The sequence below is a fragment of the Nicotiana sylvestris genome, chromosome 8 (assembly GCF_000393655.2).
Source record: "Nicotiana sylvestris chromosome 8, ASM39365v2, whole genome shotgun sequence".
Lineage (NCBI taxonomy): Eukaryota > Viridiplantae > Streptophyta > Magnoliopsida > Solanales > Solanaceae > Nicotiana > Nicotiana sylvestris.
In genome coordinates, this window is record NC_091064.1 from 150074330 (window position 1) to 150146418 (window position 72089).

General features: G+C 37.9%; 4 protein-coding genes across 4 annotated transcripts; 2 read left to right on the top strand and 2 right to left on the bottom strand.

The window, feature by feature from the left end:
• Positions 1-12799: 12799 nt before the first annotated feature.
• LOC138875838 (spindle pole body component 110-like) lies at positions 12800-13447 on the bottom strand. The gene has a single exon (XM_070154711.1). It carries the CDS (start codon positions 13445-13447, stop codon positions 12800-12802), a length of 648 nt encoding a protein of 215 aa, XP_070010812.1.
• A 3790-nt stretch (positions 13448-17237) lies between these two features.
• LOC104214362 (BURP domain protein RD22) lies at positions 17238-19974 on the top strand. The gene is made up of 4 exons (XM_009764018.2): positions 17238-17464; positions 17567-17687; positions 18299-18877; positions 19401-19974. The coding sequence occupies exons 1-4, from the start codon at positions 17426-17428 to the stop codon at positions 19826-19828; spliced, it is 1167 nt and encodes a 388-aa protein (XP_009762320.1). The 5' UTR covers positions 17238-17425; the 3' UTR covers positions 19829-19974.
• A 922-nt stretch (positions 19975-20896) lies between these two features.
• LOC104214363 (uncharacterized) lies at positions 20897-21586 on the top strand. The gene has a single exon (XM_009764019.1). It carries the CDS (start codon positions 20897-20899, stop codon positions 21584-21586), a length of 690 nt encoding a protein of 229 aa, XP_009762321.1.
• Positions 21587-33241: 11655 nt separating this feature from the next.
• LOC104217832 (DNA-directed RNA polymerases II and V subunit 8A-like) lies at positions 33242-44710 on the bottom strand. Its single transcript, XM_009768163.2, has 5 exons — positions 44347-44710; positions 41244-41326; positions 40303-40460; positions 34679-34773; positions 33242-33700 (listed from the first exon to the last, which is right to left on the bottom strand). The coding sequence occupies exons 2-5, from the start codon at positions 41314-41316 to the stop codon at positions 33589-33591; spliced, it is 438 nt and encodes a 145-aa protein (XP_009766465.1). The 5' UTR covers positions 41317-41326; positions 44347-44710; the 3' UTR covers positions 33242-33588.
• Between the last annotated feature and the right edge of the window lie 27379 nt (positions 44711-72089).

A 72089-nucleotide genomic window follows, 5' to 3' on the forward strand; every position in this document is an offset into this window, starting at 1 on the left:
TGCTTTTGAGTTAGTTATGTTGCTAAAATTAAGCATTATATTTCGTTTACGAAGACCAAAGACTCTTAAGCCTAATGGAGTCCTTAGTGGTTAAAAAAGGAGTCTTAAGTGTCAAAAGTTTTTTTACTTAAACTTTTCCAAACGTTGTTTTTTTTTTAATATATTTGTTATGTTACATCATTAATTAACGAAGAATTTATGCAAGATATTTAATATTAGGATTTCAAATAAGGAAGGATTTAGTATTAATTTAGTTTATTTAAAACTCCTAAATATTAGGAAGAAAACTTAAAATAACGATTTTGTCTAATATAAAATTTATTTTTAAAGGGCAAAAAAAGCGAACGACATTTCGCTAAGAGCTTTCGTCCTTTTAATATAGTATCATTCTTACTTACTATTTATACACAAACTAAAAATCAACTATTTCAAATTTTTAAAAGAAATGATCACAGAGTTAGTTCACTGTTGGCTTGCCCAGCGGTAACATTGGGTGCTATCACGACCTATAGAAAAATTGGGTCATGACATATTTACAATTCAAATATATTTAAATAATAAAATTAGATTGTGATGCAATATTTCCTCTGCCAGACAGAATAATTAGATTGAAATTATTAGCCGCTTACTTTACATCTACCCGAGTCATTGAATTTTAATTTTGCAACGTCACTTTCAAAAAAATTCTATTCAAATAAATCTAATTAATAAAATTTTAGATAGTGATGTAATATTTCCTTTTCTAGACTCACTCTTATAAAATCTTATTTTCATTACGTTCATTCACAACCTCTTACACATACCATATAATCGAAACTAAGACCATATGCTACATAAAAATGGATGAATGAGGTCAACAAATTAGGTCATGAGGACAATCTAAAACACAAAAGCGCCAACCACAATCATTTCCGTAGACCATGAGACAAATTTGGATTAGAGTAGTCTTTTATCTAAAACTTGTTATATATTGACTTTTAAAGCCAAATAATCATTACATTCCAAGAAAAACATGGTTATTCGAATATTAGAAGCTTTCGTATACTAGAATATCTGGTGACACATTCCCTAAATTCATCAAGAATTTCCAAGTTGTTCACACGTGTCCAATCTTTTTTATGCTGGATTTTGTTGATCTTCATTAATCTCGTTATAACAAGAAATCAATTGTACACTCAATAATCAAGATTTCAAGATTTGCGACATGTTTGAAATTAAAACTTATCCGTTCCGAGTGTTTACACCAAGTCGATGAATATAAGACATATCTTTTGTATACACATTTTTAACACTTAATAATGATTAAATGACATACATTTTTGCTTTAATTTATTAATTGTCAATATTAATTATTCATTTAGGTAAAAACATCCGATGCGAATAACACAACTTTCAGTAGTATTAAATTGGGATTGGGTGAGAAGGTTTGAGTCTTTAAAGCAACTACTTCCTATATGAGTTTTGGGGTTAACCAGTTTCAGTCATAATCACAACTTATTAGTGGCGGCCATTTATTGTTGGAGCCAAGGGTTTGATTAATTTGGACCCACCAAAGCAACAAAACATGAATGACAGAGTTCGAAAGTCAAACTCGTGCATGAGTAGACGTTTTAAACATCATCAATGATTATATAACTCTGATTTTTTTCATCATATAACTATATTTCAAACACAAAAATTACAAGACTTTCACCAACTTACACAAAAAAAAATTACAATTGAAAAACCCAACTTTCCTGAATAACTCCTCTCTATATGATAACAACTTTTCATAGTGGGTTTCCTCATCTCCATAAACCAATTTCAAGCTTGCTAATAGTTATTTTAGTTTATAATTCTACATTTAGGTTAGGTAAAGAAGATGCTCGTCCCTCTATCTTATGTTTAATGAAGTTGTATTGTTGCTTGCTTCAAATTTATATACTTTTATTATTTTTAAAATTAAATATGTGAGTCGCAATATAGTCTATCTCAAGCGCAAATAAAAGAGAGGAATTGTGCCAACTTCCTATGTATAAATAATACTCAACATATTTGCATGATTTTTGTTAATCGATATATTTAAAACGTTTTCGTGTATTTCCAACTTTAGTATTTTTTTTTCCTAAGTTTGAATTATACACTCAATAAAAACAAAGCCAAATGGAGCAATATGGATATAATTTCAGCTCATTAATTTGTTGTTGATAATGGAGATCTCCATAAACCAATTTCAAGCTTACTAATAGGTATTTTCACCAATATATAAGGTTGCTAGAGAGGAGTTATTAGAAAACATTCTAGGCTCTTTTAATTGAGTTACCATTTATTAGATTGAAATTAAAAAAAATGGATTAAAAAATATTGCATCAAAAAGTAATATTTTCTGGCAATTGTGATTTTTGTGTGAGTTAGCGAAAATCTTATAAATTTTGTGATAAAAAAATAGTTATATGACTTGAAAGAAATAAATAGTTATATGATCATTTGTGAAATTTACTCGATGCTATTGTATCTGTCTCCCACAAATTTTTTTTAGTTGGGGTTAAAATGGTCTTTGGAAAGAATTTTTTTTGCCAGAAATTTTAGTTTAAACTTTAAGGGTGTATCAGGTAGCTTTACATCTAACTTTACTAGAAGAAGAAAAAAAAAAGAGGTAATGACACCTTTGATCTCTTACTTGTTGGTAAATTCTGATTTTGATCTTTGTGATATTTCACTAATTAACATATCAAATCTTGAATTAATTAAATGTGGGGTTTTTGTTCATTTATGTAGGGAATATATTCAAAATATTTTTATTCCTATATTATGGAGTAGCCTACACATGAGCAATTAATTTTTTAACAGTAAATAATTTATTAAATTCGTGAAGATTCATAAGTAGAAGGATTAGAAATGTATATTTTTACCAAATCACAATGAAAATTTGAGAATATTTCAAAGAGTACAAGCGTAAATTTCCAAAATGGAAAGTCAAGATAAATATGCAGGAAAGTAATAAAAACATGTATTCTTGTGACCTTATGCATTCGAAGTTACACACACACATAATTACAATTAAACGCCAAACTGGGATCGATATTTGATTTTATCACCCAAGCACATACTACGTTTTTTTAATTCGAGAATTCCGAGCTCCTTTTCTGAAAATAGAGTGATAAACCTTGGGTCGGTTACAAAGCTGACGTCTAAAATTTCGGTTATGTTTTTTCACTGTGAGTTATTATGCTTAATATTATAAGAATATTTTTGTAAACCAACATTATATTATTGCTTTTATAAGAATATGGATAGATGGATTAAGAATTAAATGTGTTTAACCAAATATTAGGAGGACCACAATCAAATTTGGAATATTTCAGAGAGTAAAAACGTAAATTTCCAAAAGAGGAAAGTCAAAAAAAATATGCAGGAAAGTAATAAAACCCTGTGTTTTTGTAACCATATAGATTCGAAGTTAGAGACACATTACAATTAAACGCCAAACTGGAAACCATATTTAATTCTATCACCCAACACATACTACTACTACTCTTTTTTTTGGTTAATTTCGAAAGAATTCCGAGCTCCTTTTTCTAAAAATAGAGTGATAAACTTTGGGTCGGTTACGACGAATTGATGACAAGATCACTTTTATTTATAGTGTGTAGAAAGGAGAATATATGGAGAAGGGATTGTAGACCATATTTGCTAAAAAGAACCGAAAAAACTAGGTAACATTCAACTTCCTAATAAATTTTGGTGGTTGTTAGTTTAGATTTGTTCCAGAAGTTGAGACTTTGCTACTATGCTCCACGTGTCCTTTTGCATTTTGACTAATTCAGTGAAATGGAAGCACCTACCCATGCCTGCCCAACTCCTTTCCACAAGGTAGGATGCCTCGTTTTGTTTTTTATGTATAAAAATTTATTAAAATAATAATAATAAATATAATATATAATCTATAATTTTAAAAATACGTTAATTCAATACTCCAGTAAAAACCTGATCACATCACATCAAGTTTAATTTTTGAACTCACCACTGCTCAAGTCAAGGTCATGGGTGGCAATACACTTATGTCGAAGCTAGTACGTGGTTGTTCATTTAAGTTTCTGGAAGAAGTAATATTCTAATTACAAAAGTACTTTGTTCATAAAACTATAATATTAAGAGGCCTTTAAACTATTTCATAAAACTCATATAATAATGAGACAACAACTCACATGGCGTTTGATTTATGGTCTAGGCTCATGTCATGGTTCGAACTCTCCCGTAGATTAAAAAAATGATATTTAAGTGAAATAATAGATGAGGTTCGCCCATTATTCACCGTATTCAAGCCTTGTACTACTTGCCCTAAACAAATTTTTAACTAATGAAACAAGAAAGAATTTACTTTTTGATGTATGGATCAATTAAATATGATAAAAGATAGAAAAGCAAGAGAAACTGAATTAAATTGGAGAGTAAACTTGTTAGGAACATGAAGAAAAAAAGTGTATACAAAGACGAAAGATAAATTAGATTGGACGAGAAGGTAAATATATTATTTAATTAATGAAAGAAAATTTGTTGTTATTACTCACTCAACTAAACAATCTTAACCAAACTAAAAAATATTAAAAGTTTATTTATTAATAATAATTATATAAATTATATATTATATATAATAATATAGTATTTTACAACTTGGGGGCCTTTAATATTTGCGGCCTAACGCAAGAGCTTCCTTTCCCTTACCCTAGAGCCGCCCGTGATCGATGATGGACAATAGTCGTTTAATTTAATATTGTATTTACAGTAATAACTAAACCCCAATGCCAAGTGAATTAGGAAAATAACAATGCGGCATGCATAACAGATCCAAACCAGCATCACAAAGTTTGACCAGTTCCCTCACCCACACCCTTAGGCCGGTTTGTTTCAAAAAGCATGACGTTACTTCTTCTTCTTCTTGGTAATTTTGGACAAAGAGGTGTATTTCAGTTTTGTTTGTATGGGTCCAAATTTGACCGACCACGATCTATAACGAGTACGATAAATGACCGAGTAACTCCGAACCGGCGTTCCAAGGAAGACGACCCCAAGGCGAAAGGAGAAACCGTACGACCCTTGTAGAAGTGTAAACCCATTAGCGAATATTAAGAATATTCCTTGTATTTTTTGTTTCTTACAATTGGGAAGGTTTCCTCTCTAGTATATAAGGGGGACAAAAGACTTTGTAAAAGTAGAACTGAAAAAAAACTTATCAATCTTGAATGAAAAGAAACTCTGCACTTCATTTCCTTTTACCTATTATTATTCTAGAGATTATTATCTTCAACTATGATTTACCCCTTCATCTTCGACTGATTTGTTCAAAAAAGTCTTAACATATTTTGAGTCAAACAATTTGGCGCCATCTGTGGGAATTTTTATAGCTGAAATCATAGTTCTCATCTAGATTCCCGAAAGTGATAATTACTTTTCTTCAAACCTCATAAAAACCAACAATGGTGGGAAAGGAAGCGAGGTTGAAGGCGGTAGCATATGTCTCAAATAATCTCCTGAACTCCATCAACGAAGCCGGCAGAGAAGACAATGAGAATACAACACCAAGCGCTACACCGGAGGGAGAGATCTCACCTCTTCCGCACGGGGATCTAACGATCTTACGCGAAAGGGGAACCTCAACATCCACAGCGAGGGAAGCCCTACCAGCAGTCAAAAGGCTACTATAAGAATGGTTAACGAGTGTTTTGAGCAACATGCTCGAGAAACCCACTCAAGGAGACGTCAAAGACGTGCCACCTACAGACATCGCAGTTGCCGCCGATGAGCCAAGCGCTACACGAACAGGTAATACTCGCACTGTCACTAATGTAGGTGACGATGCACTCATGTCCATCCTAAAGAAAATGGAAGAGATGGAAAATGAGTACAAAACACTCCACGACCAAATGAAGGAACATTAGGAGAGGGTTGACAAAATACTTGGCGCTTCGAAGCTATTACCAAAATGCGATGTCGGTCGATTCGTCGAACAGCCATACAGCAAAGGGGCTGCTCCTCATTCTATTCCAAAGACCTTCAAGATGCCGCCATACTTGAAAATATATGACGGGACCACGGCCCCGGAGGATCACCTAATCCATTATGTTACTGCAGTAAAGGGCAATGATCTGTCAAAAGAACAGGTACCGTCTGTGCTGTTAAAAAAGTTCGGCGAAACTTTGACAGGGGGAGCATTGACATAGTACTCCCAGCTACCAGCGCGATCGATATCGACGTTCGAACAGATGGCAGATAAATTTGCCACCGCCCATGCAGGAGCGAAGAAGGCCGAGGCTAGGGTCAATGATATCTTCGTTGTCCGGCAAACGACGGGCGAGGGATTTCGGGATTTCTTGGCGCGATTCAACAGAGTAAGGATGCGTTTACCGAACGTGTCAGAAGGGATGGCAGTAGCAGCTTTCAAAATGGGTTAAACAGGAACGGATCAAAGGCGACTAAAAAACTGCTCAGTAGACTCATGAAGTACCCCTACCACATGGGAAGAAATCCACAATGCCTATTGCGCCGAGGTAAGGGCAGACGAGGATGACCTGAATAGGCCGCTTCAGCGATTAACATCAGTCCAGACCGAGACAAGGAGAGATCGACGTAACGATGGGCGAAGAGATCAACCACCACGCTTCAATCGAGAAAGTCATTAGCCCTATATCCGCACATCCAACTCGCCCCCTCCGCGATACGCAGACGTCGTGCCACGACACACGGCACCCTCCGAAACAAAAGAGGTATGCCTCCACTACTATCTGCTCATAATTTTTGTGTTTCCCTTTCAAAAATAGTGTACGCACTAGAGAAACTGGGCACGAAGGTGCAGTGACCGCAAAAGATGAAATCGGATCCAAGCACCATGAGGTCGAACGTCCTCTGTGAATTCACCAAGAAAGAGGACACAAGACCGAAGATTGCATAGGTCTGCAGCAAGAAGTAGTTAGGATGTTGAACCAGAGGTACCTGAAAGAACTTCTAAGTGATAAAGGAAGGGCCAACTTCGCTCGAGGGTGTGACCCATCTCAAGGACCTCCAAAGCCACCATCACCAGCGCGTACCATACAAATGATCATTGGCAGCGGCGATGATACGACAATCAACTATGTGAAGTTCACCACCACGCACAAACTGAAACGGACAGTCGCCCACGAACGGTATGATGACCTCGAAGATAGTATCATCTTCGATAAGTCAGATACCGACGGTTTGTCTTTCCCTCACTATGATGCTTTGGTTATAACTTTATGCATCGCTGACACCGATGTAAAAAGAATCATGGTAGATGATGGAAGTGGCACGTGTATTGTTCACCTGCGAGTTCTCATGCAAATGAGGCTTGAGGATAAAATAATACCGCGTTGCATAATACTGACGGGTTTTAATAATGCAGTAGAGTGGACATCCGGATAAATAGTGCTACCTATCCTAGTAGGAGGGGTCACTCTGGAAACAACATTCCACATCACGAACCAAGAAACGACCTACAACGCCATCATAGGGTGACCATGGATACACGCCATGCGAGCCGTCCCCTCAAGCTTCTATTAAGTGATCAAATTTCCCACCCCATGGGGGATATTCAGCATTTGAGGCGAGCCATGTACCACCCAAGAATGCTACCAGATCACCCAAGATTGCACACATACCAAACAGCTAAAAGGGGCAAGCGCAGAAGCATAGCAGTCAGCCATGTCGGGCACCAAACCTGACATACAAGTAGAGGCCATCAATGATCTGGACATTGTAGAAGTTTGCAAAGCAACCGTAGAAGATCTTGATCTCGTCCAGTTAGATAATACCGACTGCACCAAAAAGGCTTATATTGGACACAACCTCTCGGAGCCAGGTGAATATCGTGAGTTTTTAACTAACAACGCCGATTTGTTTGCTTTTTCCCACTCAGATATGCCAGGAATCCCAAGGGAGATCGCCACACACAAGCTAAATGTAGATTCACTTTATCCACCAGTACGACAAATAAGGAGAAATTTCAATGCCCCAATCAATGAGGCGGTCTGCGAAGACGTTGATAAATTACTCGCCAACGGTTCCATCAGAGAATTGAAATACCCCCAATGGGTCGCCAATGTGGTCATGGTCAAAAAGAAGAACAGGAAGTGGTGAATGTGTGTCGACTTCACCGATTTGAACAAAGCATGCCCGAAGGATTTTTTCCCGTTACTCCACATCGACCAACTTATCGATGCAACAGCGGGGCACGAACTGCTGAGCTTCTTAGATGCATACTTCGATTATAACAAAATTCTAATGGCTGAAGAAGATCAAGAAAAGACCACTTTCATCACTCACCAAGGTACGTATTGCTATAAGGTGATATCGTTCGGGCTTAAGAACGCAGGGGCCACGTATCAAAGGTTGGTCACCAAAATGTTCAAAGAACAACTCGGTAAGACAATAGAGGTTTACATCGATGACATGCTAGTGAAGTCAGCAAAGAAAGAAGATCACATTGGTCATTTGAATGAAGCCTTCGAAATACTAAGGCAGTACGGAATGAAACTGAATCCCAAAAAGTGCGCCTTTGGCGTGACTTCTGGAAAGTTCCTCGATTACCTAGTGTCACAAAGGGGAATCGAGGTCAACCCGGATCAAATCAAGGCCATAGACACAATACTGGAAATATTGACCAGCAAAAAGCAGGTGCAGAAGTTGACGGGATGAATAGCTGCCCTATCAAGGTTCATTTTGCGGTCCTCGAATAGATGCCATAAATTCTTCAATGTACTAAGGAAATACCACGGGTTGCAATGGAACGATGAATGCATCGACGCCCTGAGAAAGCTAAAAACGTATCTATCCTCGCCACCACTGCTTGTCAAAGTAGACCCAGGTGAATGCATACTTGTGTATCTAGCAGTTTCCGAAGTTGCGGTAAGCGCCATCTTGGTCCGTGAAAATAAAGGTACGCAATCTCCGATTTACTATGTCAGCAAAACTTTAATCGATGCCGAGACGAGGTACCCACACCTTGAAAAACTAGCTCTGGCATTGGTCATAGCTTCACGGAAGCTTAGACCATACTTCCAATGCCACCCCATAAAAGTGGTGACAACCTTCCCCCTAAGGGTATCCTACATAAACCTGAACTATCTGGTAGACTAGCCAAATGGGCCATAGAACTAAGCGAGCATGACATAACGTACCAACCGCGAACTACCATCAAGTCGCAGGTGCTCGCAGACTTCGTTGTTGATTTCAGCAGAAAATATTGCCTGAGGTAGAACAGGAAGCACTTTGCACTTCTACACATACCGACCTCTGGGTCCTCTACACCAATGGTGCCTCTAATGCCTCGGGATCAGGACTGGGACTCGTCCTCGAGGTCCTTACAGGCGAAGTAATTCGCTAGTCCATACGATGCCCCGAGATGGCTAACAACGAGGCTGAGTATGAAACTGTGATTACAGGTTTGAAGTTAGCCCTCAAATATGGCGCTCGACGACTCGTCCTCCACTGCGAATCCCAACTCGTGGTAAATCAGGTCACCGGGACATTCCAAATCAAAGAGCAGAGGCTACAAAGATACCAATCAGAAATCCACAAACTACTACTAGAATTCGATGAATGTCGCCTCGACCAAATACCCAAGGCGCAAAATATCGAAGCAGATGGCCTCGCTAAACTGGTTGCGGCCACCAAGAATATCAACAAAGAAAACGTGGTCACCCTCATTCATTCCGCAATAGACCACGTCGAGGTACATTCTATAAACTTAACTTGGGACTGGCATAACCGCTTCGTAGCCTATTTACAGGATGGAACGCTCTCGCAAGACAAAAGAGAAGCCAAAAAACTCGGGGTGCAGGCAGCCCGGTACAGCTTAGTAAACGGAAATCTCTACAAAAGAATGTTCGGTGGCCCTTTAGCCAAATGTCTTGGGCCACATCAAACAAGGTGAGTGCTGGAATAAGTACACAAAGGGCACTGTGGCGCCCACACAGGAAACCGCGCCCTCGTCCGATGCCTCATTCGCGCCGGATACTACTGGCCCACCATGAAAAAAGAAGTCACCGACTATGTCAGGAGATATGAACAATGTCAAAAGTACACCCCTATGATACACCAAGCAAGGGAACTCCTTCATTCCGTTACTTCGCTATGGCCGCTCATAAAGTGGGGAATGGACATAGTTGGCCCCCTCCCAGCAGGACGAGGTAAGGCATGCTTCCTTTTGGTTTTAACTGACTACTTTTCTAAATGGGTGGAAGCAGGTGCATACACTCAGATACGCAAGCGGGAGGTCATCGCCTTCATATGGAAAAATATTATATGACATTTTGGCATCCCCAAAGAAATCAGCTGCGACAACGTACCTCAGTTCATCAGAAAAAGAACCACCAAGTTTTTTGAAAAGTGGGCCATCAAACGAATACTCTCCACACCATACCACCCTGCCGCCAATGGTCAAGATGAATCCTCCAATAAAGTAATATTGAACATATTGAAAAAGAAGCTTGAGGAAGCTAAAGGGTTATGGCTTGAACTACTACCGAAAGTATTATGGGCATACCGCACTATGCCAAAAACCAGCACAGGAGAAATGTCATATTCACTAGTCTATGGGACCGACGCAGTCATACCCGTCGAGGTTGGGGAGCCCAGTTTGAGATACTCCAAGGAGAGCAGAACAGGCAACGACAAAAGCAGGCTACAAGATCTGGATAAAGTTGAAGAACGAAGAGACATGGCCCACATAAGAATGGTAGCCCAGAAGCAGCAAGTAGAAAGATACTACAACAAGAGAGCCAAGGTGCGACCACTCAAAGTTGGTGACTACGTCCTCAAGGCCAAAACACAAGCGTCAAAAAACTCTAATGAAGGAAAATTGGGAACGAACTGGGATGGACCATACAAAATCGTAACAGCAACAAACAAAGGAGCGTTCCAGCTAGAAACAATGGAGGGAAACTACTCCAAAACAACTGGAACGTCGCCCATCTCAAGTACTTCCACTTCTAAAAGAAGGTGTCACCTAAGTCGTACTCTTTTTCCCTCACCCGGGTTTTTTCCCAATCAGGTTTTCCTCGGGAGCTTTTTAACGAGGCGGCAAGGGGGACGCCTTAAGGATCGACATGATGTTCATTACCTTGACCCGTCGATATGACCTCCGGATCGAATTAATAAAGGGACTACATATAGATAATCGAATCTACAGTGTATGTACAGAATCAAATCTCCATTATATGTACAGAATCAAATCTCCATTGTATCTACGGAATCAAACCTCCATTGTATGTGCAGAACTAGGTCTCCACTAGTTGACATGTGACGTCTTCCTACGGGAATACGATCAAATCTCCAACAATGTAAGTTCGACCTCGTTCGAACCACGATGGCATTCTACTTCGATGATAGTTCGAATCAGCATCCCAATGGCAAAGGCCATCGACAATAATGTAAGTTTGACCTCGTTCGAACCATGACGGGATTCTACTTCGACGATAGTTCGAAGCAACATCCCAACGGCCAAGGCCATCGACGACAATGTAAGTTTGACCTCGTCCGAACCATGACAGAATTCTACTTCGACGACAATTTGAAGCAACATCCCAATGGCCAAGGCCATCAACGACAATGTAAGACCGACCTCGTTTGAACCACGACGAGATTCTACTTCGACGACAGTTCGAAGCAACATCACAATGGCCAAGGCCATCGATGATAATGTAAGTTCGACCCCATTCGAACAACGACGACATTCTACTTCGACAACAGTTTGAAGCAACATCCCAATGGCCAAGGCCATCGACAATAATGTAAGTTCGACCTCGTTCGAACCACGACAGGATTCTACTTCGACGATAGTTCGAAGCAACATCCAAATGGCCAAGGCCATCGACGATAATGTAAGTTCGACCTCGTTTGAACCATGACGGGATTCTACTTCGACGATATTTCGAAGCAACATCCCAATGGCCAAGGCCATCGACGACAATGTAAGTCTGACCTCGTTTGAACCACAATGGGATTCTACTTCGATGACAGTTCGAAGCAATATCTCAATGGCCAAGGCCATCGAAGACAATGTAAGTTCGACCTCATTCGAACCACAATGGGATTCTACTTCGATGACAGTTCAAAGCAACATCCCAACAGCCAAGGCCATCGACGACAATGTAAGTCCGGCCTCGTCTGAACCATGACAGAATTCTACTTCGACGACAATTTGAAGCAACATCCCAATGGCCAAGGCCATCAACGACAATGTAAGTCCAACCTCGTTCGAACCACGACGGAATTCTACTTCGACAATAGTTTGAAGCAACATCCCAATGGCGAAGGCCATCAACGACAATGTAAGTTTGACCTTGTTCGAACTAAGATGGGAGTCTACTTCGACGACAGGTCGAAGCAACACCCCACTAGCCAAGGCCATCGACGAAAACATAAGTTCGACCTCGTTCAAACTACAACGGGATCCCGCCTCGATGACAGTTCGAAGCAACATCCTAATAGCCTAGGGCGTCAACGATATCATGTGTGCGATAAATGCAAGAAAAAGAACAAGCCGACAAAAGTAAATTTTACATTACACCAAAACATCATTTACATTGGCCCCTACAAACAGGCTCAAGTACGACCCATGCAAAAATCCCTAAACAAAAGCAAATACAAACTAAGACTACATATAATCCCCAGCGGGGTAAGCGTCTTCGTACCACGAATCTGAAGTAAGGTGATTCCCATCATCAGAGTTGATATTATCCCCGTTAGGTGTAAAGGGGTCGTACCCGCATGACTCACGAGCTGTATGAGCTTCGGCATGCACGGCCTAAACCTCTGCCTTAGTAGCCCTTCCCTCAGTGTGAAAAGCCTTATAAGCATCAAGTCGAGCCTCCGCATGGACCCACAACTCGCATAAATGACGGGGCACAACTGGATCAGTTGAGGCGCGAGACATAGAAGGCTGAGAACGTTGACATGTATCCTCCGCCCACAGCAAGGCCATTTGTCCGTTTATTGCGGTTAGCTTCGGCTCCAGTTCTTTAACACGCCCTTCGAGCCCTGCCACCCGATGACCAGAGGCTTTCTTCTCCTCAGTCAACTCCGATCTAGAAATACGAAGGGCATCTTCCAAAGATACCGATTCAGAAATAGCTGCCGCCAGCTTATCAGCGCTAACGTTCAGCTCGCCCTTAAGCCCCTCAATCTCTGCTACCTTAGTACTCAACCCAGTAGTCAAGTCGACCACCTTCGCCTGTAAGTCGGCATTCTCAGCCGTTACCCCCCTGCTCAACTCGAGTTCATCCTCCTTCGCCTTAAGGGAGACCTCCAACTCACTGTTACGCGCAACAACCTTCATGAGCTCTTTATCCCTCTCCCTCAGCTCCTCAATCTTGCACTCCAACTGGTCCTCCCGATGCTTGAGCCCCTCACGGAAAACTTGAAACTCAGGGTCCTGATGATAAATGTTGGCCATCGCTCAGTGCTTAGCCTGATAGTGATGATATTTAGACGATATATTCTCATAAAGTCCGGTCCTTCTCCTCTCTCGACGCTCTCTCTCTACCTCCATGATGAGGGTCTGACAAAAAAGAAGGGAAGAGGTCAGAAACAAAGTATAAAAAGACAATTATTGCACTAACCCAACGACGAAAAGAGAAGGAAAGGCAGCTACCTGCAGGGCCATACCAGCAACCTTCTGAGATAACTCCACGTCGCTCATCTCCCTAAGCATCTCACTTTCAGGAGCGGCACATAAAGGAGCTAGGGCCGATGCCACTTGCTCACTGTTCAGCAGCAAGTTGTAGTTCCCCGAAACGACCACATAACGGTCGGTTCCGTCCATCCTAACCTCTACATGGGTATGGCGACCCATAAATTCATTAACATCCTCTAGGTCGATATCCAAAACTGAGTCACCACCCTCAACACGATTCCCCCCAACGTTGGACGATGCACCACCCTCAACAGAGCGCACTAAACCAACTCCTGGGCCAACGCACTCCACTTAGGGAGATCTCCCCGACAAAATGGCATCGGCCATGAACACAGGCACAGGGGCTACCATTAGCGTCCGTAGCCACGCCTTTCCCTAGCTTAAGCCTCCTCCTTGTCCTCGACAATGGCTTGTCCCCGTTAGAGGATTCATCCAAAGGATGTGAGGCCGGTACCAAAGAAACCTCTTCCCTCACGGCCACGACTCGAGACGGATCTACCAATTGGATAGGTTGAGGACGACCCTCTCGAACATACTCACTCAAGACAAACTGCGTATCTGCAGTGGTAACGGCTTGTCGAAAAGCGGGGACTGGCGCCCCCCACCTAGAAGCACCTCGACCTGTCATCACATAAGTTCGTACCATTAAGTAAGGTCACATGGCTAATGAAGTAGTAAGCAAGATGTTTACGTGAGGAAACTTTAGGGCCATACATTGAACGAAGTCGGGGCAAGTTCGAGTTCCTGCTGCATGAGGCAACAGGCGGGCTACCCAATCTCTGATACCCGTAATGGGGCGAGGTGGATGGCCCATAGCTGCAAAATGGCAAGCAAATAAGCTTTACAATAAATACAAAGGAGAGAGGAACATAACTAATGACGACACTTACGAGCTCCGTTCTACCACTCCGAAAATCTGGCAGAGCCAGAAACGACGTGCTCGATCTTGATAAAGAAGTACTTGTGCCAGAATTTACGGCTCCCTGGTCGTCCATTCCAACCACCAGCTCTTTCGTACCACAGAGCCTCAAATGCACCATGGTACCCCTGAGGAAGCTAGGCGTGAACAGGTGCAAAAGGTGGTGGACAGAAACTCTACACTCCGCCAACTCTGCATACTTAGTCAATAGCAGAAGCACCTTGAGCGTGTATGGCGAAAGTTGTGCTGGGCAAACTTGGTAAAATCTGCAGAATTCTTCCGCTAAGGGGAAGAGGGGAAGGGTATAGCCGATCATAAAAGGATACTCATAGAAAGCACAGTATCCAGGTCTATGGACGTCCACATAATTTCTCCCTGCTGGAATCATTTCTATATGAGCAGGAATACCATACTTTATACGAAAGGCATCAATATGGACCTGCTCCGTCTCAGAAAATATAGGGTTCGGGGTTGGAGGTGGATCTTTAAAAAAGTCACTCCGGGATGAGGGGTGCCTCGGTAGTAGCTCCTCCACTGTATGAGGGTTGTCACTCTCTTCTACCACCACATCTCCGCTGTCGGAAGGAGGCACCGTGGATGACGGGGTGGCTTCAGGAACCTCTTCGCGAAAATGACGAGACCTCGGCATAATATCGTTTAAAGGAGTATCAACACAAAAGGAGGAAGGAAGAAGAAGCTTTAGGTGAGGAACGAAAGAAGAACAGAAGGATATGAGAGCAAGAGAGAAAGAGTGAGAGAGGTCTTTAAGAGAGGAATGGCTAAAGTGTTTCAAAAAATCAAATCCCCTACCTATTTATAGGATTGGGAGGTACCAGAATCGAGGCGACAGGCTTCGAAACAGCGCAAGAATCGAAGCACCAAGTCGTCATTCCCCGCCTCAAAAACCTACATAATGATAACGCACGTAAGGCTGACATCACTTCCCGGAGAAGTGTACCACACGACATTTTGCTAAGCATGACGACCATCTCTCATTGGCTATGTCATAACACTCCCACTGGGCAAATTTCTCCAGGAGAATGCATGAAGTCCGCTTATCGACGATGCATCCAGTCGCGACCTCGACAAGTAGAGGGACTAACTGTATGGGTCCAAATTTGACCGACCACGACCTATAACGAGTACGACAAACGACTGGGTAACTCCGAATCGGCGTCCCAAGGAAGACGACCCCAAGGCGAAAAGAGAAACCGTACAACCCTTGTGGAAGTGTAAACCCATTAGGGAACATTAAGAATATTCCTTGTATTTTTTGTTTCTTACAATTGGGAAGGTTTCCTCTCTAGTATATAAGGGGGACAAAAGACCTTGTAAAAGGGGAACTGAAAAAACCTTATCATCTTGAATGAAAAGAAACTCTGCGATTCTCTTCCTTTTACCTATTATTATTCTAGAGATTATTATCTTCAGCTACGATTTACCCCTTCATCTTCGATTGATTTGTTCAAAAAGATCTTAACATCTTTTGAGTCAAACATTGTTAATTCTTAAAATTTCGAAGTTATCCCATGCACTGTCCATTGCTAGAATTGAGGGTGTGTTTGGTATGAAAGAAATTTCGAAAAATATTTTCTGAAAAAAACAATTTTAGAAGAATTTGTCTCATTATTCAACAATCTCTATAACTTGAAACTATTTCAACTGGACTATTGGAGAGAAACATAAGGGAAGAAAAGTCATTTTTCCTCTTTAATAAAAGAAATTTCAAAGAAAATAATTTTTGTGTTTGATTGCAAAAAGAAAAAAAAGACTTATTTTTGTGAAAATCATTATCCTTCGTTCTAAATGAATGGCGGAGTTACAAGTCTAAATACGAGGTCGACATAGTAGTTTTCGCTCACACCTTGTATTATTAAAAAACATTACTTAATATGTATAAATAATCTATCACGAACCCAGTAACTTATCCATTTTTAGATTTCAAAATTCATATACTCAAAAACCTAGCTGAATAGTATTTCCTCCGTTCCAGTTTATGTGAACCTATTTTCTTTTTTGTTCGTTCCTAAAAGAATGATCCATTTTTAAATTTGAAAACAATTTAGCTTAAGTTTTAAATTCTACCTTTAATGAAAAGCTTTTATAACCACACAAATACTTTAGACCCCTTTTTGACTTGTTTAGGACCACAAATTCCAAAAGTCTTCATTTTTTTCTTAAATTTCGTGTCCATTCAAACATGTTCACATAAATTGGAAAGAATGGAGTACAAACCTTCTACTACTCTTATTTTGGAAAAGGAGAAGAGAAGGAAAGTACGAAACTAGCATTATACTTGAATTACAACAACAACGATCCGGTATAATTGAACTAGGGGTACTTGATACTACCTTACCCACTAGTGGAATGGGTAATTCCAGTAGTGGGTTAGGTAGTATCAAGTACCCCTAGTTCAATTATACTAGAACTGTTGAGACAAAATGTACCTATGAATCGATGTCACAAACTGGGGTACCTAGTATCAAGTACCAGCCAACCTCCAAGCTCCCAACCTTCTGATAGGAATCCTCATATCACGTACCTACAATTTGCTAATTAAATTGCATTGAATGCTGTAAGGCGGAAAGCCAAAGACAGATGAAGTAATTTAATTGTTATAGGTGATGTGTTGCTTTTCTCATTCTTTTACTCTATTCTTAATTACTAAAATATTCTAATATTATTCACTTATAAATAGTGCTTCATTATTTATCCATTCTTTCCATCTCAACTTTGCTTTAACTTGTTAGTAGTCGAACTGTCCTTTTAAATTCATCAGAATTCTCTATCTTCTTTCTTTAATTTGCGTAAGTTCAACCATGGAGTTGAAGCTCCTTCACGTCCTCACTTACCTTTCGGTGAGTACAATGTTATTTTTGCTTGATTTATAGTACGTTAGTTATTCTAAAGAAGCTATATAATTAAGGTTTGATATTTATTTTTTTGGGTTAATATTTCAGTTGGCACTAGTGGCAAGTTATGCAGCTCTTCCTCCTGCATCGAGCGGTCAAACTTATTGGAATACTAAGCTGCCTAATACGCCCATCCCAAAGGCAATCAAAGATTCTCTGCAGCCAACTGGTTAGTCTATTAATACTTGGAGTTAGTTTTTATTTTTCGCAGCTCCATTTAGTGTTAAAAAAGTTTCTTAGTACAAATGCTTAAGTAGTTGAATTTCAATGGTTTAATATTTTCGCTTTCAGTAAGTAGTCTGCAAGTTAATATGATCATAGTATGAATTTAGATAAAATAAAATTGGATTAAATTACTTAGATGTTTCTTCTTTTAAAAAAATATATATGTGGTGTTTTTGAAATATGAGTATAACCTTTATACACTGTCCTGTTGCTTATCCATCTTTTCACGTCACCAACTTATTTTTGTTACAAAACCTGTAATTACATTTTCAATATTTATGCATCAAGAGATCTAAAACCTAATCTTAAGAAAATTAAAACCATAAACCAAATTTTGATATAAATCTTACATATACATAGGGTATTAGAAGTTTTATACCGTGTAAAGATCTTTTGAACTATCAATATATAGAGTTTAACATGTAGTAACAAGTTAGTTAGTAACCAATTTTCAAGTTATAAGTTGCTTATGATCAGAAAATGGGTAATAATAAACTCTAAACGTATTAATCACCATAAGACTGAAATTATTGGCAAAAAATATAAATTTCCCAGGATTGACGGAGGACAAAAGCACTTCAGTGGAAGTAGGCAAAGGCGGAGTAAACGTCAACACCGGCAAGGGGCACTCCGGCAGCGGCACTAACGTCAACGTTGGCCACAAAGGTGTCGGCGTAAGCACTGGCAAGGGTCACTCCGGCAGGGGAGCCAACGTCAACGTCGGCCACAAAGGCGTGGGCGTAAGCACCGGGGGCGGAACCCACGTTGGCGTCGGCAAAGGAGGAGTCGGCGTGACCACTCCCGGCCACCACGGAAGGCCGCCGGTGTACGTCGGTGTACGTCCCGGACCGTCACCTTTTGTTTACAATTACGCCGCCAAAGATGATCAACTTCACGACAACCCAAACGTCGCTCTTTTTTTCCTTGAGAAAGACTTGCACCAAGGTAGTAACATGAACTTGCAGTTTGTGAAAACTACAAATAATGCCGCCACTTTCTTGCCTCGCCAAGTAGCAAATTCTATTCCCTTTTCGTCAAACAAGATGCCAGAAATTCTTAGCCAGTTTTCAGTTAAGCCCGACTCTGAAGAAGCTCAGATCTTGAAGCAAACTGTCCAAGAATGTGAAGAGCCAGGTATTGTTAATTAGATGGATATTACTGATTGTGTAAGTGTATTATACTATTTGGGAAATCTACAAAGTTGTTCTTTCATCATGTTTTCTTAAATATTTTGAATTATGACTTAATAATGAGTAGTACTTTTTATTAGTTTCTGAAATTATAATTTTTTTTAAAAAAAATGGAAGAATCTATATTCAAATTAAATACTTTGACCTTCCTACTCCCAACTATGTCAACCTTTTTTAAATGGAGGGAGTATGTATGAAGTAGGAATTGTCCCACGTTAGAAGTTGAAAATGAGTTCGAAGGCTTTATATACTACTACTACAGACTTGATATTTTCAGGTTTATTTAAAACTTGAAATTAAATACAAAATGTAAATTTAAGTTGTTACATTTATACGAACAAGTATATTTACAAAATAAGATAGGCTGCTTTGAATAGCTCCATCTTTCAATTCTATATACAAATATGTCACTTGTTTGAAAAATGGCTAAGCAATTCTTATAAGGACATTTTATTTTCGAACTACAGGTATTAAAGGAGAAGAGAAGTACTGTGCTACTTCATTAGAATCCATGGTTGATTTCAGCACATCAAAGTTAGGAAACAAAGTACAACCAGTATCAACAGAGACAGAGAAGGAAACACAAATGCAGAAATACACAATTCTAGGAGCCAAGAAAATGGGAAATGGGAAATCTGATGCTGTAGTTTGCCACAAGCAGAATTATGCATATGCAGTTTTCTACTGTCATAAAACAGAAACAACGGAGTCATACATGGTTTCTTTGGTTGGTGCTGATGGAACAAAGGCTAAAGCAGTAGCTGTTTGCCATAAGGATACTTCAGCTTGGAATCCAAAACATTTGGCTTTTAAAGTTCTTAAGGTTACACCTGGATCTGTTCCTGTTTGCCATTTCCTTCCTGAGGATCACATTGTTTGGGTTCCTAAGAACTAGCTTTATACATAGATGATGTTAGTTTTATTATCTTTTTATTTGTGTTGTTTTTATGTAATAATTCAGAGTATGTTGTGCTTATTATTACAGTTTTATCTTGTAATACTTCAGTATACGAATAAATAATTTCAGCATATATTTTTATATTTCCACACTTACAAGTTCTGCTTTAATTTTTTTTGTTTTTGGGAGGAATCGGGCAATTGAATGCTAGAGGGCTTATAAAATCATGTCATTAAAGGCTAATTTTTTTTTTCTTTCTAAATTAGTGACATTGAAACTCAGAACTCAAATTTTTTTACTATCTTGATCTATAGGAATTGTCTCATCCACCCAAAAAAAAATAAAAGAGAGAGAGAATTAATTGTCTCATATTTTAACAACTTAAACAGTTGGGGACAAATTGTTTTTCTTTGTTTCATACCTCCATAACGCTTGCATAATTTGAAACATTATTTGATTAATGGTCTATTTGTAAACCATTGGCATTCACATCAACACCAGCTCCAAAATCTGGACGCAAGGTGCATAAGTATAGTATAGGTACAACCGACCGCATCTACTCAATAAGTATCCTAATAGAAATGGTAGTGTAATAGCATAATAGGAGATATAGTAGCTCATGCTGGTGGACCAATTCCTTAATGGTGCTTTAATAAGCCTATTAGGAAAAGCATGATGTGAGTGCTAACAACTAAATTAAAAGCCTTTTAATTTTCTTTATGATAAAGATACTTTTTGTCATTGTAAATGTGGACCGAGCTTAATAATGGAGGTGAGAAATTTCAAAGACTTCATAATGGATGCTGGACTAGATGAACTCAGCACTATGGGTAGAAAGTTCACCTAGACAAACAACCATGTTCATAGTAGAATTGATATAATTCTAGTAAGTACAGAGTGGATTCAAAAATGGCCTGCCATGGAGGGGATTATAATGAACCCTGGGTTTTCTGATCACTGCCCTTTGAGCATAATCTTTGATGACACTAATCAAGCAGGAAGGTGATCTTTCAAGTTTATAAACTATTTGGCAAATCATAATAACTTTGATACCACAGTTAAGCAATGTTGGACAAAGAGGCAAAGAGGCAAAAAGGAAATGCAATTTTAAAGGTATGGAATAAGCTCAAAATGCTAAAGGGAGATCTGAAGCAGCTAAATAGTCAAGAATTTAGCAACATTGAGCACAAGATTCAAGCAGCAAAAACTAAACTGGAAGGTATACAGGCTCAAATGCTAGGCTCAGGAACTGGCAATGAGACAATAGCACAAGAAAAGGCTGCAAAACTTGAATTGGCTAAATGGCTAGAGGTGGAGGAGAGTGTATTGAAGCAGAAATCAAGAATCAAATGGATCAAATTAGGGGATTCAAACACATCATACTTCCATACATGTGTGAAGAATAGGCAAGCAACAAATCATTTTGGCAGACTAGTCAACAATACAGGGCAAATACTCCAGAGTACAAATGAAGTGGAAGAGGAATTACTGAACTTCTACATGAAGTTACTTGGCACATCAGCTTCACAATTACCAGCGGTCGACACAGAAATCATGCAGAAAGGTTGTATGTTGAGTAGGCAACAACAACTACGGCTAATCAAGTCAGTCACAAGAGAGGAAGTAAAGAAATCAATACTGGACATTCATGATAGCAAAGCACTGGGATGTGATGGATTTAATTCATTTTTCTTTAAGAAGACATGGCATATTCTGGGTGATGAGGTTATTGAAGCAGTGATGGAGTTCTTTTAAAAGTGCAGAAATATGTAAAGCAATCAATTGCACCACCATTATCCCGATTACTAAAGTAAAGAACCCAACTAGCATAAAGGAGTTTAGGCCTATATCTTGTTGCACTGTGCTATATAAGATAATATCAAATATTCTAACAACAAGATTGCAGGGAGCTATGCCAGACCTAATTGGCAACTGCCAAATAGCTTTTGTGCCAGGAAGAATGATCACAGATAACATCATTATGAGTCATGAATTGGTTAAAGGCTACGGGAGGAAGAACATATCACCAAGGTGTATGCTTAAAATCGATATGCAAAAAGTTTATGATTCTGTGGAATGGGTATATATTGAGCAGGTGATAAAATTTCTAGGATACCCTAAAAAATTTGTGAAGTGGATAATGGTATGTATTAGCACAGTTGCTTATTCTGTTATAATCAATGGCAAGCCAACCAAGCCATTTGACGCAAGAAAAGGACTTAGACAGGGGGGGCCTTTATCACCCCTGCTATTTGTGATGGCCATGGAGTATCTTTGCAGATTACTGAAGCCACTGAAGGAGAACAAGGAGTTCAAATTTCACCCAAAATGTGCTAAAGTCAACATAGTACAATTGGGATTTGCTGATGACTTACTACTATTCTGTAAAGGAGACATACAATCAGTCAAGATCCTGCACAAACAGTTTCAAACTTTCTCTGCAGCATCAGAGCTAATTGCAAATCCATATAAAAGTTACATCCACTTTGGAGGAGTGGACAACATGACACATCAACATATTATGGACATGTTAGGATACACTAAAGGAGAACTACCTTTCAGGTATCTAGGAGTCTCTTTGAGCACAAAAAGGTTGATAGCTATGCAATGTGAACCCCTAATTGATAGAATGCTGAGCAGGATGTTGGACAACAAAGTTTTTGTTATATGCAGGTAGAGCAATGCTAATCAAGAGTGTACTAGTGGCAATTCAGACATTCTGTACTTAAATATTTATTATGTCAAAAAAAATCATACAGTTCATAGAAACAATATGGAGGAGATTCTTATGGTCGGGGAGTGTTGAACCTACCAAGAAAGCATTGATTGCCTGGGATAAATTGTGTGCTCCAAAGGTAGTACGAGGCTTAAACTTCATCAATATGAAATTGTGGAACAAAATAGCTATATGCAAGCTCTTATGGAATATTGCACAACGAAGGAAAAGTTATGGGTCCAGTGGATGCATGCTTGCTACATAAAGGGGATACTATATAGAACACAGAACCAAAGAGTGCATTGTGGGTTATACAAAAAAAATTCAAGGCAAAAAGACATTTTGAGGATGTTGGATATAAAGAAGAGGAGGTGACCAAGATAGAGAAGTTCTCTGTGAAGCACATGTACAAAGCAGTGCAAGAGGAATTTCAGAAGGTGTCATAGAGGAAATTAGTTTTCAATAACCATGGGCTTCCAAAATGGATATTCATACTAAGGTTGGCAATACAAGATAGGTTAGCTACAAAAGAAAGGCTAGCAAGATGGGGGATCATAGAAGACAAAACATGCTCACTTTGTCAAAGAGAAAATGAAATTATACAACATTTGTTCTTTGAGTGTGAAATGCCAGCAACTATATGACAGAATCTTTTATACTGGCAAGGCATTAAGAGAACAAAGAAAGATTGGCAGAAAGAACTAAAATAGATAGAAAGGGTGGCTAAAGGGAAAAGTGCAGGAGCAACACTATGCAAAATGGTACTAGCAGTAGCAGTTCATCACATTTGGCAAGCAAGGAATAATGTCATCTTTCAGAAGAAGAAGAGTACTACAAATGCTATTATTAGATTGATCATTCAAGAAATACATATTAGAGCCAAGATGTTTTCGAGGTTAGATAGATGCTTGAATGTCCTGAATTGGTACCCACATAAAGTCTAGGTTGAAATGGCAGTAGGAGAGGAATGTAGTAAGGATAGATATGTCCTAGCTGGGGCTTCATGTCCAGCAGGAGCTTTGATAAAAAGTCTTAAATTTTGATAGAGTGTAAATACTTATACTTGGTAAATAAAATATTTAATTACCAAAAAAAAATGTAGGCCACATTTTTCACTAATTAAGCAAACAACATAACAAATAATATAGTTAGGGGTCGTTTGGTGCTGGTTAGAGTTATGCTAAGTATAATTTCTTTCATATGTTCCCCAGCGAGTTTTCCTCCATACTTTTTATTCACTAATCGCAGATAAATTTGAACTAAACTACATTTATTTATGGTTGTTGATTTCTCTCTTTGGTGCTAATCTATAAATGGATTGACATCCACAGTATTCACTATGTCCTGTGTCTCAATCAAAGCTAGGAGGCAGTATATAAAGCTAGTTATTGTTGCGGAAGCCAAATGTATATAGTGTGAATAAGTCACAACTACTATACCAAAAATTATGACAGCCACCAAATAATAAATAAGACAATAAAGCAACAATAAAGGGAACACCAGAATTTACGAGGTTCGGCTAATTTTGCCTACTCCTCGGACACAACCAATATTTTATTTCACTCCAAAAATACAAGTGAAATAATACTAAAGAGAGAAGATACAAATGCCTTAAACAGATGAGAAGGCAAATGAGAGGTGTGTTTAAATCCTAAACATTAGGCTTTCTTTTATAGGGGGAAAATCCCCCCAAAATTCAAGAGCCCACCGATGTGGGACAAATTTGCCAAACTTCAACAAATCTCCACCTTGGCAAAATTCCACATCTTCAATTTTCTCTCAATAACAAATTTTGATTGTGTCTTCATCTTTAATCTTCAGTTTTCAACAATGTTGATCAAATCCAAACAATGTTGAAACTTGACCGCAGTCACCACCTTTGTCAGCATATCAGCAGGATTCTCCGTAGTATGAATTTTCTTCACTGTGACTCCACCTTCTTCTATGATTTCTCGTACGAAATGATACCGAACATCAATGTGCTTCGTCCTTGCATGATACACTTGGTTCTTCGCTAATTGAATAGCACTTTGACTATCACAAAAAATTGTGATACCTTTTTGTTCAACACCAAGCTCCTTTAGCAATCCTTGAAGCCAAATTGCCTCTTTCACAGCCTCTGTAATAGCCATGTACTCTGCCTCTGTTGTAGACAAAGCAACTGTTGACTGCAAAGTAGACTTCCAACTAACTGGTGCCTTTGCAAAAGTAAACACATAACCAGTAGTTGATCTTCGTTTGTCCAGATCACCCGCAAAATCTGAGTCACAATATCCAACTACAGACTGATTGTCTTCCTGCTCAAAAACTAACCCGACATCTACAGTATTATGAATATACCGTAGAATCCACTTCACAGCTTGCCAATGCTCCTTCCCTGGATTGTGCATATATCTGCTAATAACTCCAACAGCTTGTGAAATGTCAGGCCTTGTGCAAACCATTGCATACATCAAGCTACCAACAGCATTTGCGTATGGTACCTTTGACATATACTTTCGTTCAGCTTCATCCATTGGCGACATAGTAGTACTTAGCTTAAAATGGGAAGCAAGTGGAGTACTAACTGGCTTAGTCTTGTCATCTATGCCAAAACGTTGAAGTACTCTCTTCAAATATTCCTTTTGAGATAAACAGAGTTTCTTTGAACGTCTATCTCTAATTATCTCCATGCCAAGAATTTTCTTTGCCTCACCCAAATCCTTCATCTCGAACTCCTTCTTCAGTTGAATCTTCAACTTATCAATTTCTTCCAAATTCTTGGAAGCTATCAACATATCATCAACATATAGGAGAAGATATACAAAGGAACCATCTTTAAGCTTGTGCAAATACACACAATGATCGTATTTGCTTCTCTTGTACCCTTGCCGCAACATAAACTCGTCAAATCGCTTGTACCATTGTCTAGAAGATTGTTTCAATCCGTACAACGATTTTTCAAGTTTGCACACCATATTTTCTTTTCCAGCAACTTTGAATCCTTCTGGCTGAGTCATGTAGATTTCCTCCTCCAAGTTTCCATGTAAAAACGCAGTTTTTACATCCATCTGAACTAGTTCCAAATCCAATTGTGCTACCAAAGCCAACATAATTCTAATGGAGGAATGTTTTACAACTGGAGAAAACACTTCATTGTAATCAATTCCCTCCTTTTGAGCATATCCTTTGGCCACCAATCTTGCTTTGTAGCAAACATCTAATTGGTTAGGAAATCCTTCTTTCTTTGCAAATACCTATTTGCACCCAATTGCTTTCTTTCCCTTCGGGAGATTGGCCAATCTCCATGTATGATTCTGATGAAGGGACTGTATTTAATCATTCATGGCAATCCTCCACTTATCTTCTTCTGAACTTTGGACAGCGTCTTTATAAGTAGTAGGAACATCATCAGCTACAATTGAGGTTGCACAAGCAACCGTCTCTATGAGACGAACAAGTTTCGTTATTGTTCCTTTTGGCCTGCTGGTTGCTATTGATTCAAGTTGTTGTTGAGGTTCCTGAGTTGGAATCTCCTCTACTGGCTCTCCTTCCAGAGGGTAATCTTCATTTGTTTCCTCCTCTGCTTCTTGTGTAGGAAAAATAAATTTTCCCTCAAACTCCACCTGCTTAGAAGCACCTTTATTTTGTTTGGTATCTTCTGTTACCTTATTTACCATAGCAGATTCATCAAAGGTAACATCCCTGCTGAATATTACTTTCTTTGTCATAGGACACCATAAGCGATATCCTTTGACTCCAGAAGTAATTCCCATAAAAATAGCCTTCTTTGCCCTTGGATCCAATTTTGACTCCGTCACATGATAATATGCAGTTGAGCCAAACACGTGCAAAGAGTTATAATCTACAGCAGGTTTTCCATACCATTTTTCAAATGGTGTCTTGCCATCAATAGCAGCAGATGGTAGACGATTAATGAGGTGGCATGCATATGTAATTGCCTCAGCCCAAAATTCTTTGCCCAAGCCAGCATTGGACAACATACACCGTACCTTCTCCAGCAAGGTCCGGTTCATACGTTCTGCCACTCCATTCTGTTGTGGTGTATGTCTAACAGTGAAGTGTCGGACGATGCCATCATTTTCACAGACCTTATTGAAATGATCATTTTTGTATTCACCTCCATTGTCTGTGCGAATACACTTGATCCTCTTGCCTGTTTGATTCTCCACCATCGTCTTCCATTTGAGAAAAATTCCCAACACTTCATCTTTGCTCTTCATTGTATACACCCATACTCTTCGGGAAAAATCATCAACAAAGGTTACAAAATAGTGCTTCCCACCCAATGAAGGTGTTTTGGAAGGACCCCAAACATCAGAGTGTACATAATCCAAAATGCCTTTAGTATTATGGATCGCTGTACCAAATTTAACCCTTGTCTGTTTCCCTTTGACACAATGCTCACAAAACTCCAAGTTGCAAGCCTTTACTCCTTTTAACAATCCTTGATCTGATAGAGTTTTCAAGGATTTTCCTCCAGCATGTCCCAAGCGCATGTGCCATAGCTTGGTTGCTTCTGCCTCTTTGTCGTCACTGGATGTCACTGTCGCTGTCCCAATAACTGTACTGCCACGATAGCGGTACATATTATTATTCTTCCGATTAGCCTTCATTACCACTAGTGCACCAGAGCATACTCTCATCACTCCATTTTCTGCAATGATTTTGAACCCTTTTGATTCTAGGGCTCCCACAGAGATGAGATTCTTCTTCAAATCCGGTACATATCGAACATCTATCAATGTTCTGATCATTCCATCATGGTTCCTTAATCGTATTGAACCAATGCCATATGAGGTAAGAGGGCTGTTATCCGCTGTGTGGACGACTCCATATTCTCCTTCTTGAAATTCCACGAACCAGTCCCTGTTGGGACACATATGATAGCTACAAGCCGAGTCCATCAACCATATGTCTGATGATGTTGATGACTCTGTTGTAACTAATGAGAAGTCTGAATCATCACAATCAGCTACATTTGAATCCATAATAGCCTTTCCATTGTTATGTTTGGCCTTATTCTTCAACTTCGGACAGTCTTTCTTCCAGTGCCCTTTTTCTCGACAAAAGGCACATTCATCTTTGCTGGGTCTGGATCTTGACTTGGATCTTCCCTTCTTTGTCCTCGTTTGATTTTGAGGACGACCCCTCACAAATAGTGCTTCTCCTTCTTCGCCCTTCTGTTTTTCTCGCTTTCTTTGTTCATAGCTGTACAAAGCCGAACAAACTTCTCTGAGAGAAATTTCGTCATTTCCATGGAGTAGAGTAGTTTCAAGGTGCTCGTACTCATCAGGAAGTGACGCCAACAACATTAAGGCCAAGTCACCATCATCATAAGTTGTATCCATATTTTGCAAATCTGTGACCAACTTATTGAAACTGGTGATATGTTCATTCATCGTGGTACCAGGAACATAGGTGAAGTGAAACAGTCTCTTCTTCATGTACAATTTATTTTGACTGTTTTTCTTCAAAAATTTATCCTCCAGTGCTTTCCATAATTTACTTGCAGAAGTTTCCTTTGTGTATGGATATTTCTGCTCTCTAGCAAGGTAGGATCGAATGGTACCGCAAGCAACACGGTTGAGAATCTTCCAATCTTCTTCTCCAATAACATCTGGTTTCTTTTCTTCAATGGCCAGATCTAGCCCTTGTTGAAAAAGGACATCTAGAACCTCGCCTTGCCACATCCCAAAATGTCCGGACCCGTCAAATATTTCGACCGCAAATTTCGCATTTGACACAATTCTTGTCATAAGCGAAGATGCCAATGATGACGTATTGTTGACACTTGATGTAGATTCTTCTTGTTTATTGTCTCTCATCTTTGACACAAATATTATTTAATAGCTGACGACACAAATCAAGATTATTTCCTTTCTGGTGTGGAAGATCAGACTAAGCTGCAACCACAGAGCATACTCAGACAGAACCTTGACTCAGTTACCAAGATAAATCTTTTCTGATGTGGAAGATCAGACTATGCTGCAACCACAGAGCATACTTAGACAGTACCTTGGCTCTGATACCAATTGTTGCGGAAGCCAAATGTATATAGTGTGAATAAGTCACAACTACTATACCAAAAATTATGACAGCCACCAAATAATAAATAAGACAATAAAACAACAATAAAGGGAACACCAGAATTTACGAGGTTCGGCTAATTTTGCCTACTCCTCGGACACAACCAATATTTTATTTCACTCCAAAAATACAAGTGAAATAATACTAAAGAGAGAAGATACAAATGCCTTAAACAAATGAGAAGGCAAATGAGAGGTGTGTTTAAATCCTAAACATTAGGCTTCTTTTATAGGGGGAAAATCCCCCCAAAATTCAAGAGCCCACCGATGTGGGACAAATTTGCCAAACTTCAACAGTTATTAAGGCTCTTAAAAATTAACTGCTTAGCTATAATACCATGTCTGCTACATTGCAGCATAATTATATTATAATCTATTTTCCCCTTGTAGGAAAAAAGTAAAAATTGAAAATCAGTTGGCCAAAATAGAAATCCTTCAAATGTAACCAGTCTGGGACTCTGGAAACGCATGTTGATACTTGAGACCACTAACTCAAATTCTCATTCCAAAGAATAAGCAAAATGAGAAAATTTGGGTTCTTGCTTTTGGTAGCTAAAAAGCAGGGGCATAGCTGCTTTTGGTGAAGGAGTTTCAATTAAATATCCAATTGCTAAAAAATTTACACTATGCAAAAAGATTAAAAAAAAAATTTATACTATGAATAATATAGATAGAATTGGTGCATTTTTTATTCATAAGTCGCACAAAAAGATTTCAAGTGAATGCATTAAACTATGGCGGCTGATTTTTCTATTATTCAAGCTCTCAAAAAGGGGTTGACATGTGCATTTTGTAGGTTTTGTCTCAATCAAATTTAGGAGGTACCCTATTAAGCTCATTATTAAGGCTCTTTAGTTATATTTAAAAAAAAAGATATAGGCGCATTGTCTCTAGAATTTTGTTTCTTTAGTAGTTGGCGTTAGAGTGACACAAAAATCTCCATTATAAACCATGTCATTGGCATTGGCATTGGCATTGGCATTGATTGGACATTGACTACATTCGCAAAGGGGTTGGACAGAGGGGAAAGGCAAAAAAGAAAGAAATCGAAAGAAGAAAGGGAATTGGACTTGTTCTGGAAAAAGATTATAATAGGCATAGCCCATTTACCGACTATCAGGCTAGATTTTAGAAAGTATTTAAACGTCGGGAAAATATCGGGGTATTTGCATCTATATTCAGTTTTTGGGACATCTTTTAATTTATACCCGCTTTGCAAAAAAAATTGCAAACGTACCCACTTTTTGTGTAACTCAAACATACGGGCCTGAAGTAGCAAAGGCAATCACGCAAACTTTAGTTCATAGTGCAATGACAAACCTCAGTTCAATAAAACTACAGCATGTTTTGGCTGAAGTTTTTGTTCAGTCCGTAATATCTGAAGTTCGAACAACACAAAGCAATATGTCAAGGTTAACTTCAGTCCAAAATGTCTGAAGTTCGAACTGCATAAGCAATATGTCGAGGTTAACTTCAGTCCGAAATGTCTGAAGTTCGATCTGCACAAAGCAATATGTCAAGGTTAACTTCTGTCCGAAATATCTGAAGTTTGAACTGCACAAGTATTATGCCTAGGTTAACTTCAGACATACAGGTCTGAAGTTGTTAAAACTTCAATTATATGCAAGCCTAATGTCATATCCGTATGTCTGAAGTTGTTGAAACTTTAGACCGCAAGCTCTAAAGTTTGCACTGCGACGAGCACACTTCAGACGCGATGGACTGAAACTTGCTAGCTGCTGAACTTCAGACCCATAGCAGTTGTCTTTCGATCTCCATGGTGATGCATCTAAATCCTTTTTTTTCGCTGCTAAATTTCCATAAATGATAATCGTAGATATTAGATTAACCAGATTTTGGATTAGCTTCTCTGTCTCACAATCACAGCATGTGGGACTAATTCTTTTTCATGAAAAAAGAAGCCTAACTCTTTTCTAAGATGGATCGTGCAAAATATTGAGACTTCTATTACAGCAGCTCTGTCGAAGAAGAAGAGGGAGAAGAAGAAAACGAAGGAGGAGAGGAGGAGGAGAAAGAGGCCTGGAGTTATTTAGAAAGTGGGTACAAGTTAAACTTTTTTAAAAAGTGGGTATAGGTTAAATGGGCGCCCCGTGCAATTTTTACGAAAATACCAGCTATGTCCATTTATAAGTAGCTTATTATAAAAATTGGCCAATTCCTAAAATATTACCAATACTGACCAATTAGCTATTTGTAGCCAAAACAATGTCAAATTTTTGCTTTCTTTTGAGTAGGTGTTATTAGAATAGATTTGGTACATCTTAAGGAGCTTGAATCTCAGTTTTGGGATGATTTGGTGGAGTTTTGAGGTGGTTTGAATTGAAAATTTGAAGTAGAAGATGAACATGAAAAAAATTATATGTGATCCCACTGTGCACACACATGTATATCCATGTATACCTACGTATAAGATACATGTGTGATCAGAAGAATTTTTTGTACTCAATTTTAACTATGAATTTTGATACTAAATCTGTCCAAATCACCTCCAATCTTTCTTAAATTTTATATATTGACTCATCTATATGTTTTCAATGAATCTCAACCATACCCATTGAAAAAAAAATATTTTTTGCTTAGATTTTTGGAAACTTGTATATATATATATGAAATTTTATCACCTTAGTTGCTACCTCATCCATGAAATTTTTTTTCCGTCTTGCATCTAATGTTGTTAATCACGCTTAGAAATATGGAAGGAGATATATATATATATATATATGAAATTTTATCACCTTAGTTGCTACCTCATCCATGAAAAAAAATTTCCGTCTTGCATCTAATGTTGTTAATCACGCTTAGAAATATGGAAGGAGATATTTATGTGTGATTCTTGGAAAGAAAGAACCTTATTTATTTGTATTTTTAATTTTTAGATGTGTTTGGATAAGTCTATGATTAATGGCTAGAGGTAGTTAAGTTGGGACTTTTTTGGGGTATTTCTGTAAGATTCCCTTAAACGTTTTATATTGGCATCTTTACACAAATAGTCGGTCAGATTTGCTATTACTTTTTCTAGTCGGGGTACATAGCTTATAAATTAATTATGCATGACTTTACATATATTATACACGAATTATACTATATATTTGTCAGCTATTTTTAGTAGGATTGGGCATATATCGGGTGTAACCGATAGCCCGAACCGATAAAATGCTATTGAATTATCGATATCGGGTTATTGGATAAATAGATCAATAATGGTTAGATATTATTTGACTATTGGGTTATTAGTTCGGGTCTCGGTTTGCCCAATTTTATTAACGGTTTAACTGATACCCAATAAGATCTGACAAAATTATATTTTACCCACTAAGTATATAAGCCACCTTATTGCTTCATTATCTCATTCTTTCAATTCTCTCAGCAGTTACTCTTCATCTTCAAACTTTAATCCTTATAGTAAGTTTTTAAACTTTTCTGAATTTCTCATCTTAATTCTTCAGTTAAGATTTTTAGTTTTAAACTTTAAAAAATTAATGTTCAGCTTTTTAGTTTTTTTATTTATTTCTTTTGTTGGACCGATTCTTTAGTATTTATAAGATTAGGATTTTATTATTTTTCTATGAGTTATTCCCACCCGCAATGAGATAGTTAGTAATATTAGATTGTTGAATGTCTTATTCCTTACTCCTACTAACTTACAACTTTGAAAATTGAGATCATTCATTGGGATTTTCAAATGCAAAGAAAGTTTTCTTTTCTAAAGTTGAAATTCAGTCCCTCTTTTCTTAAGAGTAAAATTTCAGTTTCTTTCTCTTAACAGTATGATCACGATTTCTATAATAAAAATATGAAAAGTTTGGATATTTTTATTCTTTCGGGTAAATCGATAACCGCGATAAGGATTGATAACCGATTAACTGATACCCAATAACCGATATCTTATCGGTTCGGTTATCGGTTTAGCATATTTATAAACTGATAACTAATATACCAAACCGATAACATTCACAACCGAACCGATCGATGTCCACACCTAATTTTTAGTTTAAACGATTGGGAGGGCAGTTACTTAGGTTAATTCTTTATACTTGATCAAACGATTGTATTTTACATTTCATGTTTTGGTATATAAAGATGAAAAAAGGTGTATTAAGATACATGCAATTTAGTCACTTTTAATTGGTGTTAGTAACTGGTTAATTTAACATGTTCTTAATTTAACATATTCATGAACTGAATTTTCTTTTTTACATAAAAATATGATCAATATTTAACTACTTATTTTCAAAAAATAAAAAGTTTGGTATGTTTGGGTGTTAGTTAACTTAGTCATGCACTTGGGCTTCGACTTAAAATTGGACTTGGTTACTAAGCTCGGGCTTTTAATAGCGGAGCCCCGACATGCCTAGGGTCATATGATCCTTGGGCTGCCTGCACTTGTTTAATTGAAGTTTCTCATTGGGCTACTGTATGGCCAGCATCACAATTTTATTTTATTTTAGCAGCATCACAACTATTTCCTCTATACTTCAGGGACCTTTTTTTTTTTTTTTGGTTTAAAAGACTTCTTTATATTAGTTAAAGAATGAGCTGCTGCCCTAAGGCAGTTACACAAAAGGGAATAACACACAAGGCTCGTGATAATAACAGTTCATTCATGGACTGCAACTATATTACCAGTTGATAAGAGTTATAATTTTGTTCACCACAGAATACTAGTACTAGTACTAGTAGTAGGAAAACATTGTTTCTTTTTCTTTTTTAATTTCACGAGATAAAAGGATAATAACTGCACATTAGGTTCCCACACCTCAACAACATAAATAGAGCTCCGTTCATTGGTCTCTATTATTATCTCAGTTACATTCTTTTGTATCCTTGAAGCTGCGCCCCACATGCGATTTATCACGTGCCAGTAGCTTAGCTTACAAATACTCCATCTTCTTTTAAAGTTAACATTGAGTGATTATTACCAATTCTTTACATCAAACCTTCCTTAGGAGAAGGAACAGCTTCTGATCAAGCTCAAATTTAGCTGCAATGGATGGATCTCCTCTCAGCTGCATCAGAAGTCCTCCAAATGAAACAAAAATGTCTCTGAACACCAACGAAAACCAGTAAATCCATTGTTATATTAATAAAATCCTTGCCGGCTTATAAAAAACAAGTAAATCGATTGGTCCCAATGACCAGAACAGAGACAACCCCCTAACACTAACTTTAAAAGGTTAAACCTGAAAGATATTTAACAATAAGAAGGAAAAAAAAGGGCAAAACTTCTAGCACAAAAATGAAAACAGAGAAAAACCAAGTACAGGAAAGTACATTTATACTCCATGATAAAATGCAATAGAAGAACTATAGTGCTAAAAAACAAGTTACATGCTAAGTTGCGCGGACTCTTCGATTTTGGTGCCGTCCCCGTCCCGATACGAGACGGGGACGGAAGCGGGAGCGGGAGCGGGATACGTCCCGGATTCGGTCAACTGACTTCGGACATTTTGACCGTAGTCATCGACAAATTTGGGAGAAAAATTGAGATTTTGATTTCTCAAAATCAAAAATAAAACAGATGTAGGAGAATGAAAGAATAATGTCTATCTTGGAGAATGAAAGATTGAATCTACAATATTCATGTAAGTTTTTCACAGAATATCTCTCAAAATTTACGATATTTTTATAGCTCTATTTTTTATTAGCCAAATCCCCGCACCCGTATCCATATCCGGATTCGCACACCCAAATCTTAAAGTTTAGACTTTAGATTTTGCCGAATCCGATACTCGGATCCTCGGATCCGTCCCCGTATCGGATAGCCGCACCCGAGTCCGAGCAACTTAGGTTACATAAACCAAAAGAAATAGCATTTAGAAACTAATCTTCACCATAAAAGAGAGCTAAGAAGTCAATCTAATCTAATTCCATATCAGCACTCAGAAACAAGAAGCAGAGCAGATATTGCTAAAGTGCAACAGTATTGCACAAATGATAAGGCAAGAACATGTCAAAAATATAAATTTAGTTCATGGAATTGAATATGAGATTAGTTATATGAGAAAAGTTATTCAAACATACGCTTTAACATGCTTTCCTGAACCTTCCTCTGAGATCCTATATAGCTTCCCATGCATGATATATTCGAACTTGTCAGCAAGTGATTTCTTGTTACCCTGCCATCAGGTTGCAATACCAACAGGATTTCTAAGAGTTTCACCACCAGACAGTCAGATAAAAAAGGAAAAAGAAAAACGAAGGAAAAGAAAGAAGGCCATACAAGCATTTGGCTAGACAATAGTGTTAGAAGTTAGCTCTAAGCGGCCTTAAGATATTTAAGTTATCAAACAGAAGTCTTTAAGTATCTTTTCAACTTTGGCCGTATCATCTTTTGTTATTCTTGGAGTTTCAATTATCTTGTTACCGTAGGTTGGGAGAATGGAAGAATATTTGGCATATTAAAGACTTCCATGGAAGTTTTTTCTTAAAAACATATTTTAGAGCAACAAGTACGCCTCAATCACAAGCTAGTTGGAGTCTTGGGGTTCAACTATATGGATCCCCATCAAAGGCTCTTACCAACATACAAATTTCCATAATAAACTAAAGAACTACTAGCAAACACTAGATCTAAGGGTATCATCATGAATAAACCTTAACCCCAACTAGTTGTTACAGTCATATGGATCTTTTGCTTCTATCATTTTCTATTTTTCGACACATTCAGATGGATTCCGAGACCATGTGTATTATTAATATAAACGAAAATCCACTTCCTTAGTACACTGTTATGAGTAAACCAAGTGTATATTTCAAATGGTGAAGGATATTATTAGTTACAGGCCTAGATATTGAAAACACAAGGATATGTTATGTATTCAATGGTGGAGAAAGTATCACGAAGGACTAACAGAAAGACATCAAAAGGAAGCTCCATAGCAATTTAAAAATGAGGAAACATGCCAAAGAAAACTTAATAAATGTAACAGTTTAAAACATTCATGACAAAAAGATGTCAAAAAGACGACATTTGTCACAAAGGAGACTTGCTTCGTTATGAATGAGATCATAGTTGCCTCAAGTCTTTAAAGAATATTTGTGTGTCATGTGTTTAGGGAGTTAAATGACCGGAAGATGGGTTTTCCAGTTTAGTTTTGGGGACTAATTTCAAAACTGAAGACTTCGGACAGCACTATTTTCTATTTTGGTTCGACAACCTATAAAGTCAAGTTTAAGGAAATCCTTGAAAGCAAACACAAACTGAAAGATGTTAAGATGATTCTGTTATGTTACCAAATTTGTTTTGGTTCCCCAGTTTACTAGATTTGACAAAAATTGAGATTGCATATTACCTTTGAGAGAAAATCAAGAAAAATCACATGAACCAAAGACATCCATAGATGCTCAAAGAGCAAGCTTTAATAAACATACAAATAGCAAAATGCATAAAATCAAAGGCCATCTTACATATAACAAATGAAAAGCAAGTTTTCTTTCCCTGGATGCTCAGAACTTAAAGCTATGTAGCATTCATTATTCCTATATATGACAGAAATTCTCACTTATGTCATAGTGATTTCTTCCTATACGTATCTATTTTGGCCTCCTTTTCCTTGATTTCACTTCCTCTTTCTTTCTCAAAAGCTAAGGAATTCCTAAGGACAGTTCAAGGAACAAGAACATTTCGTTATCATCCAAATAACACTATAGATGGATCCTTCAGTGGTGAATGGGAATAAAATCCAGCACACGGCAACATCAAATGATTATACCTTCACTGGCAGATACAATTTGTTTGTCCTGCCAATTACTTTAGAACCAATGAACCAGACATCAGAACCTATACAATAAGAGGAGGAGGTGAGGGAAGTGTTTAGTCAAATAGGGGAGGGGATGAGTGAGTGGTTGGAAAGGGCAATAGAAGAGGAGGAGGTGAGGGAAGCAGTGGTGAGTTAGTGCAAGATATAATGCTCTGGGACCTTATGGATTCACGTTAGCTTTTTCCCAACAATGTTGGAGGATAGTTAAGGGTGAATGATGGAGACCATTGCGGATTTCCAAGATTCTGGAGAGTTCAAGAGAAGCCTTAACGCTTCATTCATCACCATTGTGCCAAAGAAGGAACTTGGAAGAAATATCAAGGATTATAGACCTATTAGTCTGGTAGGAAGCATCTATAAGATCATTTCTAAGGTGCTTTCAAACAGACTAAAAAAGGTATTGGATGAGACAGTGTCCACTTCTCATTCGTGGAAGGTAGACAGATCCTAGATGCATCACTGGTGGCAAATGAAGTGGTTGATTCTAGAAAGAAGAAAGGACAGCCGGGAATTCTTTGTAAGTTGGACCTTGAGAAAGCTTATGATTGTATGAACTGGGACTCCTCGGATTTTATTATGTCGAAGATGGGGTTTGGGGACAAATGAAGGAGATGGATTAAGTTTTCCATTTCTACTGCTACATAATCTGTTTTGGTGAATGGGAGTCCATGTGGTTCCTTTGGGAGTTCGAGGGGCTTGAGACAAGGGGATCCTTTATCCCCTATGTTATTCATTTTGGTGATGGAAGCATTAAGCAAGATGATGCATAGGGCGGTCATTGCAGGTCTATTGAAGGGCTTTGATGCTTCGCTTAGGGGGCATAGTAATGTGACAGTTACACATCTTATTTTTGCAGATGATACTTTTGTTTTTTCCGATGCAGAGGTGTCCCAGCTAGCTCACTTGGGGACAGATCCTTGTATGGTTCCAGGTTGTGTCAGGTCTTAAGATCAATCTCAAAAAATGCGAGATCACATCGGTAGGAGAAGTGGATAATATTGAAGAGATTGCGCATGTGTTGAATTATAAGGTGGGTACTTTACCTACCACCTACTAGGGGGTACCGTTGGGTGCTTTGAGTAAAGATCTTGCAGTGTGGAATCCGGTTATTGAGAGGGTAGAGAAGTGACTAGCAGGATGGCGAAAGAGGTACTTGCCGAGAAGAGGGAAGGAAGTTTTGATCAAAAGCACCCTTTCTAGCACACCTACGTATTTCATGTCACTTTTGCAGGCTCCTGGTAAAATGACTGAAAGGTTGGAAAGGATTCAGCACAACTTTTTATGGGACAAATCGGAAGAAGCAAGAAAGTACCATTTAGTGAATTGGAAAGTTGTCACTTCTCCAAAGGAATGGGGAGGACTCGAAGTGAAAGATCTCAAGGTTTTCAATAAAGCTTTTCTAGGGAAATAGAATTGGAGATTTGGGATGGAGGAGAATGCATTTTGGACGGGGGTGATAGCGGAAAAATATGATATAATGGAAGGGGGTTAGGAGGACCAAATATAACACCACTATTTGGTGTGGTTTATGGCGAAGTATTATGAAAGGGTTTGAAGACTTCATGGGACACGTTTCTTTTAGGGTTGGGGATGGAAGCAGGATTAGTTTTTGGGCGCTTTAGTAGTGCGGTAAGAATGAATTGAGGGAAGCTTTTCCTAATTTATATAGAATATCTTGCCAAAAAGAGATGAAAGTTCAACAAATTTATAGGTCTCATGAAGGGGTAGTTCATTGGGATTTGAGATTTAGGAGATGGAAGAATTCCACAATTTGGTGGAGATATTGTTTGAGTTGGATATACCGAACATTATGTTGAATGGAGATGGTGAGAGAGTAGAGATGAATTATTCACTGTTAAGTCTTTTTATAAGAGGTTATTAGGGAGAGAAGAACATATTTTCCCTCATTGCTCTATTTGGAGCACCAAGAAAGGTGTGTTTCTTTGCATGGTTGGCGGCAAGGGGAGTGATTTTGACAGCGAAAAATTTGCGAAAAAGGAGGATCACCTATGTTAGCTGGTGCTTCATGTGCAAAAGCTTGGGCGAAGATGTAGATCATCTTCTATTGCATTATCAAGTGGCAAGTCATTTAAGGAGAGTGGTTCTTATTTTGTTTGGGAAAAAATAGGTGATGCCAGGCATAGTGAGGAGGCTTTGCATAGTTAGTGTTACGCGACGCCTTCCTGATGATCTTTGGAAGGGCAACGTAAGGCTAAGCAACCGATGTCAGTGCGGTTGCTGTCCGCCAATGAGGTCCTCGCCGCACGCTAGACTAGATTGTCAGTGCCGTGCGGGAAAACCAATGTCGTGAGCAATTGCGGAAGCTGAGAGAGAATTGGGTTTTGAATGCTGATGATGATTTTATTGATGACTGAAAATGATGATTACAATGATGTGGTGTCGAGGGGGAGAGACACCAGAAAATGCTGATTGAAATGTTTGATTGTTTGGTCCCCCTTAATAATGCTTAAAAAAAATAAACCAACATTACAAGACTAGTCCTAATAAAGCTGTAGAAGCACACTGAAATGAAAATGATGTAAACTAGCCTATGATTACAATGAAAAGGACTTAGATTATTACAAGGAAAAACTAAGTCCGATGGCAGCATCTTTGTCTTGCGGGTCAGGGTCTGCGCGCGCGTTGCTGTGGGCGCGCGCGACACTTGATGTGCTGGCCTGAGGCTGGGCACTGGTGCTTGGCATCAGGGTCTGTGCGCGAGGCGCTGTTGGAATGGGCCTGCAGCTGGGCGCTGGCGAGGCATCAGGATCTGCGCGCGCGGCATTGTCAGGGTGCGCGGCGCTGTTGTCATTGGCCAGCCCTTGGGCGCTGGCGAGAGGCATCGGTGGGGCGACAGAGACACATGCGCGCTTGTCACTTGGCGCAGCCAAGACCACGGGGCCGACCATGGCGCTAGGCATTGTGAGGCTTGCTAGGCCGCCATGGGGCGCGGCCAGGGGTCATGGGGCGTGTCTGGAAAGCAACCCATGACATTAGGCACGTAGGATGGGGAAGAGAAGGCCAAGGGCATGGCGTATTGCCCCCTTGGCAATTATATGGGTTATTTGGAAAGAGAGAAATAGAAGGGCATTTGAAAGGTTGGAACAAGATTTTGTGAAGTTGCAAAGTAGTCTTTTGTTTTTAGTTTTTGGTGTACTCATGAGGTTCCTATTTGTATTGAGAATTAGGCCTCTTTTGTTGAGAACAATATTTTGGTATAGGTTCTCTTTTTTTGGTATGCGGCTTGTACACGGGATTCTCCTCAATTGTTAATAAATCACCTTATCAAAAAAAAAAAAAAAAAGGGAACCGCGGCTCTATGGAACAAAAATGTATCCTATGACAAATAAAAACAGAAACCACCAAAAAGTTGATATTTTCGTTAGTTTCTAGTTCTAGTTAATACACTAGCTCTCTATTAAATGAGATTTCAAAAATCATTCAAGATAGACAAGGTTACGGAACTAAGATATTTTCTTAAAAGGGCTCGCTCACTTGTTCCAGATATGTATTTTTTCCTTTAAATGAAAAAACAGTACATTCCAAATGCCAGTATATAGCAAGTTGTTTTCTTTTGAAAAAGGTATATACATATATTGGACATGATTATAAAGGCACTTGATGTTTATAACTTGATGAAAGTGATTCATCATTGTAAGTTAAACACCCTCAAATTTGACTGGATTTATTGCTTTCAGTTTCTTTTTCTTAATCTTTCTAATGCAGTTTGACTAGTAAGACCTACTGTGTAGGAATATCTCTGAGACTTCAAGTTACTTCAGATACCATCTTTATGATATATAAAAATTACACAATTAGAATTATATCAGTCAAGTAGCACTATTGGAAATCTAGAAGGATAGACAAATCATAAGAGTAAATTACCTGAATGAAATAACCTGTATCTGGTGTCCCATCCAAGTTCAAAGTAGATGCTAAAACCATCATAAATTTCTCTTTGACGCGCATAGGATATATCTCAGTGTTCACATCCAACAGCATGTACATGTCAAACTGCTCACTCCGTGCTTCAATGCGATTAACTAAAAAATGCACATGATATTAGATCACATCATTTGCAGAAAAGAAGTGTTACTGCAGTTCAACAATTTATGGTGCCAACAATAAACCAGATTTAGTCCGTCCGTCATATGCCACAAATTGGTTTTGCCAAGAAAACTGCACTAGCATTATATTTTATTGCTTCCTCAGCCCGTTGTATGATTAAGAAAGCCATTACAGAGGCACAAAACTTTATCACAATTCAACTGGAGCATTTACAGTCAACTACATGATTACTTTTTCCTCTTTTCCTTTTTTCTTATTAAAGGCCAGGTAACAAGACTAGTTTTCTAAATACCACCTTCTTTTTCTTTAACCTTTTTATTTCTCCTAATTATTCTTTTGGCAACTGAGAAATCACCGACGGCAAGTGGTGTACAGTTCGAAACTCGATGGATAATAAGTCCGCACCTCTACCCTTCTCCATATAAATATTGGGAGGAGAAGGTCTTAGATTCATATCCCAGCGGAAACAAAGCACAGGTGATTTCCTCCCTTCTGAACAAGCTTTGGTGCGCAGAGTCACCAGGTACCTATGCCAGGTAGTAGGTACCCGGTTTGAAATAATCAAGATGTGCGCAAGCTTGTCTGGATGACGGCACACCACCGTCATAAGTAAGAATTGCAATGGTAAAAAGTCTAGTAGATTAATTCAAACTTACTGCATCAACATTGACATCTACAGGTTGCGTGTTGGCTCATATTTCAAAATTCATTTGATTACTAACTGTTTACAGAGCATAAATAGATTAATTTGGGCATACCTCTGTCAAATTTTTTACCATCAGGATCCTTTTGAGTAACAGTAAATATATCTTCGAAAAGTGTTTCAACCATCTTCAACAACCTGCATTAGATAAGTTGAGAACTCAAAATATTAATGATAAACGTACACTCACAACCCAATTTACAATCTAAAAATTTACTTACTAAAAATCAATTGAAAAATGGATTAGGGTTCCGTCTTGTATGAAACAGAGACAAAAAGGGCGGGAGAACTTAACAGGTGTTACAGTGATGGCGATTAAGCGAGGTTTTGGCGATTTCTTCCTTTTTCTTCTTTTTTATTTTTGTTAAATGACACGCTTACAAGTTTGAAGAAAACATATTTTACAGTTGATTTTATAAGTTTTAATGAGGGAAGAAAATGCATAAAAACCTCCATGCTGGTGTCGAATTTGTTTTTGCACCCTTAAATTATGTCGGGGACCTATTACCCCCTAAACTATTTCGAACTGGAATATACCCTCTTGGATGATGGGTGGCACCGTGGCAGAGTATAGAATGACAAGCAAATAAAAATATTAAATTTTACTTTTTCAACATCTCTTTCATTAAATATATTTATTTATTCTTTTTTCTCTTTCATAAATATATGTATGAGGGAGCAAAGACGTGTGTGAGGACTGTAGGAGGGGTCTCGGACCATTTTCCAGTCATGATGGGGCTGCATTAGGGTTCAGCACTAGGGGTGTGCATTCGAATCGGTTTATCGATAAATCGAATCGATTATTTGTCATCGGTTTATCGATATCGGTTTAACGATTTTTCTATTTCGATTTCGAAATTTTCCTTATCGAGTTATCGATTTCGATTTTGTCCTCTTCGGTTATCGGTTTATCGATAAACCGATAAGATATACTAAAAAGACAAATATACCCTTATTCTAATCAAAACTCTCCGGCAACCCCTTCACTTCCAGCGGCGGCGCGTGTCCTTGCCCTAACAAGGAAGTCCTTCGGCCAACACCTTTAACACCCATATACGTCCTCTCAAATTCCTCTGCCGATGCCGTTAAATCAGAGAACTGAGTAACTCCATGAAGAGCTGTAGGATCCAAAGCGTGATGTTCAGCTGCCTTTAAGAGATCCAAAGTAAAAACTCACTTCTACTTTTTTCACAACTTTAACCTCACTTTAGTGAAACACTCTACAATTATTTTTTCACACCACATTATGGAAGAAAGACTATTATTTATAGGTGTAGGAATTCTTCCTTGAATTAAATTGGAAGAAAGTGGGGTTATAAGTTATGAAATCATGGAGAACATGGGATAATGGTTAAATTATTATGTAATTAGTGGTAGAACATGGGAGAAGAGTTATAAAAAAGTTATGGTCATTTTCTATATCATGGAGTAGTAGGAGTTATGGGAGTTATGGTCATTTTCTACATAATGGAGTAGTAGGAGTTATAGTATATTTTATTTTAATAATAAAATGTTATTATACTAATATTTTTTCACTCATTTTAATATTAAAATAAAAGAATTTTACCAGTTGAAGAGAGACTGTTATGCATAATGAAGGTGTGCTCTACATTGAACCTTCACTTAGTAAAACAACGATCTTTACTCCAGAGTCAGTAGTAGTCTCAGACTTGAACTATGACTGCTTTAGGAAAATAAATTATCACTGCTTACACATAATAATCAGTTTACATGAGCTTTATTAGCCAGTGTCACACCTCCTTTTTACACACCCGAAGGTATATATAAGGGAGTTTTCTAATCTAAGTGACATTATTCGAAATAGGATTATTTATTCAATTTTATTCAGAGTCGCCACTTGGGATGGTTTGTTTTCTGGTGTCTCAAGTCACCGGTTTATTTTAAAATCCCAAATCGAGGAAGATTCGACTTTCCTTTTGAAGTCTGCGATCCAAAAATTCTGAATAAGGAATTCTGTCAACCCGAGGGAAGGTGTTAGGCACCCCCGGATTCCGTGGTTCTAACAAGGTCGCTTGAACTATCATAATTTGGCCTATTATCTGATTTTAATACATGTTTTAGCCTATGCTATAATTTTAAACTATTAACCGTTTTAATTGATTTTAGGAAGATTCAATGCTATCTAAAACACGTCTTTGGACCACGCCACATGAAATGCACCCGCGGTCCGCGACCCATTTTATTTAACGTTGTTGAGATTGGATTTAGGTCACATGAAATGCACACCCGAGTTTAGGAAAGTAATTTTTAACATAGCGCGCCTAAAGCAACTACGCACTTTCAACTTTGCGAGGGCCATGGAAAATTCAAGATTTCTAAAGGATTGAAATTAATTAAGTGAGGGTCATGCGTTTGAGATTTTATTTGGCATGGCGCGCCTCAAATTATTTTAAGAAAAAAGGTTATATATTTTAAAGGCAAGCCAAAGGTGCTTCTATTTTAATTCTTCTAAACTACTTGAGATTATTGCAAGGCCATGGGATATGGAAGTCAATTGTGAAAAATGGATTAGCTATTGATTCGTTAACAAGTTCAAATCCCTGTGGCCTGTCAGCAATTGCGCATTCAACACCACTAAATTTTAAATCAAATTCGGAACTAACCGGACAAATCGAATAAACTGACCTTCAAGCTTGCCATCCATATTTGAAAATTACCCAAAGAAACTGACATATCCATCTTATAAGAAGAGATAAAATAAATGTAGAACAAACAAAATAGTTTAACATAGCTAAAGCACATATTACAGTTTCAGAGCTCATTTCAAATGAACACATTCAATTCTTCAAACCACTCAAACGACAAATCTGTGGCTTTGCAAATGAAATTCTAACAACGACTAATTACCAACAACAAACACCCAAATTATCCCTTAACATCTAACAACTCAAATAGACGTGCTAGATTTAACAATTGAATATGAAACCAGCGGCGTTTGTCCTTCAAAATCCTCAAACGACAAAAAGAACCAAAAAAAAAACATAGATAGCGAGAATAGAAAATACAAATCGGATTGATATAGAATTTGAATCACATTTTTATGAATAACAAAGTTCAATTGTTTCACAAATTCAATAATTAACATTTGACCATTCCGAATCGAGTTGAAACAGTAGCTCAAAGACGAATAAACATACCCGGAAATGAAGCTCCGCAAATCAACAATACAGCAGCAAAATCAGCAGAATCGAACAACAATCAACAGAGCTTCGAACCCGGAAAGTTAACCATGCTATTATCCTTTTTCAAAGCCATTTTTCGTTTTTTTTTTGTTTTTCTTTAATTAAAAACTATTTCAGCTGGGTTTGCTCTGCTTCGCCGGACAGTAATGGAGGGTCGTTTGTTTGGTTCTTGACTGATACCAGCGAGAAAATGAGGGAGAAGAGAAATGGGAGTCGCCGCTGCCCTGTTTCTTCGAAGGGGTTCTCTGTTGTTTTGAGGAAAAATGAAGAAGCAGCCTGTAGCCTGGGGAAGCTGCGCCTTTTTCTTTTTTTTGCCCCCTCCCTAGGTCTTTTCCTAGGTTATTTTAATGTGGGGGAATTGGGCCTGGCGGGTGGGGCTTGGTTTTGGGCAGATTTGGGTATAGGATTTGGCCCAAATTCAAATTAAATTCTTTTTTTTTAATTTCCTTTCTTTTATTCTCTAATTTTTCCCTTTTCTTTTAATTAAAATTCTACAAATTAAAAAATCCTAAATTATCTAAAAATATGAAAGTAAGATAATTAGTTAAGTATAAAAATTATAAAAGCTACTTAATCCTAAATTAAAAGAGAAAAATTAAAAGACAAAAAATGTAAAAATGAGCTATTTTTTTGTGATTTTTCATTTTTGTAAAACACTAAATTACTAATTAATCTAAAAAATGTAAAATTAAGTCCTAAATGCAAATACATGATATTTTGGTATTCATAATTAAAATGAAAATTAAACGTGCATAAAAATGCAAACAATTAATAAAAATCCTACAAAATCCTATAAAATGGCAAATAATTGGAAAAAATCTATTTCATTTGATTTTATAGGAGCAATTCATATAGGGCAAAAATCACGTGTTCACAGCCAGCACATTACGGCCTTGTGTTATCCCAATTTTCATGAGTATTTTTTAGAACAAGCCCAATTCTCATAGGAAGCGGCCTACTTCCACACTCACATAGGTGAAATCTATCAAGGGTGCTCTTGTAACTCTAATATCTCACTCATACGAGCTACAGATTTTCATTAAGAGTTAATAAAACTCAACCTCGCAAATCATTACAGGATAAATGCACACACACCATAGGGATGGAACAATAATAAAAAATAGTGCATTTCGAACCAAGCCATCATATGATTCGTTCTTCCCATTGAACCTGGTTATAGAATCTCTAGCCCCCATGTTGGCTTTCTTATATGTGACTTATGAGCTTATGGGCTTCAATCTCATCCCCCTCTATATGCTCCAGACCCTTTCTCTTGCTAAGGCTTGGGTCAGTGGATCTGCAAGATTATCACAAGAACATAATCAACATTAATGGTGCCACTTGTATAATATAATCTCATAGTACTGTGTTTTCTCCTTATAGGTCTGGATTTACCATTGTAATAACAGTTTTGTACTCTACCAATTGCAACGGTGCTATTACAATGAATTAAAATTGGAGGAATTAGTTTTTCAAAATAAGGAATTTGAAATAATAAATCTCTCAACCAATTCGCTTCTTCACTAGCTGAAGCTAAAGCAATTAGCTCAGCCTCCATGGTAGAGTTAGCAATTATTGTTTGCTTTTTCGATTTCCAACAAATTTTACCACCTCCCAAAGTAAAAATATAACCTGTAGTAGAACAGGAATCATCAGATAAAGTGTTCTAATCTACATCAGAAAAGCCTTCGAATACAGCAGGATATTTTTTATAAAATAAGCCATAGGTTTTTGTACCAAGTAAATACCTCATAACTCTTGTTATGGCATGCCAATGTTCACTATCTGACTTGCTTGTAAACTTGCTAAGTACTCCTATTGTGTATACAATATCAGGTCGAGTACAATCAGTCACATATCTCAAGCTTCCAATTAAGCTAGCATATTCCTTTTGATTTATCACATCATTATCACTTTGTACAGAAAAAAAGTGAACACTTGAATCAAAAGAGGTTACAACATGCTTGCAATCAATAAAATTATATTTTTTTAAAATTTTCTCAACATAATGTGACTGGTCAAGGAAAATTCCATCACATGTTCTAGTAATCTTCATTCCAAGAATTTGCCACACTCAAATCTTTCATGTCAAAATGGCTACTAAGCATGCTTTTAGTTTCTCTAATAACATTCATGTTAAAGCTCAATATTAACAAATTATCAACATCGAGGCAAATAATTATATGTGAATAATTCCAAGACCTATGATAGATGCACTTATCACACTCATTTGATTTAAAATCATTTTCAATCACGTAGGAATTAAACTTTTCATGCCATTGCTTAGGTGCATGTTTCAAGTCATATAGGGATTTAATAAGTTTACACACTTTACTTTCTTGGCCTGCTTTTATAAAGCACTCAGGTTGATCCATATAAATTTCTTCACTTAGGTCCCCATTTAAAAAAATAGTTTTTACATCCATTTGATAAATATGCAAATCAAAAATTACAGCAATAGCAATTAAAAAGTCTAATGGTTGTAATTCTAGTTACCGGAGAAAAAGTATCAAAAAATTCTAGGCCTTCTAGTTTCTTAAAACCTTTAGCAACTAACCTAGCTTTATACTTATCAACGGATTCATCCGATTTTAACTTTTTTCTTAAGACCCATTTGCACCCAATTGTTTTACAACCTGATGGTAAATCAACCAACTTCCAAGTTTTAGTAGAAATTAGTGACTCCATTTCATCATCTACAGCCTCTTTCCAGAAAAATAGCATCAGGTGATAATAAAGCTTCTTGTAAAGTAAGATGGTCATTTTTAATATTAAAAACATAAAAATGAGGACCAAAATCTGTTTATGTTCTAGCTCTTTTATTTCTTTTTAACTTAAAAGTATCATTTTCTTCATTTTGGAAAATAGAATTAGAAGAACTAGGTATAGACTAAAGATTATATTCTCTTCAAGATTTAAAAATTTATAGGTTGTACTATTAGAAGCATAACCAAGAAAAGCACAAGTGGTAAAATTTTTACCAAATTTTGTAATTTGAGAATCCGCTAGCCTAACATAGGCTAAACAACCCCAAACTCTCAGATAACTCAAGTTTGGCTTGTGATTTTTTCACATAACATGCAGTCAAAATAGCTTTATCCCACAAATTTAAAGGTGCATTTGACTCAATGAGCATGGCATTAGTTAATTCTACCAAAGTTTTACTTTTTCTTCCAGCCACATCAATTGATGTAGGAGAATAAGGGGGCATAGTTTCATGAATTATTCCCAATGATCTAACAAAAGAATTAAATTCAGTAGGCTCATATTCACGGCCTCTATCACTTTTAATTCTTTTTATTTTTCTACCAAATTGATTTTCAACCATATGGAGATAATTTTTAAAAATTTCAATTGCATCACTTTTATTTTTCATCAAATAATATATGTGTACTTAGAGAAATCATCAATAAATGTGATAAAATATCTATTTCCTCCGTGAGTTAAAATTCCTCCAAGTTCACCAATACCAATGTGAACTAATTCTAATAATTCAGTTTTTTTCAACTTGAAAATGAGGTCTTTTAGCTATTTTAGCTTTACTACAAGCCTCACATTTTTCAAAATTCTTTTTAATCATTGGGATTAATCCTAAACTATTCATGATTCTCACATAACGATTATTAATATGTGACAAACGAGCATGTCAAAAATTAGTAGAAGAAAACATATAAATAGAACTAGAAGAAGTTTTATTCATCTCAACATTCAACTTGAATATCCCATCACATGCATACATCATACCCACAAAAATACTTTTTTTCACTATTACATATTTATCACTCTCAATAATTTGTTTGAAGCCTACCTTGTTAAGAAGAAAACTAGACACCAAATTTTTCTCATTGAAGGACTATAAAGTACGTCTTTCAACGTTAATACTCTTCCTGAAGTAAACTTCAAATCGACCTCTCCTTTTTCGAGCATCTGGGTTGTGTGAGAATCACCAAGCATGATGGTTTTGGGCTCCTTAAATAGAGTATACATTTTAAACCAATCTTTATCATAACAAACATGACAATTTGCTCCAGAATCAGCCCAACATCCATCAACATTTACAACCATGTTAATGTTTGTTATCACCGCCAGAAGTGGCTCTTCGGTAACGTTTGCCTGTGGTGTTAGACCACGTTTCCAAATTTGCAAAATCGAGCAATATGCCCATTCTTTAATTAACATTTGACCATTCCGAATCGAGTTGAAACAGTAGCTCAAAGACGAATAAACATACCCGGAAATGAAGCTCCGCAAATCAACAATACAGCAGCAAAATCAGCAGAATCGAACAACAATCAACAGAGCTTCGAACCCGGAAAGTTAACCATGCTATTATCCTTTTTCAAAGCCATTTTTCGTTTTTTTTTTGTTTTTCTTTAATTAAAAACTATTTCAGCTGGGTTTGCTCTGCTTCGCCGGACAGTAATGGAGGGTCGTTTGTTTGGTTCTTGACTGATACCAGCGAGAAAATGAGGGAGAAGAGAAATGGGAGTCGCCGCTGCCCTGTTTCTTCGAAGGGGTTCTCTGTTGTTTTGAGGAAAAATGAAGAAGCAGCCTGTAGCCTGGGGAAGCTGCGCCTTTTTCTTTTTTTTGCCCCCTCCCTAGGTCTTTTCCTAGGTTATTTTAATGTGGGGGAATTGGGCCTGGCGGGTGGGGCTTGGTTTTGGGCAGATTTGGGTATAGGATTTGGCCCAAATTCAAATTAAATTCTTTTTTTTTAATTTCCTTTCTTTTATTCTCTAATTTTTCCCTTTTCTTTTAATTAAAATTCTACAAATTAAAAAATCCTAAATTATCTAAAAATATGAAAGTAAGATAATTAGTTAAGTATAAAAATTATAAAAGCTACTTAATCCTAAATTAAAAGAGAAAAATTAAAAGACAAAAAATGTAAAAATGAGCTATTTTTTTGTGATTTTTCATTTTTGTAAAACACTAAATTACTAATTAATCTAAAAAATGTAAAATTAAGTCCTAAATGCAAATACATGATATTTTGGTATTCATAATTAAAATGAAAATTAAACGTGCATAAAAATGCAAACAATTAATAAAAATCCTACAAAATCCTATAAAATGGCAAATAATTGGAAAAAATCTATTTCATTTGATTTTATAGGAGCAATTCATATAGGGCAAAAATCACGTGTTCACAGCCAGCACATTACGGCCTTGTGTTATCCCAATTTTCATGAGTATTTTTTAGAACAAGCCCAATTCTCATAGGAAGCGGCCTACTTCCACACTCACATAGGTGAAATCTATCAAGGGTGCTCTTGTAACTCTAATATCTCACTCATACGAGCTACAGATTTTCATTAAGAGTTAATAAAACTCAACCTCGCAAATCATTACAGGATAAATGCACACACACCATAGGGATGGAACAATAATAAAAAATAGTGCATTTCGAACCAAGCCATCATATGATTCGTTCTTCCCATTGAACCTGGTTATAGAATCTCTAGCCCCCATGTTGGCTTTCTTATATGTGACTTATGAGCTTATGGGCTTCAATCTCATCCCCCTCTATATGCTCCAGACCCTTTCTCTTGCTAAGGCTTGGGTCAGTGGATCTGCAAGATTATCACAAGAACATAATCAACATTAATGGTGCCACTTGTATAATATAATCTCATAGTACTGTGTTTTCTCCTTATAGGTCTGGATTTACCATTGTAATAACAGTTTTGTACTCTACCAATTGCAACGGTGCTATTACAATGAATTAAAATTGGAGGAATTAGTTTTTCAAAATAAGGAATTTGAAATAATAAATCTCTCAACCAATTCGCTTCTTCACTAGCTGAAGCTAAAGCAATTAGCTCAGCCTCCATGGTAGAGTTAGCAATTATTGTTTGCTTTTTCGATTTCCAACAAATTTTACCACCTCCCAAAGTAAAAATATAACCTGTAGTAGAACAGGAATCATCAGATAAAGTGTTCTAATCTACATCAGAAAAGCCTTCGAATACAGCAGGATATTTTTTATAAAATAAGCCATAGGTTTTTGTACCAAGTAAATACCTCATAACTCTTGTTATGGCATGCCAATGTTCACTATCTGACTTGCTTGTAAACTTGCTAAGTACTCCTATTGTGTATACAATATCAGGCCGAGTACAATCAGTCACATATCTCAAGCTTCCAATTAAGCTAGCATATTCCTTTTGATTTATCACATCATTATCACTTTGTACAGAAAAAAAGTGAACACTTGAATCAAAAGAGGTTACAACATGCTTGCAATCAATAAAATTATATTTTTTTAAAATTTTCTCAACATAATGTGACTGGTCAAGGAAAATTCCATCACATGTTCTAGTAATCTTCATTCCAAGAATTTGCCACACTCAAATCTTTCATGTCAAAATGGCTACTAAGCATGCTTTTAGTTTCTCTAATAACATTCATGTTAAAGCTCAATATTAACAAATTATCAACATCGAGGCAAATAATTATATGTGAATAATTCCAAGACCTATGATAGATGCACTTATCACACTCATTTGATTTAAAATCATTTTCAATCACGTAGGAATTAAACTTTTCATGCCATTGCTTAGGTGCATGTTTCAAGTCATATAGGGATTTAATAAGTTTACACACTTTACTTTCTTGGCCTGCTTTTATAAAGCACTCAGGTTGATCCATATAAATTTCTTCACTTAGGTCCCCATTTAAAAAAATAGTTTTTACATCCATTTGATAAATATGCAAATCAAAAATTACAGCAATAGCAATTAAAAAGTCTAATGGTTGTAATTCTAGTTACCGGAGAAAAAGTATCAAAAAATTCTAGGCCTTCTAGTTTCTTAAAACCTTTAGCAACTAACCTAGCTTTATACTTATCAACGGATTCATCCGATTTTAACTTTTTTCTTAAGACCCATTTGCACCCAATTGTTTTACAACCTGATGGTAAATCAACCAACTTCCAAGTTTTAGTAGAAATTAGTGACTCCATTTCATCATCTACAGCCTCTTTCCAGAAAAATAGCATCAGGTGATAATAAAGCTTCTTGTAAAGTAAGATGGTCATTTTTAATATTAAAAACATAAAAATGAGGACCAAAATCTGTTTATGTTCTAGCTCTTTTATTTCTTTTTAACTTAAAAGTATCATTTTCTTCATTTTGGAAAATAGAATTAGAAGAACTAGGTATAGACTAAAGATTATATTCTCTTCAAGATTTAAAAATTTATAGGTTGTACTATTAGAAGCATAACCAAGAAAAGCACAAGTGGTAAAATTTTTACCAAATTTTGTAATTTGAGAATCCGCTAGCCTAACATAGGCTAAACAGCCCCAAACTCTCAGATAACTCAAGTTTGGCTTGTGATTTTTTCACATAACATGCAGTCAAAATAGCTTTATCCCACAAATTTAAAGGTGCATTTGACTCAATGAGCATGGCATTAGTTAATTCTACCAAAGTTTTACTTTTTCTTCCAGCCACATCAATTGATGTAGGAGAATAAGGGGGCATAGTTTCATGAATTATTCCCAATGATCTAACAAAAGAATTAAATTCAGTAGGCTCATATTCACGGCCTCTATCACTTTTAATTCTTTTTATTTTTCTACCAAATTGATTTTCAACCATATGGAGATAATTTTTAAAAATTTCAATTGCATCACTTTTATTTTTCATCAAATAATATATGTGTACTTAGAGAAATCATCAATAAATGTGATAAAATATCTATTTCCTCCGTGAGTTAAAATTCCTCCAAGTTCACCAATACCAATGTGAACTAATTCTAATAATTCAGTTTTTTTCAACTTGAAAATGAGGTCTTTTAGCTATTTTAGCTTTACTACAAGCCTCACATTTTTCAAAATTCTTTTTAATCATTGGGATTAATCCTAAACTATTCATGATTCTCACATAACGATTATTAATATGTGACAAACGAGCATGTCAAAAATTAGTAGAAGAAAACATATAAACAGAACTAGAAGAAGTTTTATTCATCTCAACATTCAACTTGAATATCCCATCACATGCATACATCATACCCACAAAAATACTTTTTTTCACTATTACATATTTATCACTCTCAATAATTTGTTTGAAGCCTACCTTGTTAAGAAGAAAACTAGACACCAAATTTTTCTCATTGAAGGAGTATAAAGTACGTCTTTCAACGTTAATACTCTTCCTGAAGTAAACTTCAAATCGACCTCTCCTTTTTCGAGCATCTGGGTTGTGTGAGAATCACCAAGCATGATGGTTTTGGGCTCCTTAAATAGAGTATACATTTTAAACCAATCTTTATCATAACAAACATGACAATTTGCTCCAGAATCAGCCCAACATCCATCAACATTTACAACCATGTTAATGTTTGTTATCACCGCCAGAAGTGGCTCTTCGGTAACGTTTGCCTGTGGTGTTAGACCACGTTTCCAAATTTGCAAAATCGAGCAATATGCCCATTCTTGCTACAGACAAAGCATGGTTTCGCAATTTGAACTTGTTGATTCTGTGCTTTATTGTTTGCACCATTATTCTTCTTGGAAGGTCTACCATAATTTTTTTAAAGTCTTCTTCTTTGGCTTCAAAAAAGTATTTTTGTGGGTTTCAGGAGTAATGTTATTTGAAGTAATTAAATTTACCTTTGTAGTGACGGGTTGTAGAGTGCTCTCTTCCGATTGCATAAGTGCATCTTGGCCTCTTGCCTCTTCTTCCATGCGAATCCACATTATCAACATCTCAAGTGAAGTTTCTTTTTGTCTGTGGCGCATAGTTTTTTGAAAGTCCTTCCATGAAGGTGAAAGTTTATCTATTATGCCACAAATAATAAGGTTGTCTCAAATTTTAATATCATCGGTGTAACGACCCGACCGGTCGTTTTAAACTCTAGTGTGTCATTCAGCGGTTTGAGACCCTGAGTAGCTTCACTTCAGATATTATGACTTGCATGCGTGGTCAAATTTGAATTTCGGGAAGTTCAGAGTTGATTCGAAAAGAAAATTCTTATTTTGGAAGCTTTAAGTTAGAGGAATTGACTAAAGTGTGATTTTTGAGTAAACGACCCCATAATCGGGATTTGAAGGTTCCAACAAGTTTGTATGATGATTTTGGACTTGGGCGTATGTCCGGATCGGGTTTTGGATGACTTGGGAGCGTTTCAGCGCCTATTGTGGAAGTTAGCATTTTGGAAGAATTTCATAAATTTGGGTTGAAGTGCATTTCAATGTTGTCAATGTCCATTTGGGATTCCGAGTGAGGGAAAAGCTTCGTATGGTGATTATGGTGTTGGGAGCGCATCCAGAAGTGGATTCGGAGGTCCGTAAGTCATTTCAGGGTCATTTGGCGAAAGTTATAAATTTGAAGGTTTTTGAGAAGTTTGACTGGGAGTGTACTTTTTGATATCGGGGTCGGATTTCGATTCTGGAAGTTGGAGTACATCCGTACTATCGAATGTGGCTTGTGTGCAAACTTTGATATCAATCAGACGTGATTTGATAGGTTTCGGTATCGAATGTAGAAATTGGAATTTCTTAGTTTCATTAGACTCAAATTGGGGTGTGATTCGTGTTTTTCGCGTTGTTTGATATGATTTGAGGCCTCGACTAAGTTTGTGGTACATTTTGAGACTTGTTGGTATGTTCGGACGGGGTTCCGAGGGGCTCAGGTGAGTTTCGGGGTTGTTTCGGACCATTTTTAGCTGCTGGTTTTTGGCTACAACAGTGTGATACACGATCGCGGGGAATTGGTCGCGATTGCGATGAGTAAAGTGGGAGAAATTGGCCAGTGATTCGCGATCGCGTAGAGGAAAGTTTCTGATGCACTCACCCGACTTTAGAAGCTTGTATCTTGCAATCTATAAGGAATTGGGCGATGATCTAAAAATAAATGTTGTAGATCTTTGTGTCTAGCTTTAAGAAAATCAAACCATTTGGCATTTGGTGTTGTGTACAAAAGGTTATGGCTAGTACACTACATCCTATTCGGGAAGAGTTTGAAAATCGCGAAGAAGAAATATGTGTTGCACATGGATGACTTTGGAAGCTTATATCTCGTAATATATAAGGAACTGGGAGATAAGAAAAACATGAAAGTTGTAGTCCTTGGAGTCTAGTTTTCAAAATTTAAATCATTTATAATTTGGAGTTTTGTACAAAAAGTTATGACCATTATACTAGAGACTGTCTAGAAAAGCAAGGCATTTGTTCTTCGCGATCGCAAAGCATTTTCCGCGATCGCGAAGGATAAATACCTGGGCAGAAGCTATATTTCGAGGTTTCGACCATTTTTATCATATTTGGAGCTATGGAGCTCGGATTGAAGCGATTTTCACCATATGGATTGAGGTAAATGTTATATATTTGAAAGTAATTATACTTCATGATTCTATGGTTATATTCATCATTTATTTCATATTTAAATGGAAGAAATCAAGATTTTTGTAAAACTTTTCATGAACGAAAATTCAAGATTTGGAGGTCAAGTTGTTATCGGAATTTGATAAAATTGGTATGGTTGAACTCATATTGGAATGGATTATCGGATTTGTGAGTTTTTTCGGAATCCTGGAACGTGGGTCTGAGGAAGATTTTGTTAACTTTTTGGCTAGTTTTGGAGCGTTGTGCATCGATTTGAGCGTCGGAAGGGCTTGGAAGCCGGTTATGGAACTTTGGAGCGAGGTAAGTCTCCTTTCTAACCTTGTAAGAGGGAATTATCCCTATAGGTGAACTAAATTATTATGTGCTTCTAATTGTGGGGGGCTACGTACGCACGAGGTGACGAGAGTTCGTACGTAGCTACTAGTTATGACTATGTCCGGGTAGTTTTAGGCTTACATCATGCTTTGTTGATATTGTTGCTAATTTATGTTATCGTTGTCTTGAGAAGAAACAAGATTAGGGTTGTGTAATAATTGTGTTGAAAGGAATTTGAATTGAGGAATTTAAGATTTTAAGGGTTTTCGTGAAACTTCGTATTTTCGAAAGAATTGAGAAATATTATAATGACTTAAGAAATCTATGTGTAACCGCGTCGCATGTGCACTTCGCGAGCGGGGAAAATCTCTTTAAAAGTTTCACGTTGAATTGTCCTTATTTTGAAAGGAATCAAGAAAAAGGATTTTGATTTATTTATAAATATCCGCGTCGCACGTATGATTCGCGAGCGGGGTATCTCCTTCTACTACTCTTATGGGATCGGATTGTTCGCCTCGGCAGGATTTATGTACCACACTCTCATGGGAGCGGGTTGTTCGCCTTGGCAGGTTAATAGATGCATCTATGGTTCTTGTCGTTCGACCCTCGGCAATGCACAATTTACTTATATATATATCGTTCTTATGGAATTCGTGCGTAATATTTGGCTAGAAGCCGGTGTATCTTAGGGTTTTTCCCTGATTTGATTTATGACAACCTCTTGATGATATTCACTATATCTTTATATATATGCTCCGGTTGCGGAGGGAACTTACTAGTTCAGAGTTTGAGAAAAAAATATAAAGAAGAAAATTGTACCACGTATTTAATACATGTTTATCTCATATATTTACTCTGTGTCATATTTATTCACTTCTCTATTGTATGATTTTATTGGACCATTAGTAAGTGTCGAAGTCGACCTCTCGTCACTACTTCTTCGAGGTTAGACTGGATATTTACTAGGTACGCATTACTTTCGTACTCATACTACACTTGTGTGTATTTTTTATTGCACAAGTACATGTATGCCTAGTGGCCTTGTTGGGCGCAACGTCATGGTGGATACGGAGATTTAGGTGAGTTGCATCTCTCGAGACGACCCACAGCCAGCAGAGTCCCCTTCAGAGTATTATATTTCCTTTTCTATCCAAAATTTGTATTCCAGACAGATGTTGTATTTTATGTATATTTCTTAGTCGATGCTCATGCGCTTGTGACACCGGGTTCTGGGATGATTATGAGATTTTTCAGTATTTAAAATTGTTAAAGATATCATTAATTACTCAGTGAAGTTCATTATATATTGTTTAATGTAAGGAAAAGAAATGATTTCAAAAATACTGAAATGAGAATTTAATTAACTACTTAGTGTTCACTTGCCTGACAGTAGTGTCTGCGCCATCACGACCTTTAATGTATTTTGGGTCGTGACACTCAGACCTGGGCTCTCCAACGATCATTATGAAGTGTTGAGCTTGGTCTACTGCAAATTTGTTGTCGACCATATGAAAATAAAAAAATTTGCTAGCAGCATATTTTTTCGCACCTGCCTCCTCGGTATAATACTTACTCTGAAATGCTTTCCAAATTTTCTTTGCAGTATAGTAATTTCTATCATAATAATCATAAAAATTATCAGATAGACAATTATGAAGATAATATCAACACTTGTATGAATCATTGTTTTATTTTTCATTTTTTTTTCTTGAAGGGCCATTAGCTCATCATCATTCATGGAGGAATTGTCTATGTTGCTTGGATTCTTCTCAGTTAGAAAATAAGAAACATTGAGAAGACTCAAATAAAAAATTACTTTACCCTTCCATCTCTTGAAATGAGTACCGTCGAAGCAGAATGGCTTGTTGAGATCTCCCACTTTAATGTCCGTGGATTTTTCAACTGTAGCCATAATGAATCTCCTTAAAATTGTTAGTGCAAATACAATTACAATTGAAAAATAAAATATCTCCAGGCTGAGGCGCGTATATCTCGCTCTCTTTAATTCAAGCCCAATGCAACAAAGTCTTCCCTGGTCCAGCCGTAATCCTTTTGACTTATCTCCCCCGGGATACAACAACCCGATCACGTCATATGACTCAAACAAACTCGGGACAAGTTGTTGAGTCCAAAGCTCCACCAAGATGAACACCTTCTGTAAGCACGAGATTTTTGCCCTATGAAAGAATTACTCCCCAAAAAATCAAAATAAAATGATTTTTTCTTGGTGTGCAATTTTGAGAATTCTGTGACATTTTTGGATAATTATTTGTATTTGTTTGTGCATGTTTATTTGTTAAATTAATAAAAAATACAAAAAAATATGTCGCATTTTTGCATTTAGGATTTAATCCTATAATTGTTAGTAATTAAGTTTGTTTTACAAAAATTAAAAATTACAAAAATAGGCATCTTGTGCATTTTTAGCATTTAATGTCCAAATATACAATTTTATGTTTAATTATTACTTAATTATGCGTTAATTGTTATTGGAAGTTAATTTGTGCTTTTATAACTTAATTTAGTCTTAATAATAATTTAAGGAGTTTTAGAATTTAGTTTTAGAAAAATAAAAGAAGAAAAGAGAGCAAAAATACAAAGAAAAATCGGATTGGGCCACTTCTTCAAATTTTAACCCCAGGCCCAAACAATTGTCCAACCTTCCACATGACCCGGTCCATTTCAAACCGGGTCGACCCAATCCATAACCCAACACCCCCTATCTTGCATTTCAAAAAAAAAAAAAAAACCCTAAAAAACCCTAAACTGATTCGCCCCCCCCCTATTTTGCTCTCTTTTCCTTCTTCTCCAAAAGAGCTCAAAGCCCCTCCCATAGCTGCCCCTCTCTCATTCCCTTCATCCCCACGCCACACACACAACCACGTCGACAACACACACACACACAACCACGGCGACGTAACACACACACACCCGCGACTTCACCAACATGAACGACCCTTCCTTCCTCCTCCTCGCGTCTAGCCGCTGCTGCTGCTGCTCACGCAGTTGTTTCTGCATTGTTGCTTCATCTTCAGCTGCTACATCCAGTCGTCGACGACGAACGGTTCGTCGACCTCCAGCAGCCCCCGCACGTTCAAAGAAGTTCATGACTGTTTCTGCTTCATCTTCGTCGTTCGGCGTCAAGTTCGAGCTTGAGCTCGACGTCCATGGCTGCCTTCAACCTCGCCAACGACCAACTGTTTCTTGTTGCTTCTGTTGCGTCCAAATAGACCCCGCCGCGTCTGCCTTCGTCCTCTTCGTCGAGCTCAAGCTTGAGCTCGACATCCATGGTCGCCACTGCTTCATCTTCTTCAATCGTTCCCAGCTTGCTTCAGCTGCGCTGATGCTGCCCCGTCCGGCATCGCCTCACTGCTGCTACTGCTTCATCATTCCTTCAGTTGCTTCTTAAGTTCATCGTTGGTCAGTTATTGTTCGTCGTTTCATTTTCGGTTAGTTGGTTTTTGAGTTTTATTTTTGTCCATATTTCGTTGTGATATTTCTCGAATCTAAAATCGGTAAATGTTTGTTTTGTTCATTATTTTGTGAATTTTTCAGTTTGTTTCATGTTTGTTTTATCATTCTTGTTTATTGTTTAGGTAAAAAGTTGTTAGTTTAATGTTGGTTAGATACAAATTGAAGTTTAATTAATTATTTCTTCAATGTGTTTCATGTGTTTTATGTATTTTTCAGAAATTGTTAATGTTGTTAGATTCAAGTTTAAATTCATAATTGTTTCTTCTTCGGTTTTGTTTTTGTTATTTGTCTAAAAAAATTTAGTTGTAATAGGGAAATATGTTGGTTTAATCATTTGAATCCGTCATGTTTTGTTGTTAAAGTTGATTTAATTCATGTTCATCTTGGTTTGAAGTTCATTTTAATCCAGTGATTTAATGTGAGTTTATGTTTTTGGTTTTTGATTCGTTGATGAATCATGTATTGTGTTATTAATATTGTTGTTTCCTTGCTCATCCATTTTTGGTCTGAGTTAACCAGGATTGGTTCCCAATATGGATAATTCATTCACATTAATTTGATGTTGTTCATGTTGTTCATATGGTTTGTTGTTGAGTTTGGTTAAGAAATTGGTCTTATTGGCTATATTTTGGTTGAGTTTGATTAATTGAATTGTTTAGAGCTGATGGGAGTAGTTTGGTAAATTGCAGTATATTTGGGGGTAAAATGGTGATTGCAATAAGGTCGGAGAGGTAGTTTGGTAATTGAACATTTTTAATAATTCTTTATGTTAAGCATGGGGGACAAAATGTAATGGGGTGTGGGTGATATAATTGTTTAATATAATGGGGGACAAGACATAATGTAGTGGAGGGGAATATTGTATTTGTTTATGTTAGGCATGGGGGACAAGATGTAATGGGGTGAGGTTGATATATTTGTTTAATGTAGTGGGGGATGAGTGGGAAGATAATGGGTTTAGTAGGAGAAAGTGTGGTTTTATTAATGGATTAAAGGGTTTGGGATGGGATATAAATGGAAAACTTGAATCAGATTTGAAGAGAGAAGACAGAAGAAAATTTTAAGAGAGAGGAAATTCCGAAAAATACTAAGACTTTAGAAAATAAAAAGAAAAACATTCTGGAAATTCAAAAGAAGAAGAGTATACACTCGATATACAATCCAAATATTCTGATATACGGATTCCTAAATTAAGGGTTAAATACTAACTAGTCTTTCAAAATCTGAAAAGATTCCCTTTGCTTCTGTCCGTTGATTGTTGTTGTTGTTGTTTCTGGATTTTGTCTTGATTTTAAAATCTATCACTAAGTTTATCGTTGCTGGTTGTTACTGGTTGCTGGGGTTGCTGTTGTTGTATGCTACTGAATTTCTGCTGATCTCCCTTTTCTTTTGCTTCCAATATCAGGTACACAACTGACACGCTGATTATTGTAAACTGAAACAGGAAGCATGAATACGAAAAAATGAAGAGTTGAAGTTCTAAATTTATTTTAATTATATTCTGAATTTTATTTGTATATATAAATTATTTAGCTTACAAAAATCAGAATCATGTAACTATTTAATATATATAGTGGAACATCTGACGATAGCTTAACGGATGAACTATCTATATATATTGCCTAAAAATAAATGAATGGTGTAGCAACTCCGTCTAGTTAAAAATCAAAACGAATAGGCCATTTCGGAACTTGTAGGAATATTGTTTAATTAAATAATATTGGTTAATTTCAGCATGTAAATGGTTTAGGATTAAAATTAGATTGCTAAGTTTTTTTTTAATTTGACAAACTGAGAACATGCCTAGTATAATGTAACTAGGTAGTAACATGTGAATAAGACGACCCAGGTCTAGTTTTATGTCATACACGTTGGGCCTGGGCCCGCATTGGCAACAGACTGCCCTGCTTGCATCATTTTCAGAATTTATGAATCATATTCGAAACTCAACGATAACAACTCAAGCATGTAAATAAATTAAGACCTTTTCTCTTTCATTTTTATAGAGACATAATAGAAAAATGTAGTCATTGTAGGTTTATCCTTTCATAAAATGAGACGAGCCTTACCAAATAAAACAATGCAAATTGCGGGGCCCTCAATAACTGGTCACAATAAAATACTTAGAATTTGGGATGGACTGTTTAGTGAATTTCACTGCCTTCCCCAAAGACAATAAACGCGTTAGACTCTTTAGGCACGACTTAATTAAATTACATTCTTAAACTCGGGTGCGCATTTATGTGACCCAAATTCAAATCTCAACGGAGTCGGAATGTATTAACAACCATGGGTGCATTGACTGTGACGTGGTTCGAGACGCATTTTCACGACGTTGCAATTCTATAAAAATGATAATAATAAAAGTGGTTTAAACTTAATGAAAGCACATAAGTAATAACATGTATTAAATCAGATATCTAGCCATTATAACAATTTAAGCGACCGTGCTAGAACCACGGGATTCGAGGGTGCCTAACACCTTCCCTCGGGTCAACAGAATTCCTTACTTAGAATTTCTGGTTCGCAGACTTCATTTGGAAAGTCGAATATTTTCCTCGATTTGGGATTCAAGATAAACCGGTGACTTGGGACACCAAAAGCCAAACCTTTCCCAAGTGGCGACTCTGAATTAAATAAATAATCTCATTTCGAATATTGTCACTTAAATTGGAAAAACTCCCTCGCGCATTTACCCTTCGGGGTAGGCGTGCAAAAATGAGGTGTGACAGCTCTGGCGACTCCGCTGGGGAGAATTTAACCCAGAACCACTGGTTCAGGGTTCAAGAATTCGAGCTTAGAATAATTGTTATATTTGGCTTTATTATCTGATCTTTATTACATGTTGGCATAACGTGCTAAATGTTGTCTTTTACCGCTTTGATATTATCTGAACTGTATATAAACTGTGTCGAACCCTTCTCTCTTCACCTCCGGGGATGTGCTTACTGGTTGAGACTCCCTATTATGCTAGTGTCATACCCTGAAATAAAAAAGAGGCTCGGACAAGTTATGAAGCCGGATGGCCTTTTGGTTCCCGGTAAGTTGCCCCCTCCTCGACTCGAGTTGTCCGCTCGGGTAAACAGTCTAGAACACCGACTCAGGATTTGAACATAAAATAACATGACCTCATGTCGGATCCCTAGTAGGAACGCTTATCTGCATCATGTTGCATTGGACATAGGGGACTCAACGCAGGGGTTGGGTCCGTCTAGGACAGGCAACCTGAATTAAAAAGACCATCCTGCTGCATTCCGTTTGTTTTGCGCATTTATTTGCTTTAGTTCTGCATGCCGACCGGTTTCTAAGAAAAAAAAGAAATAGCTGCGTAGGGAGATAATTACTTATTTTTGAAAAATAAAACCAATGTCCAAGTAGTGTCAAAACCTCGCCGGAATTTTCAAAAAAAAAGAAAAAAAAATTGAAAACAAAATTTGTCTTTTAGTTTGATTTATTATTAAAAAAAACATATAAAAAAAAATATATTGGTGAAAAATCAAAAAAAAAATATATTTATTTAAAAGTAAAAAAGGGGGGAAAATTCAAAATTAAAAAAAAAATAATTTTTTTTTTCTTTTGTAGTGTCTATTTTATAAATTCAAACTAATAGTCCAAATACTTCCTTAAAAAGATTTTCTTTGGTCTTTATCTCTTTTCAAAAAAAATGAAAAAAAAATATATAAAAATTCAGAAAAATATTTTCTCCTTTTCTTTAAGAGATTGTATTCAGAAGGGGTTTAGTTTATTTCTTCTACGCCTGATCGGACCGAACTACGTGAGTCTGATTCTCACCGGATGTGAGATACGTAGGCAAACCTCATCGGTTCCGACCCCAATTTTCAAAAAATCCAAAAAAATATTTTTCATTAGTTCCTTCTTTAGAAATCTTTCCTTAGAAAATTAAAAAAAAGGGTAGTTTCCTTCTTTCTGAAGTATTTTATACGGAAAAAGAAATAAAAAATCAAAATCCAAAATACGAGTTTCCTTTATTTTGAAGTATTTTTCCAAAAAAATAAAAATAAAATAAAAAAAAAGAGAATCAATATATATATATTCGTTCTTTTAAAGTCTTTCCTTCTTTAAAAGTTTTTCTTTCATAAATGTCATAGATTTAAAAATTAAAAGTCTAAAAATATTTTCATTTTTTCTTTAGAAATACTTTTGTAAATTTTTTTTTAAAAAAAAACTCGAAAATCCAAAATATTTTCTTAAAAGTGTCTCTTTCGAAAATTCAGAGGCGACAGCCAAATCCAAAGAAAATATTTTCTTTCTTATTTAGAAAAAGAGAGAACAAATGAAAATTCAAACAAAAATATTTTTTTTTTCTTACTTTTAAAATTCTCGAAGTTCCAATCAAAAGAAAAGGAATTTTTAGAAGTCTATCTTTCAAAAATAAAAATAGAGTCAAATTCAAAAATCCAAAAAAATAAATATCCTTTTCTTCTTTTATAGCATTTTTTTTAGAAAAATCCAAAAGAAACAAAAATAAAAAAAAACCTTTATTCTTTTAAAGCATTTAAAAAAAATTATTCCAAAGAAAGTTAGTTTACTTACTTTATTCACGATCGACCGAACTACGCCGGTTTGATTCTCACAGGGTGTGAGATACGTAGGCAACCCTCATCGGGTCCAACCTCCCCTTTTTCAGAAATAGCCAAAATGTCAGAATTTTAACTTCATCATAAATGAGTCGGGTGATGTCGTTTTGTCAAGAATAGCCAAATGTTCCCGAAAGAGACGCCGGAAGGCTGATTTTGCATAAACAACCATTTTTGTCATTTTTTTTTTAAATTTTGACCAGGTTGCCCAATGGCCTTAGGATCCTCGTCCCCGAGGATTTGCGAGGCCATGTTCCCAATATCGGGTCACTGTTATAAAAAAAATAAAAATAAAAAAAATCAAGTGACGCTTTTGTTGTCAGAAACAGCCGAATGTTCCCGAAATGGACGACAGAAGGCTGACATTGCATAAACGGTCATCGTTTTTGATTTTTTGACCGGTTGATCCTCGCAGCCTTAAAATCTTCGTTCCCGAAGTGCTAAAAGGCCGCGTTTGAAAACCGAGTCCATCATTTTTGAAAACAAAATCTTGAAAAAAAAAACATAGATAGTTTTATTTTTGAGTCTAATAAAAGTTTTTCGTTGACATAATCACCTTAATAAATGTGCAGGATGAGCACGATACAAAACAAACCCTTTTCAATAATGACCAAGATCCCTTTTGAGTTGCGATTATGGTGGAATGACTTAGGCAAGGAAGGGCAAGACAAAGTAAAGAAGTATCTGAAAGATCTCCCAGATTTACTAGACATCCAGCCTCGGGGTGATATTATCAGATCATTGGTCACTTGCTGGGATTCAGCACACAATGTATTTCATTTCTCGGACTTTGAGCTCACCCCGACATTGGAAGAAATAACGGGATATATCGGAAGTGATGAAGCTCCGTTAAGGTTCAAGTACTTGATTGCTCCTAGGGCCGTCACGGTACACCAGTTTCTAGATTTCCTAAAAATACCCCGAACATTTCACCATCCAGATCTCTCCAAAGGTTTCTGCAGTCTCCGCCTCATATATGCTAGATACGGCCACGTGGGCGGGTTCAATAAGTCAGACTTCAAACTATGCAGTAGAGGTAACCGACAAAAGTGGGATGAACACAGGCTGGTAGCTTTTATGATAGCTTTTTGGGGCCTTATAGTGTTCCCAATGAAATATGGAAACATCGATCTAAAAGTAGTTGGGGTCGTCAGTACCTTGCTCACCCATGATAAGAGTACTCTGGCGCCTATGATTATGGCTGACACTTCCGGGCTCTCACTATTTGCCGAGCCGGGGGCGACTTTTTCGAAGGATGTAATCTATTGTTGCAAATGTGGATGACCTATTATTTGTGCCACCGCTCCCCGCCCTTGGGTTACGGTTCGCCCGAGAAGACTTGTATTGGAGAATTCTACACAAGAATCGAAAGGGTTAGTCTGCCCGAGGGTGTCACAGCTTGGACGCCATTCTTCCGAACTCTCACTGCCGACCAAATTTAGTGGACGCTCGGATGGCTGCCTATTGAGGAAATCATATACATGCCGGCAACCAGGCCCCACTTTCTATTGATGGGACTTAAAAACATCCAACCCTATGCACCGTATCGGGTTTTGAGGCAACTTGGGAGGTATCAAGTAGTGCCAAAAGATGAAGACTTGAGTACCCAAGTGGTTGAAATCAGTCCGGACGGTCGGTTCCCCGAAGAAGAAGTTCGCCAGATCTGGAGTGAGTGTCAACATCTGACGGCAAATACTTGTGTGTTGGATACAGCTAAAGGAGAAGTCTCCCCGGGGTATCACGCCTGGTTTAGGGGTGACATGTCCTGCGAGAGACCAGCTAAAAGACCTCATCTCAGAGATTTCGCTGAGTCATCCCAGGAGCAATGGAACTGGTTAGCAAAGGAGAAAGATTATCGGACAGAGATCGGTGAGTTGAAACAACAGGTTGAAAGTCTGAAATTCAATAACAGTATGTAGGTCGCTGCAGATCGAGGCGAAAAGAATAGATTGGCCCAAGAAAATGAAGAACTTGGGGCCCAAATCCAGAAATTGAGAATGGCTCTTGATAAACAACCAAGGAGTCGATCAGACGAGCAGTTGATAAAAGGGCTGAGAAGTGAAGTCAGGGAATGGCGAGATGGTTTAGAAGAGTCTGAAAATGTCATGGCAGAGCTCAAAGTACAGTGGAGAATAAGAGCAGATAAGCATTGCAGATACTTGAATCAATTGAAACACGACCACGAGAAAACGCTTGCCAACATGAAGAGAAAAGTGGTTGCACTTGAGGTTAAAGCAGTTGAGCAGGCTGAGGATTTCCAAATCGAAAGCAGACACTGTTACGACTTGTTGGCCCAACTGGAGGTAGAAGTACGGCAACTGAAAAATCAGCATATGCAGGATTCTCAAGCGTTAAAAACATGCAGTGACCAGATAAAACGCCTGTTTATAGAAAAGAGGCAAACCAGGGACAAGATTAGGACCATTGCCCATGCCATCATCAGAAGGTGTCTACGGTGTGAAAACATGACCAGTATTACTGTTCTCTCGGCAGTGATGGTTTATGTTAAGCAGACCATGCATGAGCTGGAACAACTTGAAAGGGATCTCACACCTAAGACCGCGGCGAGGCCGAACGATTCCCCACGAACACCAATTTTCGAAACCTTAATGCATTCATAGGTCGAGTCTGTATCTTAGCATCTTCGGTCCATCTTTTCGCATCAGGGTGCATTAGTCCATTTGAGTCTGTACTTATTTTCAAGGTTTGTTATTTTCCCTTGTAATAGATTGAGTCCCTTGTACTTACTTGGTTGTAATAGATTGATTCAGTAATAAATCTGTGCTTCTTTTACACTCATCTGTTTTGAACTACGTAATGATCTGATTCATGCGGCATCGTGATACGTAGGCAATTTTCATCGGATCCGGTCACATTTTTAACTGCAAATAATAATAATAATAATAAAAAAACACAAAGAAAGAAAAGTGGTGATAAATAAAAGAAAAGCCTAAAGAGAAGCCGTAATGACGCATGTCTTTGTTGCAAGCATGTAAAAACCCACCTAACTGTATAGGTGCATCACACCCCAATGTGAGATTGCCTGTCTGTTGATTGTTTCAAACTAACCATTTGTTTGCTGATAAGTTCAGGTTCCTAGAAAAGTGGTTTGGTTTTGTGGTAATCTGGCCTCTCATTCGTACTTCACGAGATCAAAAGGAAACGTTCATCCACCCGTCGCTAAATCAAGAGGAAGTGCTCATACATACTTCACAAGGTCGAAAGGAAGTGTCGAAATGTCTTCAGAAGTTCCTCTACCAACGATTCCTATTTCGAAGGAAAGTTCGATCTCAGCCATCCCAACTTCTGAGTCAGCAACGGTCGAGGAAAATAGAATTCTACGTCTCCGCATGATGGAAATGTGGGATGCCTGGGCCAATGGAAAAGAGCCACCAAGTGCGATCCCTGGATTCCCTGAGCTTTTTCCTAGGGCAAGTGGGACCTCCAACATCCCCATAAGTTATCCAAATACCCCACTGGGATTTACAGCCTACTTTACTGGAACACCTTCTGAGTCTCGCCCCCAGGTATTAGCTTCCGGTGCGGCTTCAAACATATTCACTGCTCCACCTTGTTCAGCCACGGCACAACCTGTTTTACCCAGGCCTAACTTTGATTCATCATCCTTCACATTTCAAGCGCCCCCTCTTCCATTGGAACCTAGCCAGTTCACTACCAACGTTTACCCTCAGCCGTCTCGGTACGAGTTTATCGCAGGGCAGGAGAAAGCCGAAAAAACACCTGAATAAGAGGAAATAACCAGAAAAATGAGAAGCATGGAGCAAACTCTTAAAAATATACAGGGTCTGAGCGGGCAAAAGAGCGTATCTTACGCTGACCTGTGCATGTTCCCGCACGTACATCTGCCCTTGGGTTTCAAAACTCCAAAGTTTGAGAAATATGACGGGCATGGGGACCCCATAGCCCACCTCAAAAGGTACTGCAACCAGTTGCGGGGAGCGGGCGGAAAAGAAGAACTTCTTATGGCTTACTTTGGAGAAACTTTGATCGGCATTGCTTCTGAATGGTATACGGATCAGGAAGTATCTCGTTGGCACATTTGGGACGACTTGGGTAGGGATTTTGTCAGGCAGTTTCAATATAACATCGACATTGCCCCCGACAGGAATTCATTGTCGAATCTAAAGAAGAAGCCTTTGGAGAACTTCCGAGAATATGCTGTCAAATGGCGCGAACAAGCGACCAGAGTCAAACCTCCGATAGATGAAACAGAAATGGTCAGTGTTTTCCTTCAAGCCCAAGAGGCTGATTATTATCAAAACATGATGTCTGCATTGGGAAAGTCGTTTGCTGAAGCTATCAAAATCGGTGAAATAGTGGAGAATGGGTTAAAAACAGGGCGAATCTTGAGTCAGTCTGCTATAAGGGCCACCTCCCAAGCAATCCAAGGCGGGTCTGGAGGAGGAGCAAACCGAAAGAAGAAGGAAGAAGCAACAATGGCAACTTCGAGTGTAAGAAAACCCCATCCGTCCAGATTTCATTTCTCTAAAAGAGCCCCGCAACACTACTACCCCCATCAAGATGCGGCCTATGCTATGAACCTTCAGCCCTACACAGTAATGAATGCACAACCATATATTAGGCCACAACAACAATTTCACCAAAAGCGAGCTCAATTTCCAAGAAATCAACCTCCCCACCAAGCTTAGTATAATCCCCGACCTCCACAAAATAATCTCCCCTACAATGCCCGCACTCGAGAGCCGCCCAGGAAAATGGACTTCACACCTATTGGTGAGTCATATTCCAACCTTTTCCCTAAATTGGTCCAAATGGGTTTGTTACAACCCGTACCCCCAAATAGGTAAAACCCAGAGTCACCCTCTTACCAACCTGGTGCCCGATGTGCCTATCATTCTGGAGTGGAAGGGCATGACACTGAGAGCTGTTGGACTTTGAAAAGGGTTGTTGAAAATCTCATAGAACAAAAGCGGATAGTGTTAAAGGACGAAGACATTCCTAATGTGACCAACAACCCGTTACCGGCTCACAACAATGGACCGATTATTGGGATGATCTGCGAAGATAAAGAGTTTGATCCTGTCTTGAAAGCCATCATTGCAATCGCCGACTTTGAGAAAAATCCCAAGACGTATGTAAAGCAAGAAAAGGGGGACAAGAAGAGTAAATCCCCCCCTCAAAACACAGAAAAAGCAGTGGAAACCAAAACTGAGGTAGTACCCTCGAAAGATGCCGTCCTTTATGTCCCCCGAGGTTCGAAGAAAGGACAAGTGACATTGAGCCCTCCAAGAAGGTTTGAGATGAACAAAGGATCTAAAATGTCTGTGCCCAAAGGGACCTATGCGTAACGGGGGCCAATAATTTCACCAAGGCTGAATGAGCCCGTGATTATTGGACGCGCGCCGCAGAGGCCCATGACAGATCCTACTACCGTCCCGTGGAATTATAACAAGGCGGTAGTAACCTACAAAGGAAAAGAAATCCTGGGAGAAGTAAATGAAACTAACCCAACTGAGAAATACCTCAACCTGGAGGAGTTGAATGATTCTACAAAGAGGCGTTTCCCACTCAAGAAACCAGTTAGTGCCGAGGAAGCGGAAGAGTTTTTCAGGAAAATGAAAACTGCGGACTACGAAATAATTGACCAACTCCGAAAGTCTCCCGCTCAGGTCTCGTTGTTGTCTCTATTAATGAATTCAACTGAGCATCAGAAAGTGTTGATCAAGACCCTCAATGAAGCTTACGTCCCAATTGAAACTACCATGGAACAGCTGGAGAGGATGGCAGAAAGATTCTTCATGATCAATCAGTTTTCCTTCAGCAAAAATGATATGCCCCCGGAAGGGGCCGCTCACAACAAGGCCCTCCACCTAACAGTTAAATGTGAAGGGTACTATGTGAAGAGGGTCATGCTGGATGGCGGGTTCGGAGTAGATATTTGTCCCCTTTCAACTCTGCAAAGAATGGAGATCGAGACAGGGAGAATCAGGTCCAACAGCATATGTGTTCGTGCTTTTGACGGCATCAAAAGGGACACCCTAGGCGAGATCGATTTGATTTTGACTATTAGACCTGTGGATTTTGAGGTGACCTTTCAGGTCCTAGATATGGATACTTCTTACAATTTCCTTCTAGGAAGGCCTTGGATTCATGCGATGGAAGCCATACCTTCTACTCTCCACCAGATGGTAAAATTTGTATATGAAAATCAAGAGATTATAGTCCACGGAGAGGATGAGCATTCAATTTATCGAGACCCGTCGGTTCCATGCCTCGAAGCTAAGGAGGGTAGTGAACACATAGTCTATCAAGTTTTCGAGGTTGTGGTCACAGACCAATGCGAAGAAGGAAGCCCTTACCCTCAACCTTTTCTCTCAAAATCGTCAGTTATGGTTGCCAAGGAAATGATCAGGCATGGTTATAAACCGGAGAAGGGTCTCGGGGCATCATTGCAAGGTATCACCGAACCTATCACCTTACCTGCCGCCGAAAAGTTCTTCGGTGTTGATTTTTACGCCGAAGAAGCTAGCGTAATGTGGGCAAACCAACGGAAGAACAATGGTTGGGTTTTATCTCAGCCAATTTCGCATCTTTACAGAACATTCGTCAGACCCAAGTACATTGAAGAAAGAGAAGATGAGACCTTCACGACCGAGGAAATTGAAGAAATCTGTGGGGTTATGAGGCAAATGCTGTATGAAACCCATATGGTTCAGCCGGGAGAAGGATCGAGCACCGCTGAGGTGCTTTACATGGGGCCTGGTGCCAAATTGCAAAACTGGAAGGCTACTCCGTTTCCGATCAAGCGGGAATCCTGGTAGACCAGTCTTGCCACCTTTTCTGCATCACGAGTTATTTTGGGGTGTAACTCGAATGATTTCCTTTTAGTTTCCTGTCCTTAAATTCTGATGTAAACCCTATTATCTTCAAAATTCAATGAAATGAAATTAATATTTCATCTTTCATCTTATTTATTCTCTCTGATTTTTTTGTTTGTTTTATTTCTTTCAGTTCTAATAATGCGGTTTTAAATAACATGACATGCTTGCGGACTTCATGCCCAGATCCAAACATGCAGTCTAGCTGCGAAATAATGAACCAAGAAATGGAATACGATGAAGAAGAGGCTTTTAAGGAAATAAATCGAGAATTGGAACACTTTGAGAACAAACCTAAGCCGAATCTGAATGACACCGAACCAGTTAATTTGGGAACTCCTGAGGAAATCCGAGAGACCAAAATAAGCATTCACACGGACGAGAGAACGCGAGACGCGATAGTTCAACTCCTTTTTGAATTTAAAGATGTGTTTGCTTGGTCATACGATGACATGCCAGGATTAAGCGTTGATCTAGTGGTGCATAAATTGCCAATTCACCCTGATTTTCCTCCAGTTCAACAAAAGCAAAGAAAGTTCAAAACTGATGTCAGTGACAAGATTAAAGAAGAAATCACCAAGCAGCTGAAAACGGGAGTAATTCGGGTAGTCCAGTACACCACGTGGTTGGCGAATGTAGTTCCAGTGCCGAAAAAAGATGGGAAGACTCGGGTATGTGTGGATTATCGAGATTTGAACAGAGCAAGTCCCAAAGACAATTTCCCATTGCCCAACATTCACATCCTTGTTGATAATTGCGCCAAACATGAGATCCAGTCTTTTGTAGATTGTTACGCTGGATATCATCAAGTGTTGATGGATGAAGAAGACGCCGAGAAGACTGCCTTCACTACACCATGAGGCACTTACTATTATCGGGTTATACCATTCGGTCTGAAGAATGCTGGGGCAACTTACATGAGAGCCATGACTGCCATTTTTCATGACATGATGCATCAAAAAATAGAGGTGTATGTGGACGACGTGATAATCAAGTCCAGGACTCGGGACAATCATATCCAAGACTTGAGGAAATTCTTTGAGAGACTGAGAAAGTACGACTTGAAGTTAAACCCAGCCAAATGCGCCTTCGGAGTCCCATCAGGCAAGCTTTTGGGTTTCATAGTAAGCAGGAGAGGTATAGAGTTAGATCCAACAAAGATAAAATCTATCAGAGATCTACCTCCCCCAAGAACGAAGAAAGACGTGATGAGTCTGTTGGGCAGGTTAAACTATATCAGTCGATTCATTGCCCAGCTGACTAGCACGTGTGAGCCCATATTTAAGCTATTAAGGAAGGATGCAGCGATCAAATGGACAACTGAGTGTCAAGAAGCCTGTGACAAGATCAAAGAATATCTTTTAAATCCCCCAGTTCTGGTCCCGCCAGAGCCAGAGAGACCCATGTTCTTGTATCTGACAGTCTTGGAAAATTCTTTCGGTTGCGTCCTTGGGCAACATGACATAACCGGAAAGAAGGAGCAGGCGATCTACTACTTGAGCAAGAAATTCACCGGCTACGAGGCCAAGTACACTCTGCTGGAAAGAACGTGTTGTGCTTTGACATGGGTTGCTAAAAAATTGAGACATTATCTCCAAGCTCACACTACTTACCTCATAAGCAGGTTGGATCCTTTGAAATACATATTTCAGAAACCGATGCCTACTGGAAGACTGGCCAAGTGGCAAATCTTGCTTACTGAATTTGACATAGTCTATGTCACCCGCACGGCAATGAAGGCCCAGGCATTAGCGGATCATTTGGCCGAAAACCCGGTTGATGAGGAATACCAACCGTTGAGTACTTATTTTCCGGATGAAGAAATCAACACCATAGAAGTAACCTCGAAAAACGCTCATGTTTGGAAGATGTTGTTTGATGGGGCCGTAAACGCCAAAGGTGTAGGAATAGGGGCAATCTTGATCTCACCTACTGGTCAACATTATCCGGCTACAGCTAGGCTTCGTTTCTTTTGCACGAATAATACAGCTGAATATGAAGCTTGCATCATGGGCATGAAATGGCGATCGATCAAGATGTTGGGGATTTGTTGATTATGGGGGATTCTGATTTGATTATCCGGCAAGCCTAGGGTGA

Excerpts from the sequence above, each read along its gene's own strand:
- LOC104214363 (XM_009764019.1), top strand. The coding sequence starts at position 20,897 with ATGTTGGACAAAGAGGCAAAGAGGCAAAAAGGAAATGCAATTTTAAAG.
- LOC138875838 (XM_070154711.1), bottom strand. The coding sequence starts at position 13,447 with ATGGCCAACATTTATCATCAGGACCCTGAGTTTCAAGTTTTCCGTGAG.
- LOC104217832 (XM_009768163.2), bottom strand. The coding sequence starts at position 41,316 with ATGGTTGAAACACTTTTCGAAGATATATTTACTGTTACTCAAAAGGAT. Across the intron at positions 34,774-40,302 it reads ATACAGGTTATTTCATTCAG|GGTAACAAGAAATCACTTGC; the intron begins GTAATTTACTCT and ends ACCTGATGGCAG. Across the intron at positions 33,701-34,678 it reads TCAGGAAAGCATGTTAAAGC|AGACATTTTTGTTTCATTTG; the intron begins GTATGTTTGAAT and ends GTTGGTGTTCAG.
- LOC104214362 (XM_009764018.2), top strand. The coding sequence starts at position 17,426 with ATGGAGTTGAAGCTCCTTCACGTCCTCACTTACCTTTCG. Across the intron at positions 17,465-17,566 it reads ACGTCCTCACTTACCTTTCG|TTGGCACTAGTGGCAAGTTA; the intron begins GTGAGTACAATG and ends TTAATATTTCAG. Across the intron at positions 17,688-18,298 it reads AGATTCTCTGCAGCCAACTG|GATTGACGGAGGACAAAAGC; the intron begins GTTAGTCTATTA and ends TAAATTTCCCAG.